This window comes from Centruroides vittatus, unplaced genomic scaffold (assembly GCF_030686945.1).
Source record: "Centruroides vittatus isolate TY-2023 unplaced genomic scaffold, ASM3068694v2 scaffold_861, whole genome shotgun sequence".
In the NCBI taxonomy this organism is placed as follows: Eukaryota; Metazoa; Arthropoda; class Arachnida; order Scorpiones; family Buthidae; genus Centruroides; species Centruroides vittatus.
The window spans coordinates 9673429-9745517 of record NW_027122718.1 but is presented as its reverse complement, the minus strand read 5'-3'; the positions used below and the strand labels follow the sequence as shown (position 1 = coordinate 9745517).

General features: G+C 25.5%; 1 protein-coding gene across 1 annotated transcript; it reads left to right on the top strand.

The window, feature by feature from the left end:
* The first annotated feature begins 24659 nt into the window (after positions 1–24659).
* Positions 24660–55328, top strand: LOC136990171 (pyrokinin-1 receptor-like). The gene is made up of 2 exons (XM_067288537.1): positions 24660–25555; positions 54693–55328. The coding sequence occupies exons 1-2, from the start codon at positions 24742–24744 to the stop codon at positions 55181–55183; spliced, it is 1305 nt and encodes a 434-aa protein (XP_067144638.1). The 5' UTR covers positions 24660–24741; the 3' UTR covers positions 55184–55328.
* The last annotated feature ends 16761 nt before the right edge of the window (positions 55329–72089 follow it).

Genomic DNA, 72089 nt, shown 5'->3' with positions numbered 1-72089 from the left:
AAAAGTTTGATCCTCTTTCAAAAATCGATTTTATTTTATTTATAAAAAATATTTTTTTAAAATTAATAAAAATAGAAAGAAAATAATTGAAATTTTGATTTATAAATCCTTCATGGTCTTTGAAATTTAAAACTCATCAAAATTAATAATTTTTCTTGATAATAAATAAAGCCTAGGTTTAAATATTTATTTTCATTATTGGAATTAGATTTTCTTTATGCATCATTTTTTATTTTCTTTTCATCTTTTATATTTCCAATGAGTTTTCCCGGAAATTTAACTTAAAATACGTTATTCTCGAAGGATAAGAAGTTTATTTGTAAGCAAAAAAAGTAGCTTGGGTTCACTTCCTTAGAGTAAAATAAATATAAAAAAATGTTATTTTGATAAATAAATTGATGTTGTTGTTAAATTTAATTATTTTCGACATAGAAATGCTTATATTAAATAATTCCAGAGATGTATTTTAAATAGTTTTAGAGATAAAGAAGATTTTATTTTATTAAAATGTTTCTATGTACACTGTACACTTCTAACCGGTAGATCGAGAATTGCAGGAAGACAAATGTTATTTATAAACTAATCTAAAAGGGTTGTGACCAAGTGAAATAGTGTAATGAAAGTAATTTTCGATATGCAGGATAATATAACAGCAGAAGAGTAAATCAAAAGCACGTTGTGTTTATTTAATTTCTCATTCTAAAACAAGGTTTAATAGGGAAGATTAAATGAACATGGTTCTTCTAATTTACTATCCGTTAAATAAATGAACAACTAATAAATGAACTGAGAATCTTGTTCGTTAAATAAATCAGCATAATCTACTTTTGGAACGTTGTTCCAGAAAGAGAACAATAGAAATACAAATTCTTACATTCACATCATTACAACAAGCGAACTTCGTATTAAAACTTTTAAGAATTTATGAATTGGAAATAATTATTTTTAAAATTGATTTTTTAAATAAAATTTTTACATAAAATTCATTATAAAATACACAGATTATTTTTATAATTATTGCATTGACTACTGTTACAATTCATTTTTAATTTATCGCTGAAAATTGACATTTATTCGTAGTATACACGAGAATAAAACACATATCAAATCACAAAAAAAAATAAATGTTAACAAAATATAATGTATAGTATATAGCTTCATGTTGTGTAGATGACAATACGTACTATGTTTACCTTCCACATACTATTTTATAATAATTCACATCTCATAAAATGAAACATTAAAATTAAAATTAAAATTTAAAAAAACGATAATTTTGCATGGAATATTTAGATGAAAAAATCCTTAAAGCATATTTCCTACTCACAAAAGAACAGAGAGCAGAATTCACACGTGTGTATAGCTCATACGCGCAGTCATTTTTGCAGCTATAAATACATATTAGAATAAAGTACTGTTTATTGTTTAAAGATAATCGTTGTTAGGTTAATGACGAAATTTTATAGGTTCAGGAACTGCAAATTAAGCATTCAAAATAGAGATATAATTACAACTTTCATAAAGAAAGGAAAAACGTCCAAATAGCCGGTCAACTAGCGGTACGAATTGAACCACTGTATTACCATACATTATCATTAAAATTCAGATTTTTGGGTGCATTTTTAGAATGGATTGGGTGCTCATTTGGGTACTTTTTTCCCCGTTTTGGGTGCTAGTTTTGGTGCTTTTAAATGCTGTATTATTAAGACAAAATTAACAAGAAGTATTATATTTACAAACTACATTGTTGTTTACTGCAATTTACACATAAAAATGAGCATTGTAATTTACAGCAGTAATCATTTCAATGTTCTTAAAAGTGAAGTTTTGTCATTTGGAGGATAGAATGTCTTTATGTAAAAAAAAGTCGACCAAGACTAACGGGGCATGTTTCATTTTTACTTGGAATTCTAGTTCAGTGCAATCCAAAATATTTTTCAAATCGGGATTTTTTGATAAACTAGATCCGAGTTTGTCCATGGCAAAACCGTCCAGTACATCAAGAGCCTGACTTACAACATTCCACTGATCCCGCATTTCAGTTTCACTTCTATCCAGCTCGTTTATTGTATCCACCAAAAACTTGTGCGAATGTACGAAACAGAGCTCTGTGGTCACTACTGGATCAGCGACCAGTTTTTTGACACTGTCGACGGTAGCAGAAACGCCAGGAGGAAATTTGTTGATAAAAGCATTGATTTTCTCAAAGTTCTCGAAGTAGAACACCACAATGTTTATTCAAGACCACTGGACTGGGTGGTAATGGCAGTCCAGTTACGTCTTGGTACAAGCGTTCCTGACTAGAGCACTTGAGAAGAACAATTTTCATTTTCAAAATGAAGTCGTTGGCCTTGCTATATTCTACATGAATACGTTTACATACTCGGTGTAAGAAAGTCACACGCTTTAGGTTGTTGCACAACTTGACGTAAACATCATTGAAAGTTTGGGACACTGTAGTTGAGTTCGTATTTTCAAGTTGGTACATTTTGAACAACATTAGAATCCGGTCAGTGGTGCAAAAACAACGTTCAGCACGTACCGTTTTGTGGAATCGGTTGTTTCATCCAGAATAAACACTACAGGATTGTCTCCGACAACATCCAGGATTTTAGATATTATTTGATCATAAACTGGTTTCACGTAGTGTTTTTAAGAGTGCTCTCGGGGACAAACTTTCCCGTATATTTCTGAAGAAATGACTTAAAGGATGGATTGTTTACTTTATATAAGGGTATATTTGCCTGCAGAAGGAGTTATAGTTAAATTTGCATAAAACGTATTATTAGCCTTCCAAGATTCTTCTCCTCTATGAAATGAGGCCCCTATAAGTGTCTACTCGAAATTCCTCTTTTTCTGTTTGCCTTCTCTTTGCTTTTCCAAACTCATGTGTCTCCTGATTTTGGTTTCTTGGTGTTTGACATCAACTGAAATCACATAATCGCAAATGAAACAGCAAAGTTTTTCGTCTGTGCATACGCCTTCATCTTTAAACTTATTTGCTAAAATGTTCAGTTTAAATGTGGACAATTTTGCCATTTTCTAATGTTGCCGACATCGAACAAAGGAAATTGGAACTGTTGCAGTCACAAGTCAGGGTAAGATATTCAATACAGAATTTTCCAGATTATTCTTTTCTTAGAAAAGAAAACACGTGTTGCAGATTTTCAGTGAATCTGTTTACATTCTTAGAACAACCCTAAAGCTTAGTTGTTTAGTCCAGAAAATTTCCCTTTACTCCCTTTTCTCTGAAAAAAAGAAGAGAGTAAACTAATTATCGTATTTTTTTTCCTCAGCATACGTGGTCCGGTTTAACGAATTTGTTTTTCCCCTCAAGTGAATGAATAAAAACCACAAAAAAAGAGATTATCGTCAACATATTGTTTGAAAATGTAAAAAAGGAGGGAAACTGGGTGCAAATTATGTAGTTTGGGTGCTAGTCGCCGTTTTGGGAAAGGTTTGCGTTTTGGATGCATTGAGTGCTAAACAATTTGGCAATGAGTGGGCCTACTGCGCTAAAACCGATGTAATTTGTCTTTTTACACTCTGCCTCTTTCAAAAACGGAGTAGGTGCGGCACCCAAAAATCCGGACCTTAATGATCATACTTCCATATATAGAAATTCTTATATATGGAAGGTAAAGATGAAAACTGTCCTGATTAAGAGCGATTCTCGGGAATGTATCAGCAGGAAAAAAAGAAGAAACTAGACAATATACATGGAACTGCTCATTAATTACGTATACAATAGTTCATGGACTACCTGACATTGAAGGAATGACTTAAACAAGTTCTGTAAATAATTTTAAGTAAGCAGGCTTATAAGATCAGATTCATATGCCATTAATTCCAGTAAAAATGTTCGCGTAGACATACTTCGCCCATTGTGTAAAATGATATAACCCGTTCCTCTCCCTTAAATTGTACATATAATTAATGGACGAACCAAAGTTGTTATATAGTATTCCGGATTCGTTTATACAATTTCGAATTACGATAGAGACACAAACAAAAATCTAGATTATTTGTAACTGACTGGATTCTTCGTACTCTTCTAGTATGAAGAGAGAAAACAAAGAAACGATACTAATAATTTAAAATTTTCAGGTATATTACACGTAAGCAAACAACCGATAAAATCATCAGAAACTAAGAGGTCACTGAAACTCAATACCATAACTGTGGCAAAATACGAATAGGTCATAAAACAAAAGGATAAAGGAACAGAAAAAAAGCAAAAATCACCGACGAGCACAAGTCTTTCACAAAAAACGAAAGTTATATAATGTAAATATCACAAAAGAAATAGAAAGAAGATCAGAAATGGTTTCTAGACTCAGGAGCATCTACGAAGTGCTACGAAGAGGTGAAATTTTCCGAATTTTAAATATTCTACACCAGCGGTTCTCAACTTATTTTTATCGCGAAACCTTTTTCACCTTAGAAAAAAATGTTGGAACCTTAACAATTTTTAATGATTATAGATAAAACAGCACATATAGACACCGAAAACAATTTATTGAAAATGAAAAAAAAAAGAACAGATAAGTAATAATATTTGCTTTTCAGCATTAAATTCAATCTGGTCATTAATGTAAAGGGTTAAGAACAAATCTGCTGTCAGTAAGATCATGGTTTTAACATATCATATTTTAAAGAAATTAGGTAACTATTATAGATCTGAAAACAAACATACAAATACGAGCACTTAAAGGAGGGCAGTACTATAGTACATGAAAGAAAGGCGGAAGGAATCTAAACTTTCTCGAACAAATATTAGTCAAATAAAACTATGGCACGGACGTTTAGGCCACTTAAACGAATGAGATGTATAGTACATGGCGTATAAAGTATATATACATATATATTAGAGAATAAGAATCGAAAAATGTCATACGTAGACAATAATTAAGAGATTGCCGCAATCAATTTCGCGCGTTAATCAAATCCCGAGTTGAGTAAAGGATACCTGTATTTCATTACATTTATCGATGCTTTTTCTCGACGGTGTCAGGTATATTTCATGAAAAACAGAAGTGAGGCCCTCAAAAATTCAAAACGTGCGTAATTTTTGCATAAAAGAAAAATACAAAGAAAAATCAAAGCTGTAAGAAGGGGCAACGGGATTGAATACACAAGTAAAGAATTTAAAAACTTCCCGAAACAGAAAGGGATTAACCATGAAAAAAACAGTTTGTTACAAATCCCACTAACACGATATCGTAGAAAGAAGAAACAGAATAGAAATGAGAATATGCGTGCTACTTCAAGAAGTGTTGAAAATCTTAGGGTAGAAGCTGTATACATAGCATCATGCATTAGAAACAAATGTCCATGAAAAAGCCTAAAAATACTGGACTAGGAGACTGCTAACAATCAAATATTTGGTCAAATGACGTTCGCATTAAATAAGAAACCAGGGAAAGGAAAATTTCGTGAAAAGTGTCAAATGCATAGTTATACTCAAGCGAATCTAAGGCGAATCGTGTATGGGAAAAAAGAACAAAACGAGTATATAAAATAATAATAAGCAGAAATACAAAATTAATCAATGAATTTTCGAACAATTTAGATAATATTAAAATGATTTATGATAATCTAATTCATAGAAGAGAGAAAGCCAACATTAAAAAAATACAGTTAGAAATTCTCAAAAATACCAGAGAACAGTTACAACCTGAATAAAATACCTCGTCCGAGAACGAAAAAATAAAGAAGAAAAATTGAATGTTTATTATTGTAACATCACAATGCCGGTCTGCAATTCTTAATCATCTTTTAATTAAAAAGATAACGTGTCTTCCGGTCTAGACAGAAAGTTTGTATATAGTTAATCGGGCTTCCGACCCTTAAGTTTTCCATATCTGGTCTTGATTTTCATCTATCTAACTCCGTTCTCGAGATCAGCGAATGACGGACAGAGGACAGGTGGAATGTACTGTATAGATCTGCAATAAGAAAATTGCAGCCTAAAAATAGGATGACAGAGAAATGATACGGTAAGACAGAGTAAAAGACCACGAATTGAGTATAATACAAGATCAAGAAAGGATAGGATTGATGAAATAAGGCAATGCAACATTCGATCTACCATAAGGGATGCCTCCCGGGAGGGCTTTTTATGCGAATTGGTTCCTATTTGACCTAGAAAGAAATAGTAGATGAAATTTATTAAAGAGTCCGTCACAATCAGTAAGATGAAAATCTTAGACAGCATAGAACTCTTAACATATAAGGAAGCCTATAAGAATCTTTAAGAAAACAAAGTATATAACTTAGTAGATCTACATTAAGGAATGACACCTATCAAATACTAGTGGGTTTATAAAACAAAGTTACAAAAGATAGCCCCTAAGCATGGTTTGTATTTTCCTAAGAGCTTTACGTAACAAAGATTCATAGACTATGATTAAACATATACCGGAGTTTGACATGATAAAGTTACTAATACTGTATCTGTAACAGTAAAGAATTGGTTCTGAACCAATGTGATGTGAAATCAGCATATTTATTGGCAACCTGAATGAAGAAATATATCTAAAACCACCAGAAGGATTTCAAAGAAAAGGAGAAGAGCATCCACATTATCAACAAAGCAATTTACCGTTTACAACAAGGTAAATGTTACTGGAACAATTATTTGGAGAAATACTTAAATGAATCAAACTTTAAAAGGAGTACGGTTAGTCCGTGCGTATATAAACTAACAAGAAAAGAAAAGATGAATAACTCCGGCAGACATCCCTGAACGACATTCTAGTAATTTCAGTAAACAGACTAAAGAGAAAATTAGCATAGCAAACATTTTGTCCTTAGAATCCATCTTAACTATTTGTAAGATACACACATCGAGAAAATAACGTTAACCGGGTCAGGAAAAATATATTGTAAAACTGTTGGACAGATTTAACATGCTGGAGGCAAAGAGACAAATTTGTGAATAGAAAACAATGACAGAGATAATTTGAGGTTATAGTTAGAGTAATGTATACATCGTGGAAGACATCTCATTCCCAGTCAACAAACTTCACTCAATATTGTAAGAAATACTCCAGAAAATACAGAGATTTACCAGAAGGAGAATGCTACATTACTTGAAACGAACGAAGCATTTGGGAGTAAAATATAAAAGTTCTGTAGGAGATCTCCTTGGATATTCAGATTCAGACTGGACAATGGACGAAGAAAATCGCCAGAACACCACTAGATACATCATATTTACGGTAGGAAAACCTGTGGTATGGATGAGTACCAAGCAATGTGTGATAGTTCTCAGCACATAAAGCTGAATACAAATCTCTACCAACGTTCACGTTATCATAAATTATATTCATTTACAAATTACAAAAAATTAACATATAAATTATTAAAATATTTTTAAAATTTTACTTAGTTTATGTTTCTATTAATACAATAGTTTGAATAACTTTATGAATTTATTAAAATCGTAAATATGAATTTATGATTTCCAAACTATTTAAAGAACTCTCTACAATAGTTTCTGAAAAAATAAGTTCATATTTTGTGATATTGATAAATGATTTCTTAATCTTGTATATCTGAGGTACTGTACATTGCATACCTTTTGTTCCGTATTTATAAGTTGTTTCGTTAAATTTACGTTTTATTTTCTCAATTACTAACTTATGCCATGTTTTTAGATGTAATTATTGTTTTATCAAATGTATTTTCGAATAAAATAATTACGCAACACATTAAAATTTTATATTTTAATTCTAAACTTTCATATTTTGAAAGGATTGCAGAATGTAAAATACAGTACATAGCTTCGTAATTATATAAATGTATAAATTACACATTTTCTATAATAAATTATATAATTATTATGTATGTAAGAAGTTTATTTTTCATGAGAAATTTTAACAAAATTGTTATAATGTGCATTTCTAATGTGTTTATGGATTTATAATTTTTTAAAATTTATTTATTAAACAATGCCCTTTAAAATCTATAAATGTCTTACTTGCCAATTTTATAAATTTAAATTATAAATTAACTGTTCTATTATTTTACATAATTTCTATTGCTTTTAATAGCAGAATTATATATATACTAGCGGATAAGCCCGGCGTTGCACGGGCAAAAAGTAACGATAGCGAAGATTAAGATGATTACATTATAGCCAATCTTACTCGTTTTCACAGAATGCAAGAATTAGGTCCCCCTGTTTCCAGACTAATTAGAGAATTTTTAGATGGGTCTAAAAATATGTTCGATTTCCCGCAAAAACGCAAAAAACTGCGTCTGCGCCTATAAATCTTGCACGCCGCTTTCTCTTAACATTTCCATTGTTACGCAACACTTTCATTGTTAACACTTTCATTGTTAACACTTCCCCGCGGGGAGAAGTGTTAACAACCTCTCCCCCGCGGGGGTAATTTCGAAAAATCCCTTCTTAGTGTATGTACCCTATTAAAACACAATCAAAAACGCAAAAAAAACACATCTAAAATAGTATAATAGAAGCCGAGCTCTTCAGGGAAAGACTTAATCCTCTCCCTCTCCCCCGTGGGGGGAAGTTTCGAAAAATCCCTACTTAGTGTAGGTTTTCGTGCGTACCCTAACTATGTACCAAATTTAAACTTTCAACCCCTAACCGTTTGGGCTCTGCGCTGATTATTATTATTATTATTATTAACTCTTCTCGATTATATGTATAGATATATATAATATTAAATTAAATTCATTATTTTTAAATAGACATTGTTGACGTTAAAATGTTGATATACAGTATGTCGAGAATTTTATAAATCTCTCTTTGTAACTTAAATTATTATTAATAACTTGTTAATTTAAGTTATATAAGTAACTTGATCACCGTAAAATAATTATTGAATAAAATTATAAAGTTAAAAGCGTTTATACGTGTAATTGAGAAATCTGACTATTGTGTGTCATGTGAGAAGATTCTGAATAAACTATTTTCAGATATTTAAATTCAACTAATTTATAATCCCATTAATTACGATAATCTTTAAACAAATAATGGCATTGATAATATAAATTATTTGGCAAAACAATAATGAAAATTATGTACGTACGTTTATTCACTACAATACATTTGTAGAGCAATTTAAAATTTTCGTGTAAGCTCGAATTACATTTGTATATCTACGCGTAAAAATTTCATTACGGAATAAAATTTTATAGTTTTAAGTCATAGTTTCAGATTTCGGACTTTTATAACTATTTCTATAACTTATCAGTAATTTAAGTTACTTGAAATAATGACTGCGAGTGGCTAATTTTATACATAAAATTAGCTACTTGCAGCCATTATTTCAAGTTTATCGATATTATTTTGTCTATTATCTTAAAGAGAAAATATTCGTAGGATTATTCTTATAATTTTATAAAATCAATAACTGGAAATTATTTAACTTAGTAAATAAGAACGGTGATAAGTGTGATAAAATGTTACCCATGGTTCCATAATGGCTCGTCTCTGATTCCAGCGAATAGAAGAAAGGAAACAGTGGGGACGCACGTTCTAACCTAACCTAACCTATTCTAATAATTTTGTTGGAAATAATTATGGTAATTTATTAGAATAGGTTAGGTTAGGTTAGGTTAGAACGTGCGTCCCCACTGTTTCCTTTCTTCTATTTGCTGGAATCAGAGACGAGCCGCCATTTTGGAACCATAGGTAGCATTAACCCAAATTTGCAAATATCAGCGATTTAATTCAATTAGCATTTAATGGAGTAGTATAAATTAAAAATGAGTTGTATTTTTTAATTAGTATATTAATATATTAATTATTTAATAAATAAACTTTGGTAAATACTTTATTAATAGAAAGCTTTAGTCATATTAAAAGAATAACTTTCCAAAAAGTACAGGCTGTTGGTTTTCCAGATAAAAAAAAAAAACTTTGTTTTTAAGAAAAATATAAACTTAGACTGATTATACAGGAGTAAATTACAATATTTATGAGTTAATTTAATAATTCTTAACTAAGAATTTATAATTATTTTAAAAAAGATAATATGACCTAAACTTGTTTTTTCTTTTTAATTTTTTCCTGTAAAGATATCTTATGTTTATGTGCCATTTGAAAAATTAAGAATTTGTTATATTTTAACAAAGTTTACGAGTCGAAATAAAAGTAATTTTTAAATATTAATTAAATTATTAATAATTCATAGTCATGACATTCTCGAAGCATGCTTTAAAAAGGTATGAACGAATCCATATCACGAACGAATAGTTGTTCATAATAGTCTCTTAATATCTCGAAGATAATGATCCTGCTTTGTTGCCTGCAAGAATCATTTGCTCTTCGGCAGTTTTCGCTCCTAAAGACGTAAACTAGGTGAGAAAATACCATCTGATTCTCCAGCTCTTATATCTAATAGATACATTATCCTTTATATAATGCTCACATATTACTTATAGAACTTCTAAGATTGGATATGACAAATGCATATGATTTAATATGATTAAACACATTTTGAGTAATATTTTATATAATTTTGCGAGAAAGCTACGTATTAATGAAAATAGAAATTGGAATGAAAGATATGATTAATTAGAGACAAAATATAAATAGTTTTTGATACAAAATAAACGAGGTCATTTCGAGATTTTGTACAAATTATTATAAAATGTAAATAAATTTTAATCAGTTTCAGAAATATTTTTTAATATTATATTTATATCTCTGGTTAATTTGAATTCATATCCTGATGCATTCATTAATATTTGAATTAATTATTACATTACCATATTAATTAGTTTTTATACTTCCCCAATTAATTACGACTCTTGCTCATTTATAAGAACGTAGTATTTACTTAGTTCATGTAAATATAGGGCCTACATTAATATTACTATGAACTTAGATACATGCATATAATTCTCATATTCTTTCCATGCAATCCAAAAGATTATATGGAATTAATATTACTAACACAATAATTATGCAAATTATGTACTATTAATTTATAAAATATATTAAAAATTTCTAATAAAAGTATTACGAATTAAAGTAATCATGAACAAGAGTCATCTCTCTAAGATTTTACAGAGTTCAATTTAAAGTTTGGTTGTTTTGAATCCCTCCACCATGACTGCCTTTCCAGTGTCCTGTCGTAATATCAAATCCACCAGTACTCGAATAGATAAACCACTGAACACTAGTAGTTGGTTGTTCAAATTTCAAGAAAATTCAGGTAAATATCAAATGACAAACTGGCTCCACTTTAGGTGTTAGACATATGAAGAAAACTCCACTAGGATAATCTTTTTAATCAGGGCGAACCCACAAACAAATACCATTCGGTTACTGGTGGACGTGATCCTCCTACGTTTGGCTTATATACGCAATTTGGCTTTCCAATCGAAAAGTTTGGGTACCAGTGGTTTAAATGAAAACATTTGAAGCTTTCGTGTCTTTATATATAAAACTATAAATTGTATATGAAAGTGCTTCCAAATAAATAGTTGGCTTGAAAAGCTATTACATGTCTATCTATTTTACCGAAGTTACCAGTAAAAAATATCGAATTACCGGTATATTTACCGATGCATTGGTGCAGGGATTGCAATAGAAAACAAAGTGTTTTTGAATGTTTTCCAAATTAGAAAACACCCAACCGTGGTTTCCACCAGATTGAATCTTTTGGAAGACGATGAAACCAAATAGTTTGTTTGCTCATATTGCTTATTTCATTGTGTTTTAAAATCCATGTCAAATCAACGGGAAGAACAAACAGAAACGAGATAAAAGCAGATAACAGCAATAATTTGTTGGTTTCAAATACTATAATTAGTAGTTTTTTTAAGTGGCACTAGAATGCAGTTTATTCGTTTTCAGACAAAAGAAATATTTTTAAATAATACTAATAACGTATTATAATCTAAATAATTATATTTTCGGACTGCTGACTTAAATCATTGAATGCCTTCTAAAAATACTCAGATTTATTTATTACCGATAGGTAAGTTTTTTTCGCTTATTTAAAAGATAAACTATATTTTAGAAAACAATTAATTCGAATAAAATTATCTACAGATACAAAATGAACCATAATTAAATGTGATAATATATTTAGTAAATTATCGTAAACAGAATTAAATTAAAAATTTTCTTAAAAAATTTTTCATAAAATAATGCAATTTTATATCTTTTATGATTTATAGTTTATATAAACTCTTATAACATTTACTAGACAGTAATAGTTGTAATTTTAAAATATATGCTTTCAAGGTTTGTAATTTATTTAATTATTAAAATCAATTTGTAAATAATTAGACATTTAAAACTTTCGCAATTAAATTTATTACTATATCATATACATGAAGTTTTTTTACTTAAATTTGCTTAAAACTTATATAGCTTTATATTTACATGGAAAGCAGATGTATGCACCAACACTGAAAAAGGATATGAACTCTGTAAGATATCTAAAATAAAACGAGCAATTATTTATTGTGACATCGTCACAAAATGCCAGGCTGAAAATTTTTATCATATTTTTAATTAATTTAATTTAAAATATATGCTCTCCACCTTAAATTAGTAGTGTCTTGCCCCTGTACATCATACTTTTCCTTTAACAATAGAGTCGTGCCGGTAATCTATCTAACGCCTTTCAAGGAAAAATTTTTTGAATTGAAATAACGTGACTTCCGGTTTACACCGGAAGTTCATGTACAGTTAATCAGGACCTCGTGCCCCTAAGCTTTCCATATCCGGTCTTGAATTTTATTTATCTTTATCTAATACCGTTCTCGAGATTAAGGAAAGACAGTGGGAATTTATAGGCCTATAATTTTTTTTTCAAATTGTACCCAATAACTAATATTTTAGCAATAATTTCAAATTATTAATTAAAAAATTAGTCAAAGATAAAGACACCGATCTGATTTATTTTATAATTTTATAGTTAATGATAATTATTCTTATATATCTTCTCCGTGTTGAAACCGTGTTCTTCTTTAAATTATATCACCTCAAAGTATATAGTTATATAATTATGTTTATGTTTAAATGTTTTATATTCATAATTCACCAGTGGCCGGGTGGATGTTTTATCCACTCCGCTGAACACTGATAGTTGGTCATGGATTCTGCCTCGCCAACGGGCCGACCAAGTAGAATTTTCCGTGTTATCTTCACGTTTGTAACACCAAAATAGGGGTCAGTTTCCCATAGAAGGTCCTTAGGGAGGCATCTCTCCTTGGCAGATCACCCACGTGTCTCGTTGCCGTATACAAACAAACACTTTATAGCTTACATATCGTAAGGTGAGAATCAGAGGGAAAATTCTCTCTATATTTTTATCACTTTTTTTTTTTACTTTAAACTGTTGTTTAAAAATTCATCTATCTGTTAACACAGAGTTTTGCCATTCTATAAGCAGTATAAGCAAGTTTAAGAGTGAAAATTTGGCTCTATCTGCTTACTTTTAAATATGGTTACTTCATAATAAAATTTCAAGTTAGTAGCATATTATCGATATAATATTATTATTATTGACAAGTTAAATAATGGCAAACTAGAAAAATCCTTTATTTTTCTTTGTGTTTATGTTTTATGGAAGCATCTTTTATGTCCTTTTCTTAGTGATAGCAATACCGAAAATTGCTGAAATTTCTATTGAATTAGCAGAAAATAAAACAGACAAAAATGTCAAGATAGATGACATCATAACCCAGTCTATAATTGATTAAACACTAATAATAAAAATATATTGACATTTTCTGTCAATATCTGCTGATAACCTTGCATTAAAAATCACCAACAGAATTATAATTGGGAAAACATATAAATCGCTTTATTAACGTTCAAAAGTTTTCTGCTTTGAATATATTTAACAATTGATTAAAATAAATAATTCCGTAATAACGTTACGTTACGGTTTTACGTAAATTCTATTTATAAATATAAGAAACTTTATTAGTATTAATAAATATAAAAAATATCCTAAAGCAAGAGTTTATTCTATAATAAAAAAAAGGATCGTAGGATAAGACAACGCGAAATATAGGCAATTTGCCAAGGGGAATGCCTCCCAGGAGGATTTTTTTGTAGGAAACTGGTCCCTATTTAGATGTCAGACACGTGAAAAAAACCCGGAAAACTTTACGTGGCCAGCTCATCGGTGAGGAGCGAACCCACGACCAACAACTAGCGTATAGTGATTTTATCCACTCGGTCACTTGTGGACCTAAGAAAAGAAAGAATATAAAATAAGTTTATTTGAACACGAACACGAATATGAAAGGAATTTTTGTCTTTTTAGTGCAATAATCGTTTTATTATTAATAAAACTTAACCAGTAACTTTATATCTTCAAACAGTTTTACCGTTTTTGCCTTGACTGTTTCTTTTACAAAAATACCTGTGATACGTTCCATATTTGTCAAATATTATATAAAATATAATTTATTTACTTAAAATGTAATTAAATAGTAACTCGTGGATATTTTATGTATTATATTTATAATTGAAAAAATATATATATATCTTAAATTGTTTTCAAATGATTCCGTATTTCCTGCTTAAGTGATTTTTCAATGCATATTTTAGTAAAGAAATTATTTTTAAAGTTTTATAAAAATCTAAGTTTTTAATTAAAAATATTTTAAATACTTTTACTCTATTTTTCTGAAAATATATTATTTTTTCTTACCTTACTTCTCACAAGAATGTTCTACTTGCCAATGTCTGGATCAAGAAAGAAATCCTCTAAAATCCAAGGAAACTATTTTAAAGAAGAATCGAACCTGATTTACAACAGACGTGAAAATATTATTTGAAGAAAAATCTTTCTGTACTTATCGAAAACTATTTCTAAAAACGGAATTTAAAAAGGAAAGTAATTTAAGATTATAGTTTTAAGAAATATCAATTTATTAATAATATATATATATATATATATATATATATATAATATATATTTTTAAATAAACAAATTTCTATATTATTTAAAGCTATTTTGGAAAATTTTCTTATTATTTTTACTTGTTTATTAGAAAGTATATATAAGAATTTGTTGAAAACAAGAACACTGAACGAATTTTCGAATTTATTAAAAATTGCGTAAAATCTCTGTTACTAAAAATAATAGAAATTTGCTAATTCAGTTTATCAATTTTACATCAAATAACTGTCTTTTGCTTAAAATATTTTTGAATTCCTACTTTACAAAATGTCACTAATAATTTCATATTTCAAAGAACCTTTACGTCTTTCAGTAAAATAGCTTTTATTGATTTTTTAATCCTATAAATCATACACATATTTATCATAAATTGTGTAAATCATTATAAATTATATGAATTTATCAAATTCATAAAGTAATGAATGGTTCAATTCAGCAACTTGAAACATGTGCCATTTATAAAACATTTATCAGGATTAAAAAAAAAAACACTTTTTTTGTGAAGAAAAGTTAAATTTATATAACAATTTATAAAATAAAAATATTATTTATCAATATATATTGATTAGTACTTAATTCTATACAGTGAAATATTTTATATAATTAATTGTCGCATGTTATTGAAGTGATATTTTTATTTCACTTATACAGTTACATTTCAATTTTTAAAATTGTTTATTAAAGAAGAAATTCAATTATTAAAGTTGAAAATTGAATTTATATATTTATACAACTTCTACAAAGTTTAAAATTTTGTTAACTTTGCTTTTTATCCACAATTACAGTGAATGGAATGGAGGAAATACCTTCGAGGATTGTGTATATGATACAAAAGCATTGATAAGTATTATGAATATTAGATTAACAGACTATTCACTTTATGAATTATTTATTAAATTATTTGTTTGATAAGCTGTTAAGCAATTTTTTCTTATTATTAATTTATCTTTCTTGATTATACTTTTATACTATATTGATTTTCTTAATGAGCTATAAGAAAACAAATTATTTTCTTGCATTGAATATTCAAATCATTGAGTATTCCCTTAATAATTTGATATATTTTATTAAATAAAATTCTTATATTTGTATTTTAAAAAATAAGCTAATAAATTTTGATGCCAATTCCTAAATTTAAAAAAAAACACTGCCAAAATCTATTCCTTCCAATGAAAGAAATCGAAGAATCTAATCTTCAAGTAGGTCTGTAATATTAAAAAAGTACAGTATTATATATTAAAAAATATATTCTAAATATATTTATTATAATGTTTTTTCTTAATTTAAACAGTGGTTTAAGTGAAAAATTCAAAAACTTTTATAATATCAAAAAATGGAAAGTTGATAACATAAATAACGAAGACTTTTTAGTGAACTTTCAAATCCTAAACTTCTAATTTTTTATTTATTTATTTTAAAAAGTTCCATTTTACTTTTAATTAAAAATTTATTTAATTACTTAGAAAATAAGTTTTTTTTTTAATTAAAAGTTGGCAAAATCTGAAGTCGTTTCTTTTATGCGGTATCACCATTGTTCAAAATCAATTTAAAATAGTTAGAAATGGAAACTTCTGTGTAATGTTTCTTTCTTAGTGCAAAGAATCAATTAAAAATGTTATTGGAGGACGTCCAGCTGCAATAAATCCAACATCTAATTTATAATATCCCATAGCTGTCAGATCATTCATCTATTAATAACGTTAGAGTATGCAATTCGGAGTCAAGTTGTCAGAAAATTAAAAAAAAAATTCATGTTTAACAATCTTAAATAACTACGAGACGAATTTTTAAGATGGGAAAATACAATTTTTACTACTTTTTTTTTAAATGTTCAACTTATATTTCTCCAAACATAAAATATTTTCAGGCAAAATATAAATCATTTATTGCCTATGTATCATTATTCGATGATAAGAAATCATCGGTAAAAGATTTATGAAGGTTTGATTCTCGTGTATTAATCTTTAATACGAAGAAGGTATGTTTCTTCAGGTTGATGTAGTTGGTATTTTAGTAGAATAGCAACAGGCATTTGAGTTGGAGAACAGCCAAAGATCCGTAATCGCTATTTGGATCGAAAAAACTCACAATCTAATTTACCCATTTCGTTTTTTACGTAAAAAGAAATTAGTACTTAGTCCTAACAACGTTCACATAATGTTTATCAAAAAATACATGAAATATTCCAGTTTAATTTCTTCAATAATTTAATTTTATTTAAAAATAACACCTTATTGAATCTCATTACTGAATTCACTTAAATTAATATTAATAAATATAATGGTACCCCTCATTATTAAATTCGCTAATTGTGATAATTTACTACTGATTTTCTTACTAATCGCAACATTAATTTAATTTATCTACTATCGAATTCATCTCTGACTGTAAACAAATTACTTACTGAATTTACTGCTAATTGCAATAATAATTTATTTACTGCTAATTTTTTTTTTTACTAATTAAACAGTTATTTACTTACTTCTTAAGTATCATTAATTTACTTACTACTGAATTTACTGCTACTCGTAAGAGTAATTTACCTACTATTGGATTGTAAACAATTTACTTACTACTGAATTTACTACCAATTGCAACAATAATTTACATGCTGTTATTGTAAAGGTGAACTTCACTTACTACTGTAATCATTACTGGTTATAACTGAAATTTATTTACTGATTCTACTATTGAGTTTAGTCAGTAAATTACTTTTCAATTTAATAGAAACAAATTTATAGTAACTGAATTAAGTTATTAAATGTAACAATTTACTGCTAAATTAATTAAATTTAATAATAAGCTCGATATTTTTAAGGGGAAAAAAAACTTAAATTTCTTTTAGAATTGATAACGATGATATTATAATATAATGTTAATAATTACGTTAGGAAATTAATTATGTAATAGACTAGGGGTTTAAATTAAATTAAGATATTAATTTAATCCTAAACTTTATTAAATATAATTTAATGAAATGTGCTAAAATATCCAATATAACTTTACTAAAAATTCAACTAAGAATACCGATCAAACTTACTGAGGTAATCAACATTGCAATTTAATTAAATTTCTAATTCTATTTATTTTAAGAATTAAATGAATAAAATTAATTAATTTTTAAAGATTATTAAACTATACTCTTAATTAAAAATTAATTAAACATCACGTAAAAATCTCTTGATATAGTCTTAATTAAAATGTATATTATATATCTTTAATAATAGAAAATTTTAAAAAATTATTGAGGTAAAAATAAAAAATATGTATTAATCTTTAAATTTTTAAGATTTTATTCTAAAATATTAAATCAATTTATAATTTTAATTAATTATTTATTGTATAAAAATAATTTTTTTTAATTTAATAATTAAAACAGATTTTCTAAAGTCATAACTATTAAAGTAGTCGATAAAAACTTTTATGTTTGATATAAAAAAAGAAATCAATTTAATTCGAAATAAATATTTTATTCGTATTTTCTAAATTTAGTTTTATTATATAAACTTTACTTAAAACATTTACTTATTTACTTTAGTTACTATTATTTATTTGATAGAAAATTGTTGACATCGAAAGTTTATATTAAAAAAATAATAATATATATATATTAACACACTTAAAATAAAATTTATTAAATACAGAATATAATAAATTATATAATCAATATAATACAATATTATATTTTATTTAAAAATAATGTATAATTTCACGTATATATCAATACACTATCCCTCACTTTACGACGTCGTCTAACTTATACAATTCTCAATTTTACGAATGGTATAAAATTTTTTATTCTGATTGTACTAAAATATAGCATTTTTTATGATCTCTTCGATAGGTATTGCAGACTTTTTATGGATTATTTTCAGTGATATAATCTCAATTTATTAAACTAAGTCTATGGAAAATTGCGGTTCGATTTACGACGAATATCTTTACGATACTTAAATAATTAAATTCTATAAACGAGGTATATTATAAATTAAATTTATAAAATAAATTAATGTAAAATTTATTAAATATTATTATTATATATAATAAAGTTTTATGAATAATATATTTGAATATTTTCAGAGTAAAGATGTTTTTTGATGCTTTATATTTGTAAATAACTCATTTTATTTCTGAAATAAAATTTTGAATAAAGTTAGATTTGAAAAATATCTGAATTATTCAAAGAAAAAAGTAAAATAGAAAGTAGAACATATAAAAGTAAACAAAGCAAATGTTGTCAGAGTGTACAGTACCTTTTCAACATCGAGGAATCTCTCTCTCAAATGAATCATGGATCTTGATTTTTTTCCCTTTCTTCCTTTTTTCACATGATTCAACTTGACATATTTTCAAATAGAACTATTTACAAAAAAATAATGTTATTTTCCAACCTTTTTTACTTGATAATTCTTCGTTATAGAAAAATTAAAAATTAATATTCGTTCTTGAGATCGCGATCTACTGTTGGGGAAGTTTATTATGAAAATACACAAATCAGAAAGAATTAAAATAAATTAAACATTATAAAAATTAAAATTAATAATTATATAATTATGTATTCCGAGACCGTGTCGTCTTTTTATTTGTATTTACATTCACTACTAGGTGTATTAAGAGACACAAGGTAAAAAAGCCTTGTGTCTCTTAATACACCTAGTAGTGAATATAAATACAATTATATAATTGTTTAATACGAGAATAATGAGTTTTTTTTTAGAAATTTAAATAGAATATTAAAAATAAGTAAATAATTTTAGTTATTTTAAATTCAAATATTTCTCCAATAAAATAAATAATTAGTTATATAAAAGGGTTTAATAATTATATCTTTATATCCATTTTATTGATTTCAATAAGAATAAAAACTAAACTTTTGATTAAAATAAATTTATATGTAAAATTCTAATACTATTTTTGAAGAAATTTATTTAATATTTTTCGTTTGGAATCAAGACTGTTGCTTGACAACTTGATAAACGGTTGTAAGGGGGTAGGTCGATGAACAAAATACAATACAACTATAGTTTAACCAAGCTACATTTTGCTACAGAAAACTGTTGTTTATACAACATTGTCATAAGATTGACTGTAATAGTTTTAGTGTTCCTGCAGACTCGGTTATGCTCCATTATTTTCTCTTTAGGTCATGTTTGAGTGTACCTTAATACAAACATCATTATGGTATCACTCTTATTTTTCAACCATTATTGTATCGAATGTAACTTATATCATTACTTTTATCACTTAAAAGTAAAATTAATTAAATATTTTTTTATTATTATTTAAATGAGAAAAAACATCATTTTTGAATAATCTATATTCCTTATTTGCATTTTATTTTCATGCATTTCAAAATTTTTCCATTTATCATTTACATAAATAAACAAATTTATAATAGAATTCGATCTGATACTAATGTAAATTATTCTATTTTTATAATGCTTCTCATTTTAATTTTTATTTGTAATATGCTAATTCGTAATGTGATCGTAAGGCTGATAAATGATAAAATTTGATATTTATCTTATATACAGTATTTAAATAAAATAAAAAAACAGCAGAATATTAAATAGTTATTTCGTATGCCAAATATTTAAATTATTTTTTAAGTAGTTCATGTCATTTTTACGTAAAGGCGTGGGTTCTGAACCGATCTTTTCCTCCTTGATTTCTTTTCGTTATACACCAGGGATCCTAGTAATTATCTTTATTTTTAGTTTCATTAATAAGAGGCGTGGGTTCGTCTTATCTTACACCAAACAAATTATTTCGTGTGGCTTTAATTTTCTTTTCGAAGAAATTAATTTGTTGACACGGGTTCAGATTCTATAGCTACGATTTATTTATTTATTTTTTTTTTGGATAAAGAAGATGGCCTTGCATCTTACAATTTGGGTCCTACTTATTTTATAAAGAAAATCAACTGTTATAATATCAATTTCTGGTAATCTAGAAGTAATTTTTTAAAAGATTTTTTTCCTTTTAACTTGTAGTATAACATCAAAATCCAAACGATTAATGTTTTAGAAACTTTACCTCAATCTCCCGTTCAATCGATTGTAACAAACGGATATCCAATACTTGATGAAACTTCATTCAGAACAAATAAGGTCCCAAAAAATAACGGATATTGTCCGACATGGATGTTTTTTCTTCGTAGATTATCAATAAAAGAAATAGATTAAGCGTTATTTATATACTTGTATTGTGTACTTTACTTTTTAATTGTTTTTTTTTCAGTAAAATTAAATCAATATGAAAGAAAATACGATTAAATAAAACGATTTTTCAATATAGGAAACTATAATTCTAGAAACATTTATTATAAGATGGAGTATTAAAATACGTGCTGCGCTTACTTCTTATATTAAAATATATATAGTCTAGGAGTATTAAAAAAAAAAAAACTTTTTCTTCAAAACATAATTTTTAAAGTTATCAAATTTAAGAAAAATCTTTATGGTAAACATAATAATGATAACACTATTATGAATAGAGTTCCCAAATGACTAGACGGTATGAAATTACATTATCAATCTTTTAAAGAAAAATGATAAAGTTGACCTTAAGCATTAAAAATTCTGAAAAAATTAACAGGAAAACCTTTCCAAAACCTTAATAACGTTCGTAATTTTCTTTTTTTTTTAAATTAAATATTTTACTCCAAAGAATTTTAAATAACTGAGACTATTTGTACCTCGTTTTGTTATTATAATAAAAGTTTAAGGTGTTAATAATTCACTAAAAAATTTATTATTGTCCATTTTGGGATCTTGTCCTAAATTCTGTAAATGTTCTCTTCCGAAAACATCGTAAAAATTTAGAACCGAGAAAATATTTATTATACGTCTGGGAATTACAACTATGGTTGGAATCTTTACTAATTTCTATAAATATTAAATTAACTTTCTTATATCGACAGAAATTAATTCTGAAAATAGATTTAATTCAGCTAATTTCATACGTTTTCAAGATTTCTTCGACTCTATATTTCATTTATTCATAAGTATAATCATAATATTATTATAATTTATTTAATTATAAAGTTATATTATTATTAAGTTAAGTTATATGTAATTTATTACCGTTTTCATATAAATATTAGATATTTATATACTTAGATACAATTGAATACTAAAATAAATGATAAATTTATAATTGTTAATTTTAATGATTTTTAAAATAAATAGTTAAAAAAGTTACTATTATATTTAATCTTTAAATATATACAAAATTAAATGTAATAATTATTTATTTTAATTATTTTTTTTTAAATTATAGATTCATACTTGTTATATTATTCAGTTATATATATATATTCAGATAATAAATTTAATATTTATAGACAGGCAAACAGTAATAAATTATTTATAGCATAAAATTTAGTCACTAATTTTTACATAACACTCCATTATGCAATATATAACATAGTAGTCAAGTAACAACAGCAATTTGTTCCCTTAATTATTGATTGATGTGTTTACAAAGAGCAGCATCGTGTTTCTTGTAACTAAATTATATCACTTTCGCTTATTTTAATATTTTTTCCTTTGAAGCAAGACTATAAATTATATAACTTACATATTTATAACTGCATATAAAATTTACAAGTTATATATATTAAGGAATAAAATCAATCGATAAATTTTAGTAAATTCGTAAAAAGATTTGCAACATTTAATTTTGAATTTTTTGCAAAAAAAATTCATAATTTTTAAGTAAGATTCTGTAATAATTTCGTTAGAAAAATATAAATATCACTACAGTTTTTAAAAATGTTATCATATAACTAATTTTTTCAAATAGCTTTTTATAACGGTAATATATTTTTCAATTATAATTGTTATTTTAATTTATCTGAGTGCACAATTTGAACGAATAAAAGTGAAGACTGTTTTGTGTTAACATGATTCCTCTTTTCCAATATTACTCTTCCTGTGATCTTTATACAATACTTTTTAAAAGATTAGTTTCAATCGATTCTCTTTAATCTTATTAGTTTCTTTATTAGTTATTGAATATAAGTAAACTCACATTTTCTTTATAATATATGGCATATCTCTATTCAGTATACTGTAAGTATGTATTGAATATATACAGTAGGCCTATAAATAGACCTATCAATATCAAGTTCAACCATTTTCGATCTATGAGAAGAAGAGGAAACTGATCTTTTCGAGTTTCTTCTACTTTTTCCGCTCCCTTTTTATATAATATCACTAAAATTCTATTAAAAATTAATCAAATGATATATAAGCATGTGATCTTTATGATTCTACTGTAAAAGTTCTGTATCAGGTACAAGTTTTAAATCTCTAATCATAGATAATGCATGATTAATTCTTTAATTTATTATAAATCGGAAGGGTAATGAGTTATGAAGATTCTTTTGCTTATTAAAAGTGCATTTATAAAACTGCCAAAAAAACCTCCAATAATTTAGTTCGATGACCGGTTATGTAATAATAATATAAAAAATAATCATTCATCTATAAGAGGTACGATTTTCTGGTCAAGATCTCTTCCTCTGTTGAGTTTCAATCCTTAATTAATTTACTTTCATCACTCGGTTGAATGATCGATGGACAGAACATTAATATAAAGAGTTATTTATATAAATTAATTTCGTACTCAGATCGAATATACATTAGAAAATTGAATAAATTGCCAGTTACAGTACTTTAACTATATCAAATACAGCTTAGAATTCTATTGAAATCGCAAAATCTTACTGAAATTTCAATAAATTCCTACATGCCACACTAGAAATGATTTTTTTTCCTAAGATAATTTTATAATCAAGACAATACATATATATATAAAACAAATTGTGGACAAAAAACGAAAATTGCATGCCGAAATGAACGGAAATAACGAAGACAATATATATTTTTTATATAATTGATTTTTAAAATGATCAATTGTAAATTAAATTTTTTTACTCTAGTTACTCTTTTGTTGTCTGGTTTAAGATTATTCTTTCTTTCATGTGGTTGGGGTCAGTGGCAAACTGATAAAGTTAGGTACTTATTTCCGACATTGTTCACCAGTCGGCGTTGTGACATTAGAAATTGATAGCTTCCACCCATTTTTCCTCAAAGGAATTCTATTGAAATTTCGATGTTTCCTCCTTTACTGGCTATTGCTAAATTTTAACGAAAATAATCTTAAGTATTGTTCCTTCGTTAAAAATATGAAAAAGATATTTGTAATTTTACGAATAAAAAATAAACATTTGTACATTAAGTTACGTGTTATAAATAAACACTACAATTTGTATTAATTGTGTATAAAGTGATAAATACGAAATTTGAAAACATTTATATTAAACGTTTTGTAAATTAAATAAAACTTATATTAATATTTATTCGAAAATTAAAAAGGTAAAGTGAAATAAAATTTTAAAATATTTACACTTAAACATTATTTTAAGAAAGAAAATATGAATATTTGTTTGATATTTTTATATTAGAATACTTTTCTGATATAAAATTTACTTTAAAATAGCTAAATTTACTGATAAAACAGAAGGTGTTTTGATTAAACATATTGAGGTATATTAATGAAATGTATATTAAAGCACTTCTTGTTGTATTATATAAATAGGAGAATAACGTGTGTTAAAATATCGGAAGTGCGATGCTGACCTTTAAACTTGGTTCCTGTGCAGCTGAGAGAATAACCATTGAGAACGTTGCGTCGCTTAACTTTCTGCTATCGATTGCGGCAGAAAGCAAGCAGCGGACAGCCACACCACACTACAGTACAGTCGCTAGTCAGTGGACGGCTGGATGTGGGACCCAGTCGAAGGATATGGTTCCTTGTAGGGATGAACGTTGACTTGAATTTTACATTCATGTCACTCGACAACTTGACACGTGATATATGGAAATACGGTAACGAAAGTTCGGATGATGGACTGGGCCCTAAGAGGGGTCCACTTAGCACCGTCATACCGATGACTGTTGTTTATGCTGTAATTCTTGTTACCGGAACGACTGGAAATGTGTGTACCTGTATAGTGATAGCTCGAAACAAATATATGCATACGGCAACTAATTATTATCTGTTCAGTTTGGCCATATCGGATTTACTCCTTTTAGTCTTGGGATTGCCTCAAGAATTATATGAATTATGGGTAAGATATCCTTATATTTTTGGTGAGAGCGTTTGTGTCATACGTGGTTTGACTTCGGAAACTTCAACAAACGCATCAATTTTGACTATAACGGCCTTTACTGTCGAGAGATACGTTGCTATCTGTCACCCTTTGAGAGCCCATACCATGTCCCATCTACCTAGGGCTATTCGAACGATACTAGCTATCTGGATGATAGCGGCTGTGTTCGCTATGCCCCTAGCTTTACAGTTTGGTATTGTTTACGGAGAAACGGAAGATGGTAAAATAATTTGGGAATCAGCCGTCTGCAATGTCAAAAGACCTCTACCACACGCCTTCGAAATATCAACTTTTCTATTCTTTGTCCTTCCCATCAGCGTTATTTCCATACTGTATGTATTTATAGGACTAAGACTTAGGATGTCGGGTCCTGGAAGAAGGAAATGTTCACCAGAAACAACAAATGGACCAGGATCAGGAAGACAAAATCACGCATCGAGAAGAGCTGTCGTAAAAATGTTAGGTAAGTCAATCATCATCTATTTACAATTCGATTTTAAAGTGCGTATATTATTTAATCTCTTAGTCAAAGTAAATCTTTCTTCAAATCGTTTATGATGTGAAGGGATTTAAAAATCTTCTCTAGACGTCCCATTAACTTAATGCGTCTAGAACAACTCGAGTCTCCCTTCATAATCCTTTTAAATTGTCTTTTATGATTTCAATGCAAACGTTGCAGATTCTATCTCGAAACGGTGTTTTTCAAATAAAAAATCACTATCGAATCGTGTAAACGTATTTATCTCTAACGCAGTTCTTCCTCTTTAAAAATATATTTTGTCCAAATTTCTTTCTTTCCAAGTATTTCAACCCAACTCCATACATATCAAAAATGAAAAATGAGGTGTTTTTTTATAAGAAAATCGAAATTACTCTCTCCAACACAGAACATATATTAAACTTACAGGATATATTCGTGTAAAGAATAGATCCTGTTTTGCTGCATTATGTTCAAACAAGATTTACTCTGCATTTAGATATATTTAAATACAAAATTATATTTTAAAACGGGATCCATTATGCGTTTGAAAATATATTTAAACAGAAATCATTTGTGCATAAATTCTTTCACTTATAGCACAGATCTTGCTTACATATAATACATAACTTCAAACAGGAATCTTGCTTAAATATAATTACACATATTCCGAATAGAGATTTGATTTAATATACCGCATGGATTCTAAATAATTCAGAATATAATCGCTTGAACATAACTAGATTTATGTAAGCAACGATTATATTAAAGTAGAATTTTGCATCAATATAATGGATTTTATTCGAGTCTCATTCCTTAATTCATTCTCTAAATCCAATTTATGCATATTTTATGGAAATTATGAGCAAACAGGATCCACTTTGCAGACAATAGCATTGCACTTAATCACGATTCATTCTGACTGATTGATTGATTATTAAAGGAAATGCGCTAACATATACAGGTTATGTGACCGGTCATATTTACGTTTATTACAGGTAGGCCTGATCCACAATGGGGTCGATTAGTGGGAAGAATGGGAAATGATTCCCCGAATGGTTCTACTCACGATAAATTATGGAGTCTGGATCAGTGTCTAGCGTGGGTTCCCACGGAGTTGACACCTTATTGCGCGACCTTCTAGCAGATGCAGATCTATTCTGTGCATGAATCTAAATTACTGCATATGAATAAATTATACGTAGATACGATTCCTTCATTGTAATACATATAGAATTCTTTACAGGAATTCATTACATATAGATTTATTCTTTATAAGATTGTATTGAAGAAGGATTAATACTGTACATAGGATTAATCCTTTCATCGGAACATGGATATTATCCGTAAATTAATTTCCAAACTTTTGCACTTAATTTTGAAATAATTAAATGAGATAAATTCCTCATTATTGTTATATTTAATTTAATTTCGTAACTAAAATATATTTAATCACGTTAATTGTTCAAATGCATTTTCTAGATGAGCATCTCTATTTAAACAGTTTTCTTTATATTTTTCCTCTAAGCTATAGGAATTTTAAAAAATTGTTAATAAATTCTTGAAAATCTTGAAAGTTTTCTTTTTGTTATCTTTAAAAATCGCAATTATTAATTTATGCTAATTATAAAAGATTCGCATTAAAGAATTTATTAAATTCTATTGGTTTTTTTTTTAAAAATTGATTCTATTGAAATTCAGATCTAGGCTTTTAATTTAATTATCAATTATTAATATTTTTCTGTAAAATTAATTATAAAAATATTCTTTCTTTTATTGAAACTCTCTCGCCAGAAGTCGAAAGTATCAACTAATTGCATATTAAATTAATTTTTTAGATACATTTTTAAATCATATTTATATCTTAAAAAAAATTTATTAAATTGAAAAAAGAAAATCGAATTTACTAGTAGAAAATCTTTGTAATAATATCGATTACGAAAAGTATTATTAGATGCAAATGATCGTTAGTTTAGTTTTCAGCTATTTTTTTCCCCCTTCTTCCTAACTTTCTATTTTTAATGAAGTTTTCTTTATCTATTCTATGACTTTTCTTATTAATTTTTAGATGATCTTTAATACCATCACGTGCATCCAAAAACGAAAAAATGTCAGATGAAAGAAGACATGACTAACAACCTGAGTTTCCTCTAAAAAAAAAGAAAAAAAAAATTAAAAAAAAAGTAGATATCGTGTTAAAATGTCTCATAAATAATACTTTTTATCACGTTTCCAGTTTTATTAGATAGAAATAGGAAACTGCTCAAATTTCTTTATTTTATAAATAAAGTTATTGTTCAGTAATAATATCTCAGAGTCGAATCACTCGAAGCAACCTAAATGAAATTACTACTTTTACTGTTTATTTCTTAACTTTTTTTTTAAAAAAAAAAAGATTACTTCTGGAATAAGAAATTAAGAACTTCGAAGTCAAAGAGTTTATCAATTCCATCCATGACCTTTATTATTGTGTTGTAAAATCGATAAAACGCCCAAGCAGTGCTGTTGCTATTTGCTTACGAAATGGCCAATGCGTAACTTCATTGCTTACATAATATTGATATACAGTATTTCTTTAATACTTTAATGGATCTTAAGGAGATTACGGGAGTAATTTCGTCTTTCAATTTGAATATCTACGTTTAATCCTCGTTTCTGAAATTCTACGTGAATCTTAACTTCTTATGTCATTCGAAACCGGAGTTTATAACAAATTTTACACAATACGCGTGTTTTAAATACTACTTTTTTGGATGGGAAATTGAATTTTTAATGTAAATTCATCTTTGCAACGTAAAATAGTTACAGAATTCTCAAATTATTTACTTCTTACTCAACTTCCTACGCTACTCAAAAGTAAAATTACAAGAAACTTGAAGTATTATTTATATTATAAATTCTGTTCTGGTATAAAAAAAAAAAATTGAATTTTTAGCATGAAGTCATCTCGCACGTAAGGAATTTTTAGAATTGGTTCGGAATATTGCGTAAAAATATTTGTTAGCTCGTATGAAGTATACATACATATAGCTTAATAAATTCCCAAGAAATCCAAATTTATGCTAATCCCACAATTGCATTTGAATTGCATAATTTGTGGAATGTTGCATTCTTAACTTAATGTGCATTCTTATGAAGTTGTTAAGGTTTTTCTCACCCAAAAACCAAGACATTGTTAGTCAGCAATTGATTCTATCAAGATAGTTGCTACTGGTTACAATAATAACTTTCAAAGGAAGTCATTTATTTGCTGGATAGATACAGGAAAAGCACGTCTTGAATTTAATGGAGTTCGAATATAGTAGACACTGCATAAAATTTTATTTTTTTTTTTACAGAAATTCTAAGAATTGCATTAATTTTATATATATATATATACGAAATTTATCTTTAAGGTAATTTAATTCGAATTAATTTTTAATTAAAAATATCACCATTTCTTTTGTCTTTTCACTATTTAATTATATAGATAAACTATTTTCATTTTAGTGGTTCGAAGAAGTTATCTCTGGTCAATTTAGCACGGTAACAAGCCCATGCAATTTGTGAATTATAAAAAAAAGAACCACAAAAATATAAGTAGAAATAAACAAAATCGATAGAGTTACGAGTAAAAGTAATGTCAGAAAGTAACATAAATTACAGATATAAATAATTTTTATCAACTAATACAATTCAAACAATGACATGTACTTATTTTAAGTAACTTTCCTCATAAAACGATGTTCGAAGATCATTCTGAGTTGAAATATAAGATGTAGACTATATATACTTTCATTCTTGGTTAGTGTATCTGGTCATCTTTTAAATGTTATACTGAAAGTAGTTTGTAATATATGGCGGGTCAAAATCATTTTTTTTTACTTGTGTTATCAGGAGAACATCATCTATTCTGAGATATATATTATAGTTACTTTTATAAGATGAAAATATTAAATTTACTTTACAAAATAACTAATTTAAATCGTTAATTATTCGAATAATTTTCACATAAATGTATGAATTATACATATATATTCTGGAACAAGAGATTATAAATTATAGATAAGCTACTAACTTGTATGTTTTTTGAGTTGAATTGAAATAATGCCAGATAATATATTAAAATAATGAATAAAAATGAAACAGAAAACAGAAATTAGCAAGATAAATGAAGACAAATGCTGACAATGATTGAAAATGAAGCTGGATAATATTTTCTAAACAGAAATATGAACGGAAATTTATATTTTAATATAGATATATCGTGAGAAAATGAGAAAAATTTATATTATTTTTTTAATTAATTTATTTATTTACATTTATAAATTTTTCGTATGAATGTTTTTTAACTTTTATGCTTAAAATTAATAATCGATTCTTCCATCAGAATGAACTTAATATTTAAATTTTCTTGTCTTTCAATTTCGATAAAATTTCGAAAATTATTCTATCGAAAATTCATGTTAAATTGAACTTTTATAATTAAATTTTTTAATAAAAAAAAATGTTTTCTATAAAATTGTTATATTTTTAATTTATAATTTCTTGCGCTTCATTTATATTCTTCATTACTCTTCTTGGGAAATGATTAACGTAAAAGAAAATATCGACAGAAAAACTTTTAATATTTTATTATTTTATATAGGCCTAATAATAAATATTTAGATTAATATATATTAAAATATTTTACCGATAATAACACTCGTTAAATTAGACTTCATCGCGACATTTAGCGTCATTTAATTCAACAAAATCAGACTTTATAAAGTTAGAAAATTTAAATTAAAATACGAACTCCCGTCGGATATTTAACATTTTTTTAATACTTAAATCTTATATAAAATAATTTTTTTTAGTCTCGAATTTACTTAAGCTAAATCGCTGTTATTGATTTTGAACACTTTCTTAAAAGAAAATTGGTAAAGTTTAGTACTAAAAAAAAAAAAATTCAATTATAAATTATTTTATGATGTTTAAATGTATAAAATAAATACAATTTTGAAACTATAATATGTTGTAAAATTTTAAATAATCGCATTAATGAAAAATATATTTAACAGAAATACAGATTAAAATTGAATTTGTAAAGTAAAGATTAATAAAGACAATGGAAGGATTAATTCCATAATTTGGAGAAGATTGTATGAAATTAATTGATGTTATGTTGAAATTAATAAAGATTTTCTATAGAAAAATAAATAATTTACTATAAAAATTGGGAAATTTGCCAACTCGAGATCATTGTCCTTTCGATTTAACAATCTTAACAAATTAAATTTTGTGTAAATCAGACAATTTAAAAGAAAAAAATATATATATATATCTTATTTAAATATTGTAAAGATTAATATGTCTTCTTAGAAGAATAATTTTTTAAATATGCTTACGAACTTTTTCTTTGGTATAAAATAAAATTTGAAAAATTATTAACAATTTTAAAAACAAAAATAATTTTATTTAATAAGAAAAAAAAACTGAAAAAAAATGTAAACCAAATTATTTTAACAACAATATTACTTTTTCATCTAAACAATAATTCAAATCAACAATATACAGTAAAACCTGTGTAAACCGGAACCGCACGTACCCGGTATAAATAGGTTTCTGTTTTTGACAGGTTTATATAATATTTTTTAAACATTTCTCTACGTTTATAATCGATTATTTGATATAATTTTATAACTTTTTTTTCATTTTATAGCAAAAAAATTCTTATATAAATTCTATTACTTTTATTCTTCGATACTTCCATTCAAATTTCTCTTTTGTATTTTCTATTTATATACTTGAACAGTCTCTGAGGATAACTTAGAAAAATAGATATTCAGTACTATTTCTTAGAGTTTTTTTTTAAATAAAAAATAATAATAAAACGGAAACCTGTCAAACCGGGAAAAATGTATTGGATATCGTATGATTCCGGTTAACACAGGTTTTACTTTATACAAAGATCAGATTTTCTATCATATAAGTACAATTATCGGAACATTTATTTGAAAAAAATCAAAAATTATTAATAGATATTAAGTTTATTATAAAAATAATAAAGTAAACAGTGACTTTAAAGCTAAAAATAAATAAATTTTTACTTTTATTTCTAAAAAAAAAGTGAAAAAATTGCAAATAGGATTGATTTTAAACAGCTTTAGGGAGTAATAACGTTTAAATTAATCGATTTATAAGGCTTAAATGTAACAAAAAATTAATTTAATTAAATAATTAAAATATTTTTTAAAATTATTAATAGTTTAATTATTATTTAGTTTAAATTTCAATAGCTTATTTTTATAAAATGCGTGCGAATAGAATTTTTTTTCTTCACTTTTTGCAGCTTTTAAATCCTATTTACATAACTTGATTGGATTTTCTTTTGTTTTTTATATAATTTCAAACCTTGTTGACAATTTTCATGCATACAAATTAATCTTATTTATTGCTTAACATTGTTGTTTACGAGATTGTTAAAATTAATAGTATTAAACGATGTGAAATTTTCAGATAATCGCATGTTTTTCTTTTATTTCGGGCTAATCATAAATAATATTTACTACTCTAAAATGTATTTAATTTTATAATTTAAATTTAAAAAAAAAATAAAGAAAAATAAGGGTAATTTATTTAAAATATTTTAAAATTTTAATTGATATCTTAAGGTTAGAATATAATCATAATATAAGCATTTAATCTTATTTCGATGTTCATTTTCATATTTAAATTATAAAATTTTTATGTTCTTTTGATGGAAAAATAAATTTTTATATTTTCATTTAAGCAAAAAGTTTCTATAAATTACTTTTTTATTATTATTATTTTTTTTTTTTTCAAAAATTAAAATTTCAATAAATTGCTTAAAGGCGATGTTATTCAAATTTAATATTCTTAAAATCTGCATACTGTAAAGATAAGAATAATATTGTAAATACTGTACGTTCGAATAAACTTCACGTTTTCTGGTAAGAGTTAAGGGTTAAATTTTAAATTTATATGGTGAAGTCTAGTGTTTAAAGACATCTCTACCCTCCGGTTAAAAGTGTGCAACATTAGTATTCAGTAGATACAATAAATATCTTTAGAAAAGAGTAAAAAATCTGCCAATGTTTGATAACAGTTCTCAACTTGCAGTTGTTTAAGCGTGGCAAACCATTCCACAAACCATCAAAGCTGATGGAAAACATTTGAAACTTTTCTGTTTAAGAAGTGTAAAAATATTTTTAAAAATAAAATAATAAAAAATTTTTTTACTTATACATTAAATAAAATTTTATTCTTTTATTTAAATTACATTATAATAAAAGAACGTAAAAATAATTCAATTTTTCTATGGTCCTGTATAAAGATTTATAGATAAACTGTAGAAGAATTTTATCTATAATATAATCTATATATATATATTTTTTCAGTTTATGCTAGATAAGCTTTATATTATTATTTTTTTTTTCGTTAATAAAATTTTATTATAAAACATATTGCTAAATCAATGTTTCAGCCAGTAGGAACATAAATATTTTTATCAATAAAAGTTTAAAGTTTTCTTAAGTTAGATTTACTACTAATATATTTATTTAATGATATAAATTTTAGAATTTTTATCAATTTCTACTGATTCATTTTTATTTTTATGATTTTTCTATTAATTTTAATGGTTTCACTTTGATGTAAACACACTACAAATAAGAAAAAAAAAACAATTTATTTTATTTTTAAAAAAATTGCAATTAACTAGAAATAGATATTTTTTAATTAAATTTTCAAACACACACACCACACACACACACACACACACACACAAAATAATTTATTCTACGATTTCATTTTAAATTTATTCTCTAAACAATTTAGATTAAGTTGTTTTCAGTTTTTTTAATTATTTCCCTCCCCAAAAAACATAAAAAATAAATTCTGTATTTAAAAAAAAATACAAAAACCGAGATAAATTTTTCAAATGGAAACACTCCTTTTGTAATTTTAAATTCTTATGTAAATTTAAATGCAGTAAAGTAATACAAAACATTGTTTTACTTCACTTAAGTACTTATACAAATAAAAATAAATTGAATTGTCTTATTAATTTTTTAAATTTTACGTAATAAATTAATATTAAATTGTCCTTTCGAAGTTATCACATATATATATATATATATATATATATATGGAGTCATTTCCTTAATTAATATTAGCATCAAAATGCAATTTATTTGCATAAGCAACAATGAAGCTTAATTTACTTGAAAATTAATAATTTTGACACTGGATTCAGAAATTGCAAGTTTTCCGAGCGATTATAGTTAAATTTCAAACTGTGTGTAAATTATCATTAATTAATACTTAAAGAGGTATCCTTTACTGTAACTTGAATATTAAACGTTTCAAGAGGTTACTTCAGAAAGAAAATCTATTTTTTACTTCAATAATTTATTAAATTTTAATTATTATCTATATAAAAATACGTTAATATACGTATTTTTAGATACAAATACTTTCCAGAAAGGTAAATTACGTACTTTATTCTATATGAAAATATATATACCAGAAATCATTTAAGTTGTAAATTGCTTAAATCACGTTTTAGTTTATTACATTTTGAATATATAATTTCATATTTGGGAGTTTAAATATAATTAGATTCCATTGATGTATACCATTCTTAGCACAATTTGCCTTTCAACGTAGGATCCATAAAGTAAACATCATTAGCCAAATTGTTGAAGTTGAAAATTGTACGAAGGGAAATTATTACAAAAGTTAACTGAATAAATAAGGAGCAGAAAGAAATTTTGTATTAAATCTATCATTAATAATAAAAATAAATATCGTTTGTGAAAAACAGTTTCTTATATCTATTCTTGGGTCGATGCCAAGCAACAATTTTTACAAAATGAAACCATGTAAGTGGAAGTCATGTCAAACATAAAATGACTTGTCACAGCTTGCAAGAAGGTAAAATACCACTTATTTTAACTATTATAATGGTCAATAGTGCTCTAGATTATATATTAGCGCTATTAGTTCTAAATTCATTTAATTTATTTTATTAAAAAATAAATATATAATCCATCATAAAACCATTCAAGTTGGTGTAAAAATTCATAAGTTTAAGCATCAAATTAATGATTTTTTTAATTGTTTAAAAATATTTATAAAATATTTTGTAAATATTCTTGAATATCAAAACATTTTTTATAATGTACCATTAAGATATTAGTTTATTTAAATGGGGATATTTATTTCAAATTCAAGTACTTTGTGGCAGGTAGCCAAATAAAAAATATAGGATATATATATATATATTAAAATAATAAATGATAAAGGTTTTTTTAAGTTTTAAAAAATGATTCCATGATTAAATTCATATTATATTCTACTTAAGTAACGATATACAACTTCATAAGCAGCTGCTTACGATAGTTTAAAGCATATATTTTAAAATAACATTTAAAATGTGTAACAAACGAATGACATTGTATGTTTTTTAAAATTAATTTATTATATAATTTAACATTTTTATTGTCATAAATCGAAGTTGTAATATAGTTCTTTAAATTTTAGTTGTGTTAACACATCAGCATTATTGAATTTATGGCATTAAACAACGTTAAATTATTTTGTTACACACGTCAATAAATTCTTTAACAAGTACAAATCTCGTAGATTTACTGTATAAAGCACTGTAAAGTAAGACAATTTTACTAGTTAATAAACCGTATTTTTGATATTAAAATTATATTTTCAATAAATAAATATATTTTAATACATCTCTACTAGAACTTAATAATAATATTTATAACATTTTCTACTTATTATTATTTATGTTTTTGGTTTCTTGATACAGTAGCTAGTCAATCAACAATGACAAGACGAAGACATATTGCAATGTCACTCAACATAAATGCACTGAGTCCTTTACATGTTATAAAAAAGAACTTAAATAAAACTTTTAAAATAAATTTCTATTGAAGTGTTTTTCCTAATTTAAAAAAATAAATAAATATATCAAAATTAAATAATATGTACCATAAAAAGCGGAAATAATAATGTCTTATCATGGCATGTTCTCAATAAGAAGGGTAGATGTGTGCCATAAACATGGTGCAATGTTTATGGTCCTAAAGTTTATATAATGCTTTTTTGTGTGTGTGGCCAATAAATGGTGTCTAGTCCACTAGATGAATAACAATGAGAACAATGATAATCAATTGCTAAATAGCAGATAAAATTACACTTTAATATTTACTGTATTTCTTTGTATTCATAATTATATTTAAGTACGCTGAAAATACAATTACTTAATTATATATACATTTTTTTTTTAAATAAAATTTAATATTAGCTATTCCACGATAGGATTTTAAATTATTAAATTTTTAATAATAAAAAAAGAATAAATAAAATATTCAAAACTCATTGATTCTAATTACGAGAAAAATATTTCAAATGTTTAATACTGTATCACGTTAAAACTTATAAAGTTTATTATTTTAAAAAACCTAATATTTAATTTATTCGGAATATTTCTATCTAAATATTTAATTAAAATTAATAATTATGTTTTTGGAAAATACAATATTTTTTGCTATATTTGCATGTTTTGAAAATTTTATTTTTATATAAAGTAATTTAAGAAATATCTTGCTCGAAGCCAAGCAATAAAAAAGATAAACGAATAAAATAAAAAAAAAATAACTGTTAAATGTTAAAAAAAATTAAATAAGAGGCATCAAATTTTTTTTATCAAAATCTCTTAAATCAATAAGTGTAAAAATTGTAACAATCGATAAAACTTATCTATAAAGTGTATTTTTTAATCATTTTTCTCCTCATAAAATATATATTTTTTCAGCTTTTTCCCATTAAATATCAATTCTATATATTAAAATCTATGAATTTTAAATTAATCAGCTGTTTTAACTGGAACTGTGAGCTGTGTGTAAATATAAATATTGTTCTTTCTAAAGAATTTCTTTAATATAATAAATAAACAAATTAATATTTATAAACTATATCAAACATATTAATTTAATTAATATTTATTTATATTTAAATTTACATTGTTTTTTTATTACTTCTTACTTTAAATTTTAATATAAATTTTAATTCAAATAAAATCTGGTAGCTTTTTATTAGTTTACATGTCCAATACATGTTTAAAATACCTATATTATATTATATACTATACATTAAAACCTGTCTAAAACTGCACCTGAATAAGACGAAAACGTGCTAAAAACGAAAAAAAAATGCGAGTCCGCTTTATACAGGTTTTACTGTATTATTAAGCATAATTAAAGTGAAATTTGATAAGTTTTTATTTAAAATATTCTCTACTTTTATAATATATTTAATTAAAGTAAATTATTGATTTTTACATAAACTTAATATATGTATATTATTTATTTATTTATTAATGAAATTCTACATTTTTATACACACTTTTTTTCATTATAAATAAAACATAATAAATTTTGAGTTTGAAAGAATGAGATTAAAGTGTCTTTAAATCATTTTTTATCGTAAACAACATAAAAAATTTAATGTTCTACATTCTAATATCATAGTTAATTCTTCTTGGCATTTAGATCTATATAAAAAATAAATATATTTTTAAAAAAAGGAGAGATTTACAGTAAAACTTGCGTAAACCGGAATCTCAAAAATCGGAATATTTTTCCGGTTTGGCAGGATTCCGCTTTGAACAGGTTCGTTTTTCAATACAGAAAATCGCTCCGTTTCGTAGATTTTTCCGTTTTAGACAGGTTTTACCGTATACCAATGTATAGTTTTATAACCTGATTATGAAGTTGTAGAAGAGAGAGATTTTTTTTTCTTTTGTTTTTAATTTTTTTTTTTTTTTTGACTTACAGACAAATTAAAACTCTTTAAAGAATAATTGAGTTCGTTGAGAAGTTGATAAAAAGTAAAAGAAATTACACTTAATAATAAATAAAGGAAATTTATTTCATTTTATTAATTTATTTTTAGAACTAGTGGTTAATTACACCATTTATCTTACTTAATTTAGCAATATTCTAAAGTTTTAAATGATCTCATTCAAGATTTTCGTTAATGAAGGACACGAAAAGTAATATAATTAATTATTTTTTCCTTTTTTTTTTCTTCTTCAAATTCTTTAATTATTTTTTATATAATTTTCTAAGTATTATTAATTTTTCTAGTGTATATATATATATCTTTTTTCTAAAAATAATTAACGACATTTCATTAGTTAAATTGTTAAATTTATAATAAAATATATTTTAAAAAATTACTTTAAAAAATTTATATATAGTAAAACCTGTGTATAATATATTATACTGTATATACAGTATAATACATTTGGATATTGAATAACGAGTGAGGAATTATTGAAAAATAAAGTAGAACGATCATTTTTTTTTTTTTTTTTGGTAATTTTATAGTTTTTCCTGACATTATTTAAAGTAAATATTAAAAATACATGAAAATATATCATATATATTTTGTAATTTTTTTCTTAAGTGAAGACAAAATACATAAATCTTTTATATATATAACCAAATGCATTACGAAAAATTTGGCTTGTAGTCAAGAAGAGTGATTTTTAGACTAAGTTCAGTCAATAAAAATTCCTTTATTCTTATTTCTATTCTTAATTTCATTTATTATTTATGCGATTTTTATTTTATTAATGATTTTTATCACCGTGAACATCGATAATTTGTGTTTGCATTCTTAATTAAAGTTTAATTCGAATTTACCAAAAATTACTAAACGTGGTTTTAATTTCCTGCTTTGCTTTTTTTTTTAATTGTTAATTAATAAAGTAATTTATCTATTAAAAACGAAATTAGTTTTGTAAATATAATAAATATACGGGAAAAATAAACTAATTTGCATCATATTAACATACTTACAGATGAATTTTTATTTTTCATTTTTTAAAAAAAGCATTTTATTAAATCTGAAAACAAAAAATAATAATAGAATAATATTTATTTATTTCTCAATTTTTAAAAAATAATATTCTGAAATTGAATAAAGAATATTATAATTAATTTTAGGGAAAATTGCATACTTGTACATTCCACTGTCGTGTGTCTGTCCGTCTGTCCTTCGTTTATCTCGAGAAAAAAGTGAGGTATATAAAGCTTATGGGCTATAGACCCGATTAACTATATAGGATCTTCCGGTATGGCCCGGAAGTCACGTAAATTTTAAATTAAAGTGCGATTAAAAATTACAATTACAATGTCACAATAATATAAATTCGACTTTTTACAAATATTTCTCAAACAAATTTAATTAAGCAATAGTCATAAATAATTAAAAAATATCTGCAGAAAATTTAACGATAAATAAATAATTATAAAAGTTTATAAGAGGCACACCCAACTCTAATACATTAAAAATAAACGTTATTAATTTTATAAATAAATTATTAGAATCTAAAACCTTTTGAAAATTAATTAATTATATCAAAAGTTTAAATGAGGATTAAGTAATTGTTACTCTTGAATATATTTATTAAGCAATGATTATCTGGATTGTTATATAAACTGCCAACATATTCATAAACATAATAAATAATAATCGAAGTGAATAGTCTGCTACATTATATAAAAGTAGATAAATTGTTATATCTTTACGTGCCTATTTATTGTCGTAATGAATCATATTTTTACATGTTTCCATAAAGATCGTCAGATGATGAAGATTTATTTGATCTTTAATACGAGCTTTTCAGTATACGAATTTTACACGTGTAATTTAGAGCAGGAAAAAAAGGAAGAATTTTACATTTAAATACATGTATAATTAAACAAATTACTCATAAATTATTCCTTGATAGTAATTTATTATATTTAAAAAGACAATTAACTGCAACAAAACATTTTTAAATGCAAAATTCTTCCTTTAAATTTTTCATATGAATGAAACTGCTATAAAAGTTGGAGCTGTTTCTTTATATATATAAAAAAAAAGATACTTTTTAGTGAAATCTCTTCAAAATTAGTTTATGTACTATTAATTTTTTAAATGTTTCTCCATTAAAATAACTTAAAAAAACTAGAAAGTGCTTAAATGGGATGTTGTTTTTGTCTTTTAAAATCTTTAAAAATGTACATAATGATGATAAATATCATAATAAAAATCCTTCTAAATGCAATTTTAATAACAATTTTACTGAATTAACAATGAAACTAAAAGAGTAATCTCGTACTTTGTAACAGAACTTACATGCATTTCTTTTTTCTTTTTAAATGATACTTATTGAATATATTGTTTTCGAGTACTACTTAACTCACTTTGAACAAAAGTATGTATTGACTTTTGTATTTGTATACAACAAGGCACTTCCGCTTAACTGACTGTCGCATTCGACTGGGCACATCTCTCAGATTTTTGGCGCTTGGCCAACACGGTATTGATTGATCCACTTGGAGGATTCACATTTTATAATGAAATAAAACCGTTTTTCTTATCATCTATACTTTACATTCTATTATCTAGTTATATACGTTGCACTATAATTGTTATATTCCTTATGACATTTACATTATTCATGTAAATTCTATTTCCAATTTCTTCCCGTTCATTATCATAGCAAATTTCTTTTTTTTGCCTGTAAAGAAAGTAATGTAAATAAATTTTTTACGTAAAAAAAATATGGCAATTGAATTTTGTAATATTTACCTATTTAATTTTATTGTTAAAATAACGCGTATGCAAAAGTTATGCAAATAATATTATTCTTTCTGATACTTTTAAAATGTATTTAATATATTTAAATTAGTAGCAATAATTGTTGTTAAACTAATGTAATTTTACATTTTTTTAGAGAGTATTTCCCAACCGGTAGATCGCGATCTCCACAAAATCGTAAAATATAATTGAAAAATATTTCAATATTGAGGAGGTTGGGGAATGTTGTTCTAGCAAATCTTGGATGCATGTCTGATTTATTTTAAAGTTTTAATTTTTATATTTATTATATATTTTTAAATTTTTATAATTTGAATATTTCTGTATTTTATCAAGAAGTAAATATAAAAACAATGCAATTTAGAGATATCCAATTTTGTTGGATTGTAATTTAGAAAAAAATAAAAATGTATCTAGTTATTTATGTTTTCTTTTGTGTATCATATTCAATAATTTCCATAGAAATGATCTAAAGTTTTCTAAGCTTTTGTAATATATTTTGTTGCAGGCATTGTAGCAATATCAGCATCTGTTAGCGACACGAATGCATGATACACAAATGAAAAACTTCACGTTTATTCTTCGTAAGAGTATATACTGAACATAATAAACGTTTGCCTTTAATTATGGTTACATAATTGTAATTCGAAAGGTTAATGATGTTTGACTAATTCAAAATTCGATTCTCTAAATCACATTGCCAATATAGAAAATAGGATAATTAAGGTTTTCGCTTATCGATTCATTTCCCTATTATCCTCCACTCGCTTGAATAAATATTAAATTACATCACATGCCTTCAAATATTAATCTTTTCTTACATAATTCCAGTAAAATATACTGTATTTTGTATATAAAACCATACTTTTTAAGAAAATAAATAGATTTTGTTCATATATCCTTACCTGTTTTTGTGATTTAGTTAGAAGCATTCATTTTTGTGATTTCACTCGAGTTTCTAATGAAATAGTTATGCAAATTTGGATACATTTATTGATGGAAAGGGTATTTATTTCGTTGTTTTATCTATAATTTTTTATAATGAAATTATATAGGGTGTCTCAGAAAAATGTATACGCACTGATTGTGAATAAGTTCTTCATACATTTACTTCATTTTTACTTTCCCTGATGTTATATAACACATGGAAAGTATGGTGATAGGTCAAATTTTGACCCTCCTGCTCTTTGGCATTTCTTGACGTTTTGACATTCAAAATGCCCGCAAATGTAAAAGAAAAATATTACAAAACTCTGTATAAGTGTGTATGTGGGTGTTTTTTGCATTATATTTCGGGACTGGATGAACTAAAAAATTTTGAAACTGGGCGGAGTTAATGCTATATATGGGGCATCCATACTATTAAATTTTGGTGGTTATAAGTCAAAGAGGTGGGAAGATAGGAGGATTTTAACTTTGTGCTAATATGTTTTAGTGTTTTTTTTAAACTTAATTAATTTTTAAATAGACAAATTTATTATAATTTAACAAAATTACTCCTCTTGTTATTAAATTGTATATCGTAGTATAATTCAATGGCTCTGTTAGCCTCCTGTTCAAGTGACGAGAAAGTCGAACAAGAGTCCTTACCAGCTTTTAATTTAATAATAATTTTATAATTTAGATTACAATTTCATATTATAATATTTACTATAAATTTAAAAAAAATTAAGTAGATAAAGATAGAAGATATTAAAAAAAAGCCTGTTATCTTGGTATCTGTATACACTTTATCAAAGTGTGTATACATTTTTCGATCACCCTATATATTTAATTTACATAATTATCTGTTTCATTTTATATAATACTGTTTATACGAGCTTAATAATACATCTAAATAATGTAGAAAGAGCTTTAACATTATGAAGTCTGGGAATTAATTCGGTATAAGATTGAAATACTTCCCAATATTGAGCCTAAGAAATAAATCTTATTGACAAATTCGAATAAAATTTACATTTTAATATACAAAACATATTATATTTTTATTTCTATAGTAAAAATATGTCAAAAGTATTTTGGACTTTGGAGAAATTGTATTAATGTCACGGTGTCAATCAAATGATTTAGAAACTAGTTAGAAAGTTTTCTAAACACCACAAGAATGAACCGACTTCTGTCATGTGTCATAATTTTGAGATCGGCAGGAGATTAATGGACTCAAGTAACCAGTTTTTAGATGTTTGATTGTCTACCTTAGGAATTACTCTAGCGATATAAAATGAACACTTGCAGTCAAAGGAGCTGATGGCGAAGATAATGATTTAATAATAAAAGAATATAGAACACTCAACTAGAAGTTTGATGTTTCATTTTTAATTAAATTTTCGTAAATACTTCCGAAATATTCAGTCAATTAGTTTTCATTATGTATTTTCCTTTCATTTAAAATTTATTTACAAAGAACCGATAAACAATGGCAAATTTTTGCTTGTATTATATTAATATTTAAATTTTGATTTTTGTAAATTAAATATTCAAATGTTTATGAAATATTTTTACGTAAAAATCATTTTACTATTTAAAAATTTATTATTAAAATAATCGTTCGCAGTCTTTATATAAATAAACTATGAATTAACTCATTCAAATATATTCAAAAGTCTTTGTTTCAATCAAAATATAAAAGCTTTCTTTGCATTTTTTTCTCGTTATTTAATGAATATAACATTAAAATTATTATTGATAAAATAAATTTCTTAATTTTAAAATGTTCTTTATAATAATTAAATTATATCAAATTTTCATAAAATCAGTTTTTTGTATAATAATAAGTTTGGTAAGTTACTTAATGGCAGTGTTAATAGTGAAGTTATATTAATATTTAATACATTATATAGGCCTATTAGTGTATTATTAATAAAGAGAAATATCACTGAAATTGCATTATATATAAAAATAATCTATAATATTTTAAAAATATACAAAATGTTATAAAAATCTTTAAAATTCCATATTTAAGGAAATATATACGGATGAATTTTATGATAGGATTGATAGGATAAAGCAACATAAAGTATGAGCAATCTGCCAAGGGGGGATGCCTTCCGGGAGGAATTTCTATGGAAAAATAACCCCTATTTAGGTGTTATACACGTGAAAAAACCCGGAAAAACTCTTATGTTTCCAGCTCGTTGGTCAGACGTAAACTCTGCTACCAACTAGCAGTGTTCAGTGGTGTTTTATCCACTCGGCCAGTAAATTTTAATTATTTTACATAGTTTTAAAAATGTAAATACAGTAAAATATGCATTTTTTAAACTAACCGAAATAATTAATAATTTCTCAGATTTCATTATGAATATTTTTATTAGCTAATTACCATATTTTAAGGCATATAAGATGCATCCCCCTTTCAACACAGAAAATTTAGGAAAAAGTATTTGCAGTATTTAATTTAATCCATCCTCCACCTTTGGCATTTGGCCCCCATTTATTTTGTTTTTACTTTTCTTTTTACTAAAAGAAAAAAAAGTAAAATTAGAATGCAAACTTTAATTCATCAGGAAGAAAGAGGAGTTTAAAAGAAGTCATTTACAATTAAAATTTGCCATTAAAATATTCTAATGAATACATGTAGCTAAGCTAAGCTAAATAATAATGATAGTACTAATAATATATTTAATCAAAGAATAATGTTTTTATTCAAGAGTTGGGGTAAGTAGAAGGTACCTTTTAACTTATTGAAGACTATTTTCCTAAATGTAGGGAATTCATTTGCCTATGGGAGATCACAACTTCACATGTAATGGACATTTTTATCCTTATGTTTTGGATAGAAATATGCCGTAAAATACGGTAATTTCTTCATTAAATTCTCGAAAAATATTTGCTAAAATTAATAAAATATGAAATTTTGTTTTTATAAATCTACGAAAGAAAAATTATATAAAATTTATATGATTAATTTAAATTCATTTCAAAGTAATTAAATTTTTATTAATTGCTAAATTCAATATTTTTTTAATCATTAAATTTAAAAATAATTAAAAGATTATTTAATATATATTTGTATGGAAATTTTAATATAAAATTTTCGACAGTTTAGTAATATTTATCTTCAGATTTTAATTATTATTTGAATATTTTCCGAGTTTCTCTCAACCAACGTAGACAGTAAATAACATGAATGATATTGCTAAACTTCTCTCTCCTTTAATGTTTATCATCAAATGAAGCGAAATTTTAACTCGTTTTATATAATTTAATGATATTTCTGAAAGTTATACTTTAATTTATAAACAATATAACTTAAGAGGGATTTTGAAACTAGTAAATAACGGTTTACTAATTGAGAAGTTCGTCACATTTTAATGTTTATAATTGATTAATTTTTCATTCTTTTCCTCAAAAATAATTTTACGTGCTTAATACAATTCTATTTTACATTATTATTAAAAATATTTCATCCATTTTTATTTATAGAAAAACAATTTTTACAAATCTATAAACTAAATCATTCAACATAGTTTATGCATTTGTTTTGAGATATTCTTTACAGTTAAATTAATGGAAAGTTTTGCTGAATTGTAGAAGTCTCTTTTCTTATAATATATCATAAATCAATGTTATTATATCATAAATCAATATCATTGCAAACTGTTTGATGGAGCTGAACGATGACATTTTGCAGACGTCTCCAAAATGGAGGAAGGCATTTCTCATAATATAAAGAGGAAAAAAAAAAATATGGTTGTTTTTATCATTAAGGATATAAAGAATTAAATAGAGAAAATATATATATTAATATTAATTTTTCTGTTTTCTAACCTCACTAATCCCATGTAGTATACTAAAATATATATGTGTCAAGAATAAAATATTCTAATTCTTCTTTATGGTGTTACATTTAGTTTAATAGATTTATTTTATAAAAATTTGTTCTTCTTATCTATTTATAATTTTATTTACACGTAGTATTTAGTGAGAAATATTATTATAGATCATATATGTCATCAACAATATTGAAAGTTTTAATTAATTCATATAAGCATCTAAAACGCTTATTGAACACGATAATTGAGATAACATTAATTGAAAGACGAATATTGCACAATTTTGATAGATTTATATATGCTTCTAAGTAAATATTATACATTTTCGACGATGTGATAATGAAATGTGAGTAATACAGACTAATCAATGAACTTGATTCTATTAGTGAAATATCCAATCAGTTTACATGAGTTAAAGTTTGGAAAATCTCTTCGTAAAACTCAATGTCTTATGTATCAATATATCTTAAATATTTAAATGGAAACTTGAATTTCCGTTGAATAACTCTATCTCAGAATTTTACTATTTAATAAAGTACAAATTTTCAACTAGTCACTCGCGAACTCCTATTGATTCTTAAATATTGCTACAACTGCTAATTAGAAAATAATTATATATAAGAAATATAAGCATTATAATAAAATTTTATCTAAAAATTTCATTTAAGAGTTTAAATCTTCAATTATTATTATTATTATTATTTTTCAAATTAAATTTTTATAAATTTACTATCAAATCGAGATTTGAAAAGGGAAATTATTATGATGTAGGACATAATCAAAATTTACAACAGATAACACACTAATTACAATTTGAAATGAATTCATACGACAGAAACACGATGATGTTTGATTTTCAAATTAACTCCTATCAAGAGAAGGATTAACGTAAAACCCTATTTGACTTTCAAATCGTTAAATTTACAAGGTTTTACACCTGTGTAAATTATATACATTTTGAATTAATCTCTACAAAACTTTTTCGAATTTATTATTATTATTATTTTTTCGATATTCTTGTTACATTTAATAAAAGTGAGATGTATTACATTGTTTTTCAATAATCTTGGTTAGAATTAGATCAATAAATCTTTTATCTAACCTTGGTATTGGATTTCTAAGTATCGTAAACTGGCAAGAAAATAAAATTGAAGCAAGGGAAATAAAGTATATTCGTCTTCCTTAAATTATAAATTAATTATATAAAAATTTATTTATTCGTTTAAAACTATTTTATTATTTAAAATTCCATTTTATAATCTAAATAGTTGTTTTATTTTTTTATTTAAGTATAATTGTATTAATCTACGCTCATTTTTTTAGACGTTTATATACTAGAAAGACAAAGTTTATCTGAAAAAAAATAATGTTTCAGGTTAAAATATATTACTAATAATTTATTTATTTTATTTAAAAAGTAATATATAATTAATAATTAAATTTAAAAAATATTATAAAAAATTTTTTTGTTCTTATTGCAGAAAAGGAGAAATTCTATCGATCTTTATAAGACTCATTAATTTTAACACGTGTTTATCATTTTAAAATATAATTATTATTAATTATATATTAATTTTTGGATAAACTTTGACGTCTAAATTAACATTTTTTTTTTAAATGTAAAACTTTTTAATATCAATTTTAATCAGATAAAATCAATTTTCATAATTGAAATTGTTGTTCTTCTAGTGTTAGTCTGTTTGTATAAATTAAATATTCATGTCAGCATAATATCACATAAATTACGAAACTACACATAAAATTCTCTTCTAATTTTTTGTATATATTTTAATTATTACTTTCTAAGCATAGAAAGTAATAATTAAAATAAATCTCTTATTAGGAAAATTGCATTGTAGATAAAATTTTTATGTAGATTGCATTATATTAAATTCATACGATTATGTTTGGGTTTAAAGTGTTAGATAGGAAGAAATTTGGAAACAAGATTCTCAATTGTATTCTCTATTGATCCTTATAAAGCTTGACACTTTGCATTTCTGATAGAAATCCCGAATGCTGATATTTAATCAATGTTATCGGATGCTGTTCAATGTGAGTTTTAATAGAATTTCTGATGAAAAAAATGATATTTATCTTTATAAATGAAAGAATTTTTGAAAAAAAATTATATTAAATCGAATCAATATATAAAAATTTCCATTGAAATAGTTACATTTATCATACAATTGGAAAATACGTATAAGATAATCAGAATTTCTTTCTTAGATAATTTATAAATGAAGTTTAAAATAAATTCAGTTTACTTTTGGAAAATTATTTGAAATTTGTTAAAATTTATTAATTTATTTTAAATTTTAATAAAAGTAAAATTAATTAAATTAACTTGTATTGTTTAAACAACTAACAGTTGTTTTCGAGTACCATAGAGAATATAATTCAATTAATAAATTAAATTTCATTGAAAATAAATCAATTATTATACAATATACTTTAAAATAGAATAAATAACTGGAAAATTATCTTAATTAATTAATTAAGATTGTATGATATGCTCTGTTCTCATATAGAATTATTAATAAAAGATAGAAATTACATTTATTTTGGTGTTTTATATTATTTTAAAATAATTTTTGAATTAATTTACAATAATTTCTATACGCTAATTAAATTAAATTTATTATAAAATAATTAATTATATTTTTCATTTCATTTAGTAACTGTTCATTAACATTTCAATAAGTATTAATTAATAATTATTTACATTAAAGAACCTTAAAACGTTGACTTGTTAATGCGGTAAAATAAATTAGTTTTAAATAAAAGTTTAAAAAATTAAAGCAAATTCTTAATATATATATATATATTTATACTAATTTATACATTGAATATTTGTAAAAAATTAAATAAATTTGATAGTTATGTCGGCAGTTGATAATCTGTAACGTAATAAGTTTCCTTGAGTTGTATACGAAATGTTGTGTCTATTATAAGAAGAACTTTATATTTATAACAGAATAATAAATAACATATTTATTTATCATTTCTTCTCACACAGTATAAGTAATTATTAATTGGAAAACCCTGCAAAAATTCTCAATAAAAATGGTAAACTACGATAATAAATAAAAATATCCTGAGAGGTTGCTCATCTATTTTATTAATGTTTAACAACCGAGCTGAAGTATTTTATCCGATAAAGACTGCTACAAAAAAAGGGGAAAATACATTCTAAAAAAACTGAAATTTATATATCTCATACGTAATTTGCATTTTTATTACAAAAATTTATTTTAAACTGTAAAAAGTATTAAGCTTCAAAGTTATATTATTTTAGAGTGTAATGAATAAAATTAGACTTTTTCAGAGATTTTTTTTGGAGAGGTGTTTTTCTGGGTCTAGATTGACGAAATGTATGAAGTAGGTTGTACAGAATATTACTCTCCTTTCAAATTTTAGGCCATTTGTTATCCTGGTATCATTTTTCATCTTCAACTATCCAGTAAGGAATTGATATCTCTTGTGTTTTGCTTGGTAATTGTTCAATCTAGTATCATCTTTCTTTTTCTTCGAAGTTATAGCTTTACAATTGGCTTATTGGTGCTTTTTTTCGGTGCAAAATCTAAAAATTTTGCTAAGAAAAACCTATCATTGTCTGTAAAAATAACAGAACAAAACACTTGTTTTAACAGATTATAACAAGAAAAATATGTAATATAAAATTAAAATTTATTACACAATACAAAAAGTATATTATTATTATTATTCGTAAAATAGAATTTGCATTGTTTAAATGGCTCGTGTAATTAGCTTTAAAGATAGAAACGCTTTGCACAAAGTTTAATTAAGATTAAAATGAATAATTACAACAATTATACTAAAATTGTCTTTAGTACTTTGTTATTTTTTAAAGTAAAATTTATAAAATATTATTACAAAAATTATGATGAAATTCATAAAGTCAGAAATTTTTCACTAAGATTTATATATTAAAAAAATCGATAGTGTAAGATTTATGACAGGAGAAATGAGATAGGATGCAGATAATTATAATGAATGAGACAGGAAAATTCAGATTTAATGCGAAATCGAAAATGTAAAACTTAGCTTTATATTGTCCTTGTCATTATTATTTGTCTATTGTCATTATTATTTGTCTATTGTCATTATTATTATCCTCATCATCACGATACATGTTACATATTCAGTAAAATATGAGAATTGTAACATTAGGATGATAATGAGAAAAGTTTAATTTAATATATTTTTACATAACGTCATATATATATATATGATTTAAAATCGTGATAATGACTCAAACTGCCACTGTATTGATCAATCTAGAATTATGATGCTAACATAATTCTAAATTATTTTTTCATGATTAATATGAAATATAGATAATCATTATTCAAATCCCATTATGATCATCATCATCATCACTACTTGTCTTATACTCTTCTCGATAAAAACAAGTCATTATCTTCACGATACCTGTTTCTCAATATCATTATCATTTTGTGGTAGTCTGAATAATACTGTTTTATATTGAGAAAATATGAAATAATCATGGTAATAACGTAGATAAAAATTTACATTTTAAAGCCGTAATAACATATAAAACAATTCACACGACCTTCATGAATTGTGATTTTTAGATTCATAATGATAATTTTATGATGTTAATACTTAACGAAAATTGTTATTATAATGACCATGATACTTAATCCTTAGTAACAAACTCGGAATCATCACGATTTTCTTTTATACTCGAGATTAGATGCTATCATTATACTGTTATCCCAATACTAAACATCTTTCCAGACATAAAACAGTATCATAATAATAAAAATCTACATTTTTAAGTTACTGAAGCCTTAAAATCGTTCTATAATGCGTTATTGAGACAGTTTATAAAATTTTAAAATATATATAAAAAAGGACTTTTTATTGTTACGGTTATCGTATAATGGAGGAGTTCAAGTACAATACGATTTATACAATAAAATAGAAATATCGTATCAGACAATAAAATCGGGTCAACGTACTGTACAATTTATGAAGGAAAGAATTTTTGTAGAGATCTGAGTTTATAACGAAAAGCTGACAGTGCATAATACTGTACTGTTGAATCTCCTGCATTCTTGTCATGCACTTGAAAGCAATTCACGCTGATCTGATGAATTATAACGTTTTAGTATATATATACATTCAATACTTCTTTATACAAATCCTAACAATTGACTTCTATTAATTTTCCCCATAAAAAATGATAAAATATATCCAAACAATTCTATATAATCTATTATTTGCGGCATTGTTAAACAATAAGTCCAAAGGGAACTAAACTTCCTGCTGTTGGTAATTAAAAGTTAACTTGTAATTAAGATATCCATTTTCTGCTCAGATGGAAATTATGTTCACACTGTGAAGAAATTATATTTCCAGCTGTTTTATTTCTTGTTCCATTTAACAGCTTTTCATAACCTGAAGGAAAATATTTCTATTTTTTCTTATTTTTATTTTTTAATTGAAATTTCTGTTAAATTATTGAAAAATAAATTCTTTGATGTATGTATTTGAAGATATATAATGCTTATCAACAGTTTAACATTTTAAGATAGAAAAGTGACAGTTTAATTTCCGGCTGTATTTGTTTTGAATGCAGCTGTCCTTTCCTTCAACGATATGATTTATTACTTTTCATTCAAAGATATTTTACATAAAAGTTACTTGATCCTATCGTAATGTGCTTACAAAACTGATAAATATATATATAAATATTTAAGAAGATCAAAAGTTAAATTAATATAATTAAATTGCCATTGATGTTTATAAATTCTAAAAGAATAAAAAAACGAGCAAAATTATTGTGATCTCACCACAATACCGAGCTACAATTTTTAATCATATTTTTAATTTATTTAATTCAAAATATATGCTCTCCACCTGAAATTATTAGTGTCATGCCCCTGTACATCATACTTTTCCTGACAACAACAGAGTCATGTCAGTCATATACGTAACTCCGTTTAGGGAAAAATTTCTGAAATTTAATTCACTCATTATTTTAATGCATTTTATTAATATCTAAAATGATAAATATTTTGTAAAGATAATTAATTATAAAAATAGATTATTTTCTTATAAATATTTTAAATTTAATGCTGATTTACTAGAACTTCTCATTGTAAAATTAAACTTAAAAGAGCTTGTCTATAAATTAATGGAGTAGATATTTTTAATCAATTTTCAATACCTCGAATAAAAGCACACATTTTGACATATTGTATAACTGATGTAACATTTTATACTTTAACATCCAATAGTTTCGTCAGTAGCTTTATCGATTAACCATTACATCTCGTCAAGCATCGAAATTATATGTGGAAAAAAATCAATTTTCTTAGTTTGAAATTGTGAATTATATCAACTATTAAAGAAGTAATAAAAATCATCTGCAAATTCTATTTCCAAATGTGCACCAAATACTCTCAAATAGGATATTTTTGGAAAACAAAATACATTATCAAGTGTATATTTTTAGAACACATCTTTAGAAGAGTGTTTCGGAATCCAAATACTCATTTTTGGATATTTACAAGTGTGAATTCTGGAAGACAAAATGCATTTTCGAGTATTAAATCTGTAGATCAAAAAAATGATTTCCAAAATTGATAAGTATAAATATTTGGATAAGTGAAAAATGATGTTTTTTCACGGATTTTAAACAATAATATACTCATAAAATTATCACACGACTGAATATTTTTTTTATCTTTCTAACTCTTGAAAAAAAGGAAAAAAAATCTAAAAATTTCAGAGAATCGATCAAATCTGAGCGAGATTTTTAAGCTATTTTAGAAATTATTAAACGTGTGACTATTAAAGTGTAAAAGTAATCATCTCTTTTATGGTTTAGTCAATATCTAAATTGTTTCAATGTGTTTAAATTATCTCTTTAATCTCCATCAAGTTTTATCTTCAATTAACAATCCTTCTCTTCGTGTTTCGTAGCAGATATTTAATTCAAATGAGTCGTATTTTATCTTTAAATGTTATCGAACAAACTATTTTGTAAAAGTAGATGCTTCCGTATCAACATATATATATTAGTTAGTGAAACAGTTACTTAGAGTGAAATGAGAATTTGTTACTAATTCTCTGTTCCGTAGTGACATTAGTAACTTCATGGTATTGATTATAAAGTAGTAACTAATTTGTACCTGAAATATGAATGAATTTATATTTATAAATTGCATAAATTTATGGAAATAAACTTTGAAAGGAAAAAAATCCATTGGTTATTATTTTCTCATATATTTTAGTAAATGTTATGTTTTAACAATAAAATAAACTATTAAATAAGATATTTTTAGAAATAAATAAAGATTTTACTTTAAAAAATTACATGTTTTTTTGGAAATAAAAACCGCACTTTTATAAAAAGCGCTTCTTTTAAAAACAAATAAACGTTGTATTTTCAAGTTTACTTGTATAAAAATGAAATATTTCTTTTTAAAAAATATATAAAAACTATTTTATTTTGAAATTTTAAATTTTTTAGAAAGACGTTCAAACGTTTTTTAGAAAGACGTTGTTTCCAACAAATAAATATATTGGTGTTTAAATAAACAGCAATTTTATAAATTGGTGTATATTTTAAAAACATCGATTTATAAAATTTCTGTTTATTTTTTAAATAAACAAATGAATGATTTATTTGCTAAACGTGTATTTCATAGAAATAATTACACTTGTGTTAGAATTCAAGAAACTTTCTCAAAAAATTTGGAATGTCTACAGATTTATATTATATTATTAAAAGTCTCCGATTAACTATATTCGAATCTTAGATTTGGGCCGGAAGTCACGTGATTTCAATTCAAAAATTTTCCACTGAATGGAGTTACATAGATAACTGGCACGACTCTGTTGTAATCAGGAATAGTATGATGTACAGGGGCAAGACTAATAATTTGAGACGGAGAGCATATATTTTAATTTAATTAAAAAATTGAATAAATAAATAAGTAAATAGTTATAATACCTGATTTTAAAAACGTATGAAACATAAAAAAATATTATTGACTTTAAAAAAAAATGGTACAAAAATATAAATATATTCACTTTCATAAGCATTTTCGATGTGTACTGTACCGGTACATTTTTTACATATCTTAAATAATTGTATGGTTAAATAAGAATATTTTTAAAATAAATAAAATAATTCTACTTAGTTTTAAGCTTATAAAATACGTTTTTATAAACTTACAAAATATAATTCTGCTCATTTTTAAGTTTTAGCATAAAGCTTAATGTTTTTATCAACTAATCTCTTAACAGAGATAATGAAGAATTTTTAAAAAATTAGTTTAAAATATCTCCACTCGTGAGATTTAATTAAATCAGTATTTTAATATTTTTTTACAATTTATAAACTTAAGAAAACAATTTTATTAAAATCTTGACAAAATTAAAGTATATTAATTTTGACAGATAATTCGAAAGAAAAGGCATTATATCTTAAATAGTAATAATAAAAAACAATTCTTCTTGAATTTTTATGTAATAAAATTTCGCAATTCTTTCAATCTTTTGATGTTTCTATTTCCCAAATCTTTTGCTTTGAATGATACGGAACAATTTGCAATATCATTCAACTGCCAGCTGCGAAATTCTCTGAAGAATTCTCTATTTTAGTGATACAGTACATGGCTTTTCTATGTATCTTTCTTAGAAAAATATGAAAAAATACATATAACATTTTATATTTTTTCTTTATAATTAATATATTTTAAAAATATTTAAGTACAAAAAGAAGACTTTCTTAAAATGTACTTTTGATACTTTAAAAAATTCATATAAATGATGAAAATTGGCTTTAAAATTTATTATTTTATCAATATTTTAGACGTTTTAAAAACATTAAAATAAGCGACGTATTGATAGAAAGTAATAAATTATTTACATTTTACTTTTTTATGGATTTATTGCACTTAGAAATATTATCATTTTTCTTTTGTAAGTTATAAAGAAAAATTATTTGAGACGTGCCTTTCAAAATGAAATGTTTCTTTACTAAAATAACTTGTATCCAGAGAGATAAATAAAACTTTATGTAAGTGAATGTATTTTAAGAAGAATATAATGCACAGGTTATCTCTAATAACAAACACTATTTAGATATATATTTTGTCTGTTATCTCCGTTATAGAAGAATAGAAAAAATGAAATAAATATTTTTGGAACGAAGAAATAGAATTAAATGGAAGTAAAATTTATAATAAATGACAATAATTTTTTATTGAAATTTTGAATAGAACAAGATGTTTATTAAATACATTTTCGTAAATTGTTTTTATATTTTTAAGAAGCGCATTTAAATATTTTATAAACATTATTTTAGAAATTTTTAAATAGAAATTACTCAAATTTTTGAATTTGTTTATATATATAATTTGCTTTCCTAAACATTTTCAAATTTGATTTTATTATTTAAAAAAAATAAGTAAAAAAACAATTTCTAAAAATAAAATAATATAAAAACATTTTAGAAATTGTTACTTTAATTTTTTAATAAAATAATTTAATGAAAACCATGATAAAATTTTCACAATTTGTATTTCTATTAATTTATATATAATCGTAAAATAACATTAAAGTAATTAATAATTCGTGTATTTCATAATAAAATGCAATTTCTTTTTTTATATTATTTCTTTCAGTTGCTGTAGTAATTTCTTTTTTCATCTGTTGGTCACCATTTCATGCCCAACGTCTTCTGGCAATTTATGTCACAAATCCAACTCCACTTGCAGTGACAACATACACCATCCTCACATATATTTCTGGTGTGACCTATTATCTGAGTTCTACCATCAATCCTATTCTATATCAATTGCTGTCACTGAAATTCCGCCAAGCCTTCAAAGATACTTTTGGATCGTGCTGCTTTTCTGAAAAAAACAGTAATGTACCCGAATTGACGTATACAAGCACTTGTGGAAATCATATTGATTGTTCTGTTAAATCGAGCAGACATCGTCTCAGTTCCAGTTTCCAACAACTACCATCATTTTCGACTCATATTCAATCCTCGAATCTTCAGAATGAAAAGAAAAACTTGTCAGCATCTTGTGCCAATGTTTGTATCCAGGAGAATGTACCCGAAAAAGTGTCTCTTTTAGGAACTCATCTTACAGTTTCGAATGTGTAAAATCAACTCAGGACTATTTTCTGGCCTTTCTTCAATGTGTCTCTTCTATATTTACATTTCGTTAGTATTTCTATTTTAAGAAAATTGTAATAAAATGTAGGAAAAAGTATAATGTATTCAAGTTATATATGTGAAGTTCCGATCGTACCACAGAACATACCACTTATTAAAGTTTGTTCTATCAAAAAATCTTGAAAAAATATCACTATAATTTGTTAAAAATTAACTGAAAAATAGTTAAATTTCGTGTTTTAGAATCTTAAAAATAGCTATCCTATAGGTTTACTTAATTTATTTTATATATATAAATATATAAAAACTATTTTTTCTTACCATCACCCAATATGCCCAACAGGGATTTAATCAAGATATCTATAAAAAAAATATATCATTTATTAATATTTAATTTAATATTTTATATTTAAAACATTTTAAAAATAATTATAGAAACTGGATGAATATTTACCAGAAAACTGCACCAATTATTACTAATATTGGCTGTGATATCCCATTGTTTTCTCTGTATATCATGATTCCTTCAAACTGTGCTCATTGATATCCATTTGCACTACTCCCTTTTTTCTAGGGGAGAACACATTATTTACACGTTATAAAAATAGAAAATAATAAATAATTAAAAAAAAAATTCCGATCGACGAGGAACAATTTCGTCGATATCTGGTGGGCACCTACACATGGAAAGTACAACTGTAACGTCAGCAGTGACGCCTTTCCTGGATGTCTTCTACCTTGTTGTTGTCATATAATAAATGCTGCAATTATACATGTCATTAATTGTTGTGATTTGTTATTCCTTGCTTAATGTTCTGTTGCCATGTATCATGAAATGAATAAATGTTCTTTATTACATATCAAAAAGTATCTTTTCTAAGTTTCAAGTAAAAATTAGCATTAAAAAAATTAATGTTCAACAACAGAAAAACATGTTTTTTTAATGTTAACAAATAATTCACGTTTAATGAAGACGTAAATTATGTTTATTAATCATCAAAGATGCACTTAATTGAACTTGCGATATTAAACTTTCCTCCTCATCATCGAGATGATGATCATTTTTAAAAATATACTTTAATGTACCATTTTAACATTGAAACTAATAATTTTCTAATGTTTAAATTTTAAATAAAATCCATAAAATGTTTTATAAATGTCCATGAATTATACATTATATGCAGCAGAATATTTTAAATATAATGAATTAGGTTTAACAAGCATAAAAACACGTTCCAAAATGTAAAAAAAAACATATCATTTAATGATGAAAACGTTAATTAATGATCAATACAATTTAGAAAGTCATTAAAATGTGATAAATTCGCCAATTATCGAGAGATAATATTAAAAATTATTAACTGTAAATACTGAAAATCATTCTTAACAATTCATTTAATCCAAAATTATTCTCAGGAAACTTTTAAAATCCCAATTTAGGACTTTTTAAATTAATTTTTTTTTTTAAATTAATATAAGTCAATTGTTTTTACTTTATTAAATTAGAATATTAGAACCAATTGTAAGAAAAACATTAAATTGCATATAATAATACAAATTCATTTACAAAATAATTAATATTACTGAATGAATTCACATATTTTAGTTATCATATCACATATTTCATGTTTGAGCTCTCATAAAAGAAAGAAGAAGGAAAAAAAACCATAGAATTGTTTCTGTAACATCTGCTGCATAGAAAGAAACAAGAACAACTAATGTTAATTCATCACGTTCACTTTGGCAAAAGGATCTTGTTAAAATTTGCTTTGCAAATTCTTGAACTAAATTCTTTATATTAAATGCCACAAACACATAATTTACTTCAAGAATTTATTTATAATGTCATATATTCACTAGCAGTTGTATAAATAAATTTAAAGCTTATAAATTGATTTATTCTTGCTTACATGAGAAGAAAAATGCGAATTTTTCATTTATTTGTAGAAAGTTTTTCTACATATTTCATTTAATTATAAGACGATATAATTAATTATAAGATTATGAATATTTTGGCTAAATATTTAGATGTTATTCTGATATAATTTATCATCGAATTGTGAGTATTATCTTGCTACGTGTGTTGCGATATAAATTTCCATATATAAATCTATATTAAGTTAGAAATATACAGTCGAATCTCAAATAAGGGCCACCTACCAACAACGGCCATTTTTTTACGTGGTCGTTAATCACAGGTTTGACTGTGTATGAATTCGATATAAATTTTCACGATGTTATTACAAAAATGATTGAATAAATCATAAAAATATACTTACTTTTAATTGTTATTATAAAATTTATAATGCTGATATGTTGCTTATATATTAATTACTTCAAGAAAGATTAATTTTGTGAATAAATGTCAATAAAATAGAAATGAAATCAAGATGCCGAAAGAAGATACAGTGTAATCTAATGAAAAACTATTAGGATGGAATATATTTAGATTTATAATGGATTTCGGAATACATAAATTCTAGTTAGTGTCGGAAATGTGTGTTAAATTGCTAGAAAATTATATAAACTTTTTAGAATTAAATAACATTTACATTTATATTCTCGCATTTCCACTTTTAATTGTAATAAATCAAACTTTAAGACGATAAAATGAATTTATTAGAATTTAAAATAAATGTTTTTTTTAAACAGAAAGAAAAAATTCATATTAACACGAAAATTTATGTTCATGTTTCTTAAATAAATCAATTAAAATGAATTTTATGAATAGATATTTTAGCATAAAATTTATACATTAGAAATAAATTTATATATATTTTTTTACATGCACCTATTTATATATTATATACTAATAAAACTGTTCTTGATAAAAAAAATTAAATAGAGGAATCTTAGTATCACAGTTTGATTGATACTAAAGAGTAAGATTTTTATATATCTTCTAGAAATAACCATTAATCCAATGAATGTAATTAATTTGATCAGGAAACGATTTTCGCTTATGGGTCTTAGTGGTGCCATTTAAAGTCCACACACAACATTGAACAAGTTTCCTGAACAAGAAGACTTTCTAAAATCTTCCTTAATGTTTCCGCTTTGTGTTTCCGTTTTAAGTAAAAGAATTTTAATATATTATATCAATAAGTGGAAAGGAGAATTTAATTTCTTTCTTTAAATGTCTGTATTTAAAAAAATGGTAGGTATTAAAGAATTTATATCACTTCACAGTTTCAAGTTCTTAACTGTGAAGAGTTCATCAAATATATTCTTATATAATATAAAAATTTCCAAAGGATACCAAGTAAACAAAAGGTTGAGAAGCGCTGTTCTGCATCAAAATAGATTGTTGTTCATAAAAATGGCAATGAGATCGATAAATATAATTCTGATAACTTAATCACTTCCTTCTGAAGAAGAAAACAAGCTAGAAACTAAGAAATGAATATAAACACTCGTATTAATTGTTATTTATTTTAATTTCATTCACTCCGTTTGTAATTTTTTATTATTTATTTATTTAATAAACAATGTCTTAATATAATTATTAACAACGTTATTTATGTGAAGATTTCTAAAAAAATCCATTATACTTTTAATAAATGATATACTGTACATCCCTATAACTTACAGCTTAAGTACATTTGTAATACTCAAGATAATACTTCTTTAATTAACACAAAAATCACTAATGAGATAATATACGAGTGTTTTGTAAGAAAGTGTTTCCGGAACAATACTTTCCTTAACGGCATTGCAGACTTTCTACGTAACAAATCTCCTTTGAGATTTTCCTCTTAGTCAATAATAGAAGATCTGAAGAATATTATCTTCTATTGTATTTGTAAAATAATTATTATTGTCTAAAAATAATTAATAATAATGTTTGTTATGCGAACATTTTCATTGACGTTTGTTTTTGGTATATATTTATTAAATAAAGGCAACGCTTTTGAAGATAACACTGAATACTTTTATCATTAATACTGGAGGTGTTTATTAAATTTTAATTTTGAAATTATTTTTATTAATTCTATTAAAGTATAATGATATTAATTAATGATTACGATTACAGTACTAATGATAAGCCAACTGTGTAATTACTATTTAATAATTGCTAAGTTGATTTATCATTAGTAATACTTAGTAATTATTAATTATAATCTCTAATTTATTTTTATCGTTAGTGCTTATCAGTACCAATTACTATATCCGAAATAAGTATTAATATCACAGCACTATTAACATACTAACAATATTTAATTAACACTACGTTCGTACATTATAATTTCAATAATAAAACAATTATTTATTGTGACAATTTCTAATCACGTGACTTCCGCTTGAGACCGGATGTTCGTATACCGAGTAATCGGGAATTTCAGTGCCTAAGCTTTTATATCGTCTCTCGATTTTCATCTATATAACCCCGTTTTCGAGATTAACGAAGGACGGACTGACAGACCGACGACAGTTAAAATTTATAGCTTTTCAATTTGAAAATTGCAGTCCAATAATGTAGTACTTATTAGATATTATTAGTATTGTTTGTATTGTTTGTACATTTATAATTGCATAAAACTATTATTTTCTAAGAAAATATATTAAACATATATTTATATTATTACGAATTTTTAAACAAATCATTTTAATAGATATACTTATTTACTTATCCTAATTATAATTAAACTTATGAAACTTGTCAAAATATAAGATTTTCTAAAGATAAACGATGAGAAATATTTAAGTAAGATTATTGCTTCTTTAGTAAATTAATTTAAAGAGCGGGCGATGTTTATATTGTAAAATTAAATTAAACACTCGACACGACTCATATTGCGCTTATTAATTATATTGATTTGTTAATATTAACATTGGAGACAGATTAAAGATTCTTATAAATATTTTATATATAATCGAGATGCGTTGAGAAATTGCTCCTTTTAATTAATAAATGAAAAATCTTTCGCATAAACCTTATTTCATATTTTAACCGAAATTAAGTTTATTTTATTAATGAATATTTTCGATTTTTTGCGGTTAATCCGCACACGGATAACCGGGAGTTCGGTGTATTCCTTTTCCTTAAAGGGTGAGGATCGAGGAAGTGGAGAGAGTAGTGATAATTTTTAAATTCTTGAATAGAATCCTGTCGAAAACAATATAATCATATAATTTTCAATTAGTACATGGGTATTATGCTTATTATAATTTAAAAATAATGAATAAAACTTCGCTAGTTTGATCATATAACGTTGGGTAGAGTTTACATTGTCGTATTATGTTATACAATTGAAGCTAATATCAAAGTAAATATTCTTTAGTATTAAGAAATTGAAGAAAACTTTTACATTTATATTTACAATAAAAGACTTTTCAATTCACTTTCTTTCCAAATTAGAAAGGAACACGCATCATAAATATTTAATAAACATAAAGGATAATTTATAAACATTTTCTTCGGGTAATAATTTGAAAGATTTATTTTGAGAATAAATTTAATTCAAGATTTTGTATAACATTAATGGAATAAAGCAATTTGATTATATATACATTTCCTTTCAATAAGCCAACCTTTGTTAATAATACTAATTAAGTTGGAAAGGAGAAACTCTTAAACTAAAAATCGATTCTCTCTCTCTCTCCTGTTCCACGTTTTGGCAAATATATAAAAGTTCTTTCAACTTTCAACTGTAAATAATATTTTTAAAATAATATTAGGTATAAAATTCGTGTTTTTTATATAGAAAATAGCATCAAATTAAAGAAAAATCTGTCAAAGTAAGAATAAATATTTCACAGTTCCTTCAAACATGTGAAGATCAATTAGAATATATAAATTTTATATACGCAAAGGGGTAGAATATATATATATATATATATATATATATATCAAATGTGCTATCAAGAATATTTTTCATATATTTAAAAATTAAAAATTTTAGCATAAAAAATGAGCTAATCTATTGTTAAAATACAGTAAAAAAGCAATTTGTTAAAATAAATAATGATATCTTGAGCATGTAGTAGAAGCAACTAATATATAATTCTAAATATGTGCTATTATCCATTAAATTTGTCAGGCAGCTAATGACATTTTAAATGCATTATAGAGTAACTAATGATATTTTTGAACCAGTAATAGGACAACTAATGATATTTTTAAATGTGTAATATGGTAATTAATGATATTTTTTGTACGAGTAATAGGACAAGTAATGATGTTTCAAAATCAGAAATTAGTTTTATCATTTTAAATTTATAATGAAAGTCATAAGAAAATGCAAAATTGTCTTAGAATTGAGCAAACTAATTGTAGTTTGAAATTAGATGTTTATTTTTATAACATCTAATGCATATTAAATACAGATTTGTCTGAAAAAATTTGTTTTCTCAGCTTTATATGCTCGTGAAGATGACTTTAATTAATTAGTTTTCTCAGCTTTATATGCTCGTGAAGATGACTTTAATTAATTAGTTTTCTCAGCTTTATATGCTCGTGAAGATGACTTTAATTAATTAGTTTTCTAACTGTATTTGAACGAATAATAAAACGTTAAGAACAAAATAAGTAGAATTCATTTCGTGTAACAATATTAAAAAGTGTTAAAAACTAGCAGGCAAGCCCAGCGTTGCCCGATCAAAAGATAACAATAAATATTAAGTTTATTACATTATTTCGTACTTCTAATCTTTATATTATATTATAGTATTTGATTTATATAACTACGAAGGTTATCTTACGTAAAGGTTTATCGCACCGAGTGACCAATCTAACACATTTTAAAAGTTCTATATTCCTGTACTATACACAATTTAAAGACTTCATATGACTTGTTTAAATAAAAAAAAAATCATTTAAAAATGCGAGAATAATTGCTTCTGTGTGATAATTGAAGTGGAGCGTTAGTCAAGCTTCTTCTATATGGCGTACAGAATTGTGTTTATTCTCTAAATCCGTTCGATAGATTTTGATTAAACTTTGCCATTTTCCATTCATTGCGATAAGGAATCCAAAAATGCAATGAGAGTTCATTTAAATTTTAAAAATAGGAGTCCATGACTTCGGTTTGGATATACAGAGATATTAAAGTGACAACGTCCGTGCTCTCTGATACTACTGAGCGCGACTAACGCAATTTAGGCCTATGGGTCAAAAATAAAAATACTTGAGCGATCTACCGGGAGGATACATCCCGGAAAGACTTTTATGAGAAGCTGGATCCTATTTAGGTGTTACTAACGTGAAGAAAACCCGTAAAACTCCACGTGGCCAGCCCGTTGGCCATGCCCGAACCCACGACTAACTAACTACCAGAGTTCGGTGGTTTTATCCACTGGACTACTAGACAGCGCTTATTAGAATTAAAAAAGTACCGTTCAGAAAAGAAAAACCCCGAGTCGTTAGATGTGAAAAATTAAAATACTTATAGACTTTTCACAGGGTAACACTTTCAATGCCACCGAGACAAGTGCTATGTGCTGCCTGTCGCAGTAATGGTATTTCGCGCTATATCATTGTCGTAGTAATTAAGTGAATACAATATATATTTTTTTTAAATTGTATTCTTTTTTGTAAGAATTATATTTAGTTTTTTATTTTCTTAAAGTTTTTGCCAATAGATGGCGCTACGCGTAAAGCCGGCAAATCGAATGTAAATAGAAATTAATTAATTTATAGAAATACAATAGATATTTTGGATGGGATGTACGATATTACCTAAGTTAGAAGTATGTGAACGTAACTGCCGAGTTTCGTAGCAATTGGTCGAACGGCCTGGGAGTGTATAACGAACAAACGGACAAACAAACATCCTCATATATATATATAATAGATTTTATAATTGTTGTAATAAATAATACATTTTTTAATCTACTTATCATCATTTTTATCTATTGTTTATATATTCTTTATGTAAATATTATCATTTGTGACAAACAATTGTCAGAAAAATCTTAATTTTATTAGAATAAAATACAAACTACAAAAAAATATAAATCAATATGCTTTTACGAAGAGTGTAGAGCGTGTAAGAATTTTTTCAAAAAACCCACAGACGTCTGTTTGAAAGTTTGAGAACCACTACACTACAACCATACAATCCCGCTATTCTGACTTTTTTCTAAAAGAACTTACTAACAGACAGATGCTCGAAGTAAATCCAAACTTTAAACTCTCTAATTCTATTAGTTTCTGAGAAACTATGAGAACAAACAAACAGATGAACGAAATGAATAAAAAATTTCAACTTCTCTCTTCTACTTATTTAAAAAAAATGTAGGAATTATAAAATCGATATTAAAATAAGTTAATTTTTGTAAAAGAATTGTTAAAAAAATTAAAAACTGAATAATAATGTCTATAATGAAATTAAAAGTTGACAAGTCGCTTTAAAAATTATCATAAAATTTAAAATTTGACAATCGCGTATTAACCAATTTGAAATATTTTAAATTTATTAATTATTTCGTAAGTTCCAAAACTAAAAAAAAATAATTAATATAAATTTTTTTCAAAGACATTTATTTATAAAAAATAATTTTCTATTAAATTTATATATAAACTTCAAACAAGTACATCAGTATCTCATTAATTAGTATACAATAAAACCTGTCCAAAGTGGAACCTTAATAAGACGGAAACCTGTTCATAAAGGAAACCTGACAAACCAGAAAAATATTCGATACCGTACGAGTCCGGTTTATACAGGTTTCACTGTATTATCAATATCACTTTTAATTATTATCAACTTATGATAAATAATGAATAAAAATTTAGTCAAATACATTTGTATTCAAATATTAAAATAAAGTTATTAGAGAAAATAGTTATAAAATTATACAAATTTAATTTTATTTCAATACGCAAAAGTTTATTCAAGATTTAGTATTATTAATTCTGTAAATTTAATTCTTATCCAGTAATGTTTACAAGAATTAAAACATGAGTACTTTCCTGTCATAAATGTTTAATAAGATAAAGGAGAAAAATGAGGTAAAGGTAAGAGGACATAATCTCTTAAGGTATAAGAAATGGAGATAAGAATATAATAAATTATTTAATATCCAAGATATGAGTAGAGTCCAATTTGAACAATTTAATATTAGTTGAAAGGTTAGACATACAGAACAGTTAAATTCTATAACTTATCCATTTCAATCCCTCGTATTCTGATATATACTCGAATATTAAATTAAACGTTGAGTTATCTAAGGACATTTTATTAAAAATTAATATTTTCTATTCAAAATTTCTACAAAGACTTCTCTTCCAATGATATTATCCTTTACTAATTAGTATATTGTATATATTACAAACTCACTAGTTATTCTATAATACTAAATAACGTATTATAATATATTTTAATTAAACGAGCAATTATTTATTGTGACTCGTCACAATGCCGGGATGCAATATTTAATAATATTTTTAAAAATTTTTAAATTTAAAATATATGCTCTCCATCTCAAATTAGTAGTGTCTTGCCCCTGTATATCATACTTTTCCTGTTAGCAACAGAGTCGTGCCGTCATCTAACTCCTTAAAATGAGAAATTTTTGAATTGAAATAACGTGACTTCCGGTTTTTTACATCGGAAGTTCAACAGTGGGAATTTATAGGTCTAGAATTTTTACAAGTTCCAGCCAAATAAATCACTATTTTCATTTAATAAAAAATGAATATAGTTTAATACCTTGTGGCATTCATATCTATAATATTAGATAGATAACTGAGTGCATGAAACGTGGATTACGTGATACTAAAACAAAAATAGACAATTTATTGAAAAAAAAACATATTTCTTATACTTAAATCTATAATTCAGTTTCAGTATCTGCCCAATATACCCTTACCAAAGTATATATTTCAATCATTTCGCCTACCAGTCAATGACTTTAGGAACTATAAACTAGCGAGAACAGATGAAAAGGATTTAAAATTCTGAAAAAATAAATAAAAAAAAGGTATTTCTTTTATAAACATAGAAAAATAATATTTCTAAATTACTTTAAGGAAAAAAATGACATATTATAAATTAAAAATGGATTTTATTATCCTATGTATGGTTTCCATACCTGCTCTCAATTTTCATCTATCTAACACCGTTCTCGAGATTAAGGAAAGACAGACAGACGAGCGAAAGTGGGAATTTGTGTCTACAATTTTTTCAAATTGCTGCCCAATTAATTCTGTTAATTTTTTAAAAGTTTAATAAATACTTGACAACTTTTAAATATATGTTTTTACTAAAACTATATTTAAATATAATAATATTATAAAAAAAAATATTTGTTAAAATCCACTATGGGCACCAAGAGGGCCTTTTTTCAGGTACATTATGGATTTGGCCAGGCCCATGATGGGACTACCGGATGAGTTGGAAAGGCGCCTAACGGGACAGATCATCTCCGAAAAATTCCTTTTTTTGCCCACCAGGATTCTCTCCCTGGTCCCCACAGCAGTTGACTATTAAAAACCAATTAATTAATTAAGAAATTTTAACAAATTTCAGACAAATAAAAATTACTGTCATGATTTTCAATTTACAATTTATAAATATGTGAATTACATATGGAGACATTACGCTAAAATAACTGTAAAATAAATTGCTTTTAATTATCCTATGACCTCATTAAAATTTTAAACGATTAATGAAATCATATTAATTGATAAAACGTCAGTTAACTATGTTTTTAATGATTTAAGTTAAATGTTTAAACAGTGATTTAAATGAATTTAAATGCTTATAATCAGGGCCGGCGCTACCATTTAGCCAAAGTAGGCAACCGCCTATGAAGGGGCGCAAAATTTCAAGCTATGCTTTATTCACACTTCACTAAAATATTAAATTAAATAGTTATATATGATTCAGGTATCGATTTCGGGGGTTTTCTCTGCATGTTTAAATGTTAGTGTTTGTTTATGAAGAGCGCTTTGTTCACTTTCTTTGAAACTTAATAATTCTTGTGCTTTTTGTCGAAAATTTCTGAAATTCTGTAGGGATGAATGTGTATTAGGAGCATTGAAACTATTAAATTTTGGTGGTTAAAGGTTGAAGAGGTGGAAAGAGAGGGTCGTGTGACATATCTCGAATGGAATTGTAAGATTTTACTCATTATTAACATTAACAGTTTTTTATAAAACCCATCCCTACCCTCAAAATTAAGTTTTTTTACCATTTTGTAATAATAAATTATATAAAAAATTGTTTAAATAAAATATCATAACAGATGGCGCCACAGACAATTTTAAATGTTGCCGGGAAAGTTACGCTATTCATTCTGCATAGCAAATTAAATAAGAATAACAAGTACCAAAAAGAAATTAAGTACAAAGTTACAAATAATTAGAATAATTGAATAATATAATATCTTAATTATTATAAAATAATTTAATTATTTAATTTAATTATTGCTATTTAGATTAAATTTTTAAGTAGAAATTTAATTACTTTTTTATATAAAAAGTAATTAAAAACTTATATTTAATTAAAATTTAAACAGAAATTTTTATAAGTTTTGAATAAACACAATAAAACGAAATAACCTCCATACAACGGCCATTTTTATGCTTCCTTCGGTGTCCGTTATTCGGAGGAATATTTTTCCGGTTTGACAGGTTTTCGTTTTATGCTGCTTCCGCTTGAGACAGGTTTAACTATATATTTAATTTTATATTGCATTTGTATTATATTTAATTTTTTAATTAGTTTAAATTAAATATATAAACTTTAATAATTAATAAAAAATTATAAATACAGTATAGAACCCGAATAGAACGAAAACCTACCTAAAACGGAAAAAAGTTTTCGGAACGGAGTGATTTTCTATATTAAAAAAACCGGATCAAATAGATACCGTATGATTCCGGTTTAAATAAGTTTTACTGTATATGTGTATAAGAATTTTGAACCATTAATATATAGAAGAACCACGACGAAGTTCAAGGATTCCCATTAAATATTCTTTATTATCGACTTTTATGATATTAAAGAATTTTTTCATATAATTCCTTCAACCCTGTTATTACTTATTCTTCATCTTTGTTGACGACATTTTAGACATATTTAAAGATAGGTTAAGATTCCACCCAATGATAAACAAGAAATCTTTGGAATTCCTTTTACTAAACGACAAAAATTCCAATATCAACATTCAAAATGCGAGGTATAAATTAAGATTTACCGTATCTAATCTTATAAATGTCAAAAAATGCAATGACAGTAAAATTTTTTACCGTTTAGGCAGGTTTCCGTTTTATTCAGGTTCCGTTTTGGACAGGTTTTCACTGTATACAGTATAAATATATAATCAAATCTCCAATTAGGTTCCCGGTCAATGTTCGCTGTTTACAGGTTTGACAGTATTAGAAGGAATAAATTATATAACTTATACATTTAAAATATAAACACTTTTACTTATTATAAGATAAATAACATTAAAAAATATTTCTAAATTTAAAGTTTACAAAATTGATTACAATAAAAATATAATAATTAATTTGGTTAATGTTACCTATGGTTCCAAAATGGCGGCTCGTCTCTGATTCCAGCAAACAGAAGAAAAGAAACAGTGGGGACGAACGTTTTAACCTAACCTAACCTATTCTAATAAATTACCGTAATTATTACCAACAAAATTATTAGAATAGGTTAGGTTAGAACGTTCGTCCCCACTGTTTCTTTTCTTCTGTTTGCTAGAATCAGAGACGAGCCGCCATTTTGGAACCATAGGTAACATTAACCATTAATTTAATTAATTCAAAAGTTTGAAAGATTGTCAAGCAAAACTTTTCTAATAAAAACTAATCAAAAAATTATTTTAATACATTTTTAAAAATTTATATTTGTAATAAAGATAAATCTGTATAAAGATATACAGATGAAAAATTTAATTAACTGCTATCAAATTGTAATAATATTTAAAAATTCTTTAATTAAACCTTATCTTATTTTTTAAAAATAGTAATTTTACTTTCCCAGCTGTTATACCATAACACCGGAAAATATCGTAATTGCAAATCTCCACGTTTTGAGACCCCTGAACCGAAAAATGTCAAAAAGAGAGGGAAATTTCCCGTTTTCTGTGTATGTGTACGTTTGTTTTGGCATCTATTTCGTTTAATATCTCAGGATGAGTTAAAGATTAACTAACGAAATTCAGCGGGGTAATTTGTATATAAGGGACATTGATGCTATTAAATTATCGAATACGGAACTCTAGAGGGTAGGGAGATAAAAAGAGTCATGTGTAAGGTTGCAAGATGTCCCGATTTTCCGAGATTGTCCGGGATTTTTTCCGATTGGCATCTAGCGATGGGAGGTCTTTATTCTAAAAACTGTTCCTAAAATGAAATATGTTTTTATACATTTCAAATATATTTCTGTCACTGGCAGATTCAAAATACACATTCTGTAATTGTAACATCCCAGTGTCTTTCGAGAAGATCTCATTTTGTCTCAAGTACCTATTTCGAGCGGGATCAGAGTTAATGAAACTTTTACTCGTTATTGGCATTTGTAATATTTTTAAAAATTCATCTGTATCCTCAAAATTAAGCCTGTTTTACTTTTTTTTATTATAATAAACAATAAAGATGTTATTAAAAAATAACTTTTAATGACATAACCCAATTTTAACTTTGAGCTAGTGTCATAGTATTCTTTAAACTTAAATATTTTTTAAATGGAGATTTTTTAAATCGTAATTCAACAAAATTATTCCTTTCAAGCTTTTGTTAATTATTTACATTTTACATCCTAATTTAATTGAAAATTATGCTAGGATATAAAATTCCCTAATCTTTCTAACCTGTACTTCCTAATGGTCCACTTAACCTCCAGTTCTAATGCCAGAAAAGTCGAGCAAGAGCTCTTGCCAGCTTTTGTTTTTAATTATTTACATAATATATATATATATATATATTCGAACCTCTAACTACGGACACCTCTAAACGGTGGCCATTCTTTCAGAAAGTTTGAACAAAAATGCATAAGAAGGAACAACCAAACAACATCTATTTTTTTTTTTTTTTTTTATAAGTTCCTGTCAGTGGCCGTTGTTCGGAAGTTTGACATTGTAATGTCTTTGATGCATTATATTAAATTTAATGGCATCTTCTTAACTTTTACATTATTATTTTAAAAATAAAGTTTTATTATGTTTCTATACTACGAAGTTATGTTATTTTAAATTTAAATTCAATACATTTTCAAATAGGATTGTATTCTAGGATAAAATCGATTCTTCCGATTGTAAAAACAATATTGATACTTGACTTCATTTCAAAATTTCACGTAGACCACTAGCCTACTTATAACATTATTTGTTTAGCTTCAAGACATCATAATTTCTTTCTTTTTGTGCACTTTTCCTTTACAGAAAAAATATGTATATGGCATATGTATATAAAAGTAAAAACTTATAAGTTTCAACCTTATTTTAGAAGTTTTTTCCAACCTTAAGACAAATATTTTTGTTACTTGATTTAATTACAAAATACTTAGATAATAAATGTGAATTTTTGGCTTCAGTTTGAAGAAAGAGTAGACCTGTAAATTCCCACTGTCGTCCATCTACCTGTCTCTCTTGAGACAGGTAGATGGACGACAGTGCCTCGTATAGAGTTAATTGGGCCTCTTGCCCAATTAACTCTATACGAACTTCCGGTCTAAACCAGAAATCACATGATTTCAATTCAAAATATTCCCCAGTACGGAGTTATGTAGATGACTGGCATGACTCAGTTGTTATCAGGAAAAATATGATTTACAGGGGCAAGACACTGCTAACTTGAGATCGAGAGCATATATTTAAATGAAATAAATTAAAAATACGATTAAAAATCGCAGCACGACATTGTTATGATGTCACAATAAATTTTATTCGGTTAATGTTACCTATGGTAGCGAACTCGGCGACGGGGAAATTTTTCTACCCTACAATCTAGACGGCGACCGGGATTTTTTTCCCCACCCCTACATTACACGCGGCGACGGAGAATTTTTCTTTCTACCTTACATTTAGACGGCGAAGGGGAGATTATTTCTACCCTACGTTCTACGATTACAATTCTAAAAAATACAAATTAAAAAAAAATAGGATAACTTACTTTGTTTCTGAGCTTTTCCCATTTTTCCACGTTTCCCGTCGACGGAACTAGACTCTCCGGTACGTGACGATGCTCTTTTTCCCCCCTTTCGTTTTAACACTTTTCTCTCTTTTTTTTCACCTTTGTCTTGTGTTTTCTTTTGCTTTTTTGTCTTTCTTGCTGACATTAGGTGCGGGAGCAGCCGGAATAGTCTCTGGTTCATTCCAACTAGGTATTTTTCCGTGACCGGGATGTATTCGAGCAGTGTATGCCTGCCTTTTTAGAAACACCCGAGGAAACTGCCGAAATACTCGTCGTGCACTCTAAACCAAGATAGTGCCGTATGAATGTCAAAAGATTCGCCCATGACATATTGCCACATTTCCCTTTGAACGTTCCTTCGAGAGCCGAACTATTCCGCCAGCATTTTCGGCAACGCATCACGCATGATTTCCGGTCACTGCGATAACTCGATTTGCATGTTTGGCCACATTTCTGGCAAACTTCCTCGGTGTGTTGGAGGCCCAGTTTTACGGCAAATTTCGGTCCGCCATCAATTCTTTCGTCTAATCCTAATTTGGAAGATTCTGCTTCTATTAACTGATAAAAACGTCGCCCAGTACACTCTTTCCAAAATTCGTCCGACTCCAAATCGTAACTCGACATGACAAACTTGTAAAATATCTATTCCAAAAATTGCAGAATACGCTTAGCAAATTTGTCAATAAATTTATTCCAAGCGCTTAAATTCACAATGTAAATTAAAATTATTATTAATTACCTTATAATAGAAAAATTCCAAAAGTAACAAAAAGTCAAGAAAATCTTTTCGCACGACAACACGCCTACTCCACTCTCGGGGGGAGAAATTTGCATACTTCCGATCAATCGCGATTCTACAGATCAAAGCGCCCTCTACGGATTTCATTAATTGATAACGAAATCCTGACAAATTCCCTGTCGCCATCTTGAATGTAGAGGGAAAAAATTTCCCCATCGCCCTCTAAAATTTCCCTGTTGCCGAGTTCGCTACCATAGGTAACATTAACCTTTTATTCATTATCATTAATAAATGATTATGATTTCCACCTCTCAGGTTTGACCCTGAATCTTCAAGTTTTGAAAGTTTGGCTCCAGGCTCCGGGTTTAATTATTTCTCCAAGTTTGGAATTGTATTACGTAACTTAAAATTTATTTGAATTTTCGATTCATTTTTAAATTATTAAATTAAGAAACGGCAAATTTGTCGGCTAAACTCAATCATTAGAACTATTTACGAAACTCAATTTTGACACGAAATGCCACAATTTTATGACTATCAATAGACCTAAGCCAGTGAATCAGTGTTTGACTGATTAGTTGTTAGTAATATTATTATAAATAAATATTTTTTGCGATTTTTTTATTAATCAGGTGGACACCATAATCATTTATTTACGAAGCAATTTATGAAACCGTATTAAGTTTCAAGAACCGAAAGTTACTTTATATTAAAAAAAAGTATCTTTAGATTTGTATACCTTAATTTAATAAAATATTTTCGCCCCTAGTTTATCCTGAATAATTAATAAAATGCTATAAATTCGCCACCGTCTATGAAGTTGTGTGTGGGCAGAGCGCAACTATGTGGGGCAATATCTGCAAAATGGCTTAAGTACGCCAAAAATGACTTTTACATATGTAATCAGAGCAAAAACTGTGCAAGAAGAAATTTTCTCGGTGTTTGAACGAGGTACAGTACAAAGTCTAAAGTCCAACCTAGATGTTCACAAAGTACAAAGGCTTCACCCTGCTTTAAAAAAGTACCAGGGAGGCACCCTAGTACTCCAGGCACGACTACAGCGG

What these genes read in the sequence shown, in the direction of transcription:
- LOC136990171 (XM_067288537.1), top strand. Translation starts at nt 24,742, where the DNA reads ATGAACGTTGACTTGAATTTTACATTCATGTCACTCGACAACTTGACA. An exon ending in AGCTGTCGTAAAAATGTTAG is followed by an intron (nt 25,556 to 54,692) that starts GTAAGTCAATCA and finishes TATTTCTTTCAG; the next exon opens with TTGCTGTAGTAATTTCTTTT.